Source organism: Pinus tabuliformis, chromosome 1_1 (genome assembly GCF_031772625.1).
Source record: "Pinus tabuliformis cultivar Carrire ecotype Pingquan chromosome 1_1, CPIR1, whole genome shotgun sequence".
Taxonomy (NCBI): domain Eukaryota; kingdom Viridiplantae; phylum Streptophyta; class Pinopsida; order Pinales; family Pinaceae; genus Pinus; species Pinus tabuliformis.
In genome coordinates, this window is record NC_142297.1 from 183,635,422 (window position 1) to 183,707,510 (window position 72,089).

General features: G+C 37.9%; 1 protein-coding gene and 2 pseudogenes across 1 annotated transcript; 2 read left to right on the plus strand and 1 right to left on the minus strand.

The window, feature by feature from the left end:
* Positions 1-11,775: 11,775 nt before the first annotated feature.
* Positions 11,776-12,228, plus strand: LOC149212152 (sucrose synthase pseudogene; annotated as a pseudogene).
* A 5-nt stretch (positions 12,229-12,233) lies between these two features.
* Positions 12,234-24,070, plus strand: LOC149212153 (sucrose synthase 1 pseudogene; annotated as a pseudogene).
* A 364-nt stretch (positions 24,071-24,434) lies between these two features.
* LOC149212154 (uncharacterized) lies at positions 24,435-28,989 on the minus strand. Its single transcript, XM_089388580.1, has 2 exons — positions 28,872-28,989; positions 24,435-24,993 (listed from the first exon to the last, which is right to left on the minus strand). Exons 1-2 carry the CDS (start codon positions 28,987-28,989, stop codon positions 24,518-24,520), a joined length of 594 nt encoding a protein of 197 aa, XP_089244706.1. The 3' UTR covers positions 24,435-24,517.
* Positions 28,990-72,089: the final 43,100 nt, after the last annotated feature.

Genomic DNA, 72,089 nt, shown 5'->3' on the forward strand with positions numbered 1-72,089 from the left:
ATATTTTTTTGTTTAAATATCACATGTAAATGGAACATAGAATGAATTACACATAATGTAATAGCAATAATACTATTTTTTGTCATGTGAAAAAATTACATTTCTTCCTTCTAGTAAAAAGTAAAAAATATTTTTTTACTCATTACATTTCTTCCTCATAATAAAAATTCAATTATTTGTTTTACTTTCAATTACTTTATATTTCTATATAAAGTTATATAAGGTTAAGGTGTAAATTGAAGTATTGTAATTATGGCAGACGCTAATTTCTTTTGTTATTACTATTTTTATTTTGTTAAGATTAAGGTGTAAATTGAAGTATTGTAATTATGGCCGACATTAATTTCTTTTGTTATTACTATTTTTAATTTGTTAATTTAAATTATTATTTTATTATTTTTAAATGTAATGTTACGTGACAACATCTCTCTCCCATGTTGTTTTGTAGAACCACGCAATTAATTTAGATATAATATAACTTTAAACTTCTATTTTTATAAAATTTAATTTATTGCTAAAGTAATGAGATTTTCAAGCAATTTAAATTAATATTTATTGTAACTCTTACTAATGTAAATTAGAAATTTCTCTCTCTAAAGATGAGGATAAAGAAATGTAACATGATAAGATGTATGTGAAGTTACTTGTAGTTGGAGATTTCATCTATTCGAAATTCTCTCTTAAAGATGAAAGTTAACTTTTTCTAGTTATAAAGATATAACAATTTCATGCTATTTTGGTTCTTTTTTTGCTATTGTACTAGTTTAAATTTAACTCCTTTTAAGAATAAATATGAGTTAAATAATACAAAACTCATAATAAATTAGATTTAAACTTTTGACAAATAATATATCTGATTATCTCTTAATGAACAACTCAAAAAATATTATTATTTCCACATACTTTTTTCCTCAAAGAAAAATCATAATTTCCATTAATATGTTGAAAATTGCATATTGTAAATGCTTAAAGAAGCATATGCTGTAAATTGTAGTGGTCGACCTTCAAATGTTCTTGTAAAAAAAACCCCATAGGGTGGTCTAGTGATAATTACATAATTACAAGTCAAAAATAGATATATACATAAAAAATTGTACCGGATGCAAAAGTTTGCCTGTAGCTCAAAAATAACTCATGAAATTAGGGCATGGCAGCCCTCTGTATCCTCTGATCAATTTATGGGCGGTGGTAATACTGATAGTACTCTGGTCCCCTCTGCTCCTGAATCAACCATAGACCCTTAGGCTGGATTGCGACCTCCTTGGGCAACTGGTAGGAAATCTGATTGCGCTCCACATAGATGTGAAGACAACAGATGGACTCAAAGTGTGATTTCAAAATCAATGCATCGTCTAGTATATTCTTGAGTGTGAGCGCATGACAAATAGATGTGTTGTTGAACTAGTTTATAATGATCTTAGAGTCGCCAAATATTTGTATATGCCTACACTTCTTCTTTAATGCAAAATACAAAAAGATGTTTGAGAATGATTAGTGGTGCAAAATTGTTAGTTCCATTTCCCAATCCCATATGAATTTTGAAATAATGGTTATTAGCTAATATTACATAATGTTCATAATGATAAAGACATGTTTACTTTAAATAATTTAGTTATAAATACATAAAAAATAGATATTTATTTCACATAATCTAAATAGGAGACAAAGATGCATCACTAGGTCTATTTGAAAGTCAAACAAATGCCTCTTAATCACCATCACAAATTTGGCACACTTGATATGTTCCTATTTGAGAAGGGTTGTCACCTTGAATCCTTATTATCATAGATATTGTACACAATTGGAAATACTTAGTTTTAAGTACTATAAAAATGTTTTTACTGCAAAAAAACATGTAAAAAGGTTTGTGAATTTTATCAATTATATTATAAAATGTCAACAAGACGAGCAAGAAAATAATCTAATTAGCAAAATAATGACAACAAAGGCATACAACAATAGTACAAATGATGAAATAACAATTACATATCACTCTCCATTTTTATCACCCTGATTATCTTCCTCACTTGGCATGATAACACTGTTGTTCTAAAAAATATGTTTTGATCTAGGGTTGCATCTTAATACAAACCACCAATCCATGTCTAACACATACGGGTAAAAAAACACCTCGTTCAAGTGTTTTGGGAAAACATAAGGCTCCTTAGCTTCATGCCACATCTTTCTAGAGTTTATAGATATCATCCCACAATCACGATCTTCCTTTACATTATCTCGATCAAAGGTGTCCCACCACTTGCACCTAAAAATAACACATTGGAATGAAGAGAAGTCCACTTGAATGATCTCTTGTATCTTTCTAACATAATCTAATGTCTCCCACATTAAGTTTTGATAACGATGGCTAACATGACTTGATTGGTCGAACTTGATGTAGAAATTAATGTGTAGATTCAATATTGCTCATGAAATTTACTAAATCACAAGAGTTGAAGCTACTTTACTGATCCGCGAAAGCGAATTCACAATCTAGAACAAGAATAATAGACTGCAAAAGGAAACATCACACATGCACAAATATTTATCTAGGGAAATCAACTTCTCAAAACCCACTACTATTTATATTTCATTAATCAGGGAATAGAGAATAAATGCAATGCTTGCTCAAGCTTGAGCACACCCTGCAAGTGTACAGTCTATCCCTCTACATGACTGACTAAACCTGACCCAACACTTAGCCACAAAATTCCCATTATGCCTTTTGTTTCTCTATTTAGACTCATTATATTTCCTTTTATAGCAATCTTTAGCATGATGTCCAGGTTTGCCATAATAATAACAATCATCATTTCTTTTATCATGAACTGGAAATTTAGGTTGTGCCATACCTTTTTCCTTTGCTTGAAACTTTCCTCATTTTCTTTTGTCCTGTGGCTTGCCTTTGTATGACTGCTTGCCCTTGGCTACCAATGCCAAATCTGAATTGTTTGAGCCCAAATTGAATTTCTTCATCCTCTCTTCCTCTTGTAGAATACTACATGTGAGTTCATCAAAAGTAGGAGGCTCCTCTCTAGCTCAAAGACTTGAAACAAAAATTTGATAATATTGCACTGAGCCATTTAATGTGATGGTGTGACCAAGTCAGTATTGGACACCTTTTCACCAATGTATCCTAACTTATCACTTAGCTCTTTGACCTAGGAAATGAAATTGCTTATACTTTCATTGGCCTCCATTTTAATTGACAAAATCTTGGTCTTCAAGAACAAAATCCAGTTAGTATTAGATGTTTTATACAAGCTTTTGAGAACATCCCATGTTTCTTTGGATGTTTTACAATCCCTAATATGAGGAATGATTTTGTCCTTAACTGACATTCATAGCAACACCTTTTCTTTTGTTTCCCTTTTTTCCCAATCTAGAATCGTTGCAGCAGCAGTGGGTTTGGGCTCTACCCCACTCACTATGTGCCACAAATTATTTCCCTCAAAAAGTGTTAATACCTTGAATTTCCAATTTACATAATTTCCTCCATCAAGCCTTGTGGACTCATTCAAATAAGTTTCAACCAAAAAAATGAAAATAATGACAAAAATTTTGTCTCCAATAAAAAAAATGCACCCAAATCCACCAGATCTACACCCAAATTCACCAAATCCAAAACCAAATGCACAGGATCTAAAAAAACAAGACTTAATATTGCTTAAAAAAAAACAAAGCCAAAGTTACTTCTTATTTCTCCTATTTTTACCAAACCATGTTTCCAAAACTTTATTTTCCCTTTTTAAATCAAATACACCTTTTTATCAACAAACCCAATTTTTGCTCCAAAAACAAACTTTATATGAATTATTTTCACCCAAATTTATTTATTTTTACCATAAAAAATGTTTTAATCCCTTATGTCTCCATATAAAAATAATCCCTTATGTCTCTAAATAAAAACCTTCACGTTTATGAATAACACTTCCTCATGAAAACTTTATACACAACATGACTTAAAATAAAAATAAAAAAATTAATATCCAAGGCTTAGCGAATATAACTTCAGAGGAGTCAAATATTCAATGACAACAATAACTTACGACATGCTTCACTTTATTATTCCATAGTTTCATTTGAAGCCCAATGTTCAACGCTCAACCCTGGTTCAACGTCTAGAGAGACACATAAGAATATGGGCACACAGAGAGACGCACAAGAAAGAAATCAAATCTCATTGATCAAACTGCTTGGACAACCAGTACATTATATAGGCACACATAGACAGTTTCTAGGACAATCTAGATCCAAATAATTCACATCACCAACTCAAAACACAAACTGCAAAGACACAACTCATGACAAATAGACTCAAACACTAACTACGAGAACACAACTCAACAACTCTATCTGGACATATCATTTTTACATTATTCCAACATGCCCCCTTAATGGAGAAATGGATTTTCAGCAATGCCTAGTTTTTGTCTAGATATTTCAAAGTTCATCTTTACAATAGGCTTGGTAAACATGTCAACTACATTCTCACTTGTATTACAATAGACTAAATGAATCTCATTTGATTGTATCTTTTATCTTACAAAATGATGTTGGAATTCAATATGTTTAGTTCTGGCATGATAAATTGGATTATTTTCCAGCTTCATAGAACTCTGGTTGTCACATTTGATGCTTGTTGTTCCTCTTTGTTTTTCTCCAACATCTCCAAGAATCCTCCTTAACCAAATAGCTTCACAATTTTCATTGGTCAAGGCTTTGTATTCAACTTTTGTGGATGATAAAGAAACAGTTGGTTGTTTCTCGCTGCTCCATGATACGATCCCCGATCCTAAATTGAATTCATATCCAAAGGTTGATCTTCTATCATCATTATTTCTAGCCCAATCTGAATCAGAAAAACCTACCAACTCAACATCATATTCATCAGTATACAAAATACCAAAATAAAGTGTTCCCTTCAGATATCGAAGGACTTTCTTTACTGCTTTCCAATGGATTTCACAAGCCTTATCCATAAAGTGACTAAGGATGCTCACAAAATATGCTATATCTGGCTTGGTAGTGGTGAGGTAGTTCAAACTTCCCACCAATTAACGTTACAAAGTTTCATTCACATATTTAGATCCATCATCACTGTTGATGAGCCCCAAAAATGGATAATTATATGGGCTCATTCAACCTCCTAATTTGAATTAATCCACCATTCTCATTAGTTTATTGCATGTTTTTTATTATATTTATGCTAATAGAGTGAATTGGGTTAGTCATTATGCCAACAAGTCTAATGTGTGCTTTGTGTAGTCTTTTTGGTCAATTTGGAGACAAAATCAAAGGTTTTAATGAGCACTTGGCAGCCAAATTCGTGGGAGAACAAGGGAGAGGATTTGTAGGAAGGTGTCCCCTTCATTTATGGGCCCTTACCTCGAATTCTTCACCATCAGCTCGGAGTTCAAGGGCCACCAAATCAATCATCACAAGGGCAGCCAAGCAAGTGCTAGTAAAAGTGCTGTTAACTACAAGTTTTGGCAGCCGAGTTCCTAAAGTTTAGGAGGACTGTTGGGGTCCTCAATTTGTATAAATAAGAAGGCTTAGGGCCTCATTTTGGTTAGCCAGTAGTTAGTCATTTTGTATTCATTTTGTAGTCATTTTGTAGTTCGATTTTTAGGCAGTAGATTAGCTTTGCTTTCAGCACATTTTCAAGTTCTCCTTGTGGACAGTTTTTGGAATGTAACATTTCTTTTGATCAATAAAGATGAATCCAGCTTTGCACCAGCTCTAAATCTCTCTTAGGAGGCTGTAGCTCTTGGGGTTGGGCCCATCTCAAGCGCCCAGTACCTCCTTTGTTTACTTTCATGTGTCTTTGCTGCATTCTTAGAATAAAATCTGCTATTTAGATTTAAATCTTGTTTTGTTATTTAGGTTGTTTTTGATGAGTAAAATAGCTTTTCATGCTCAGATTTAGTTGATAGGTTGTTAACAGAAAAAGCTTCAAGAAAAGGGCCAACAAACATCTGTGGTTTCACCTCTCCCTCAGTGGGATCAGGAGCTGTGACTAGGATGACTTTGCTGCCCACAAAAACACTGATTTTGCTTTGCCATGCAATCACTAGTGTTTGATCTTCATGTGTAGAAGTTGGTTACAAGTTCAGACTTTTGTTTGCTTAGTTGCATGAGTTAAAATACATGGTTTCATTGCTGGTCACACTTCTGTTCATTCTCCTTACTGACAGCTAGCAAATTAGATCAACGTAACTAGGTCTTTGAATTTACAAGTCTTTGTTGGTTCAGATTGAAAAAACGACTTGCAGAGCACCTGTACCACTCCTTCATCTGCTTATTCTCCATCAGTACCATCCACTCCACCCTCTACTTAGAATCCTTACCTCACGTTTGCCACATTTGCTCACATAACCCTAGTTTTTTTACATAATTGTTTAAGCCTTCTTTGAGCCAACTTAGCTATCTACACCTTCTCACCACTCCATCCACCAGTCCCTGGGCCACTTCAGACCCCTATCCTACCTCCATATCCATTCATACATCTTCCCTCACTCACCCATCCTCCAAAATCCAATTTTAAAACATCATGTAGAAATCTCTGAACATCTTGTAGAAATTCCTGAAACATCCTGTAGAACCCCTGCAGACTTCCTGTAGAAGCTCACGAATGAGGTTTCTTGATAGCCAAACTCCGTGAAACTCTCTGGAATGGTGTTAGGGACCCCTTAGACCCTCTCTGAACCTTCCCGACCTCTTCCAAGCATTTCCTCTCGCCAATCCACCTTTGCACAGTCACAAAGAGTTAAAAGCACATGCATGATAATTCTAATAACTTATTCAAAAATACAAAAAGATGTTTTCTTCAGGTAGAGGTAGTCTAGACACATGTATTTTACCTTCATAGAAGTAATGGCATCTATTTCAGTAGTTTTCATTCTCTCCTTTCCATCAGTAGGACTAGCTGGTAGAATTAGAGTTTGCTAAGGTTTGCGTTTTCCTTCAGTTGTTCAATCTCTTTTCGCAAATAGATTAGCTTCCTTCGAGTTAGCTTTCATCCATCAATTAAAAAGCTTCTTCTAAGAGCTCATAGAAGTTGGCTTAAGCTCCTAGTGGACTTGTGCTAGCTGACCAAGTGACAGCTGCAGCAAGAGCTAGTACTTGTGCATACAGCACCGTCGCTTCCAAGTTTGTTGCGAACTACCGGGTTGATAAAAGTAAAGAAGGGAGTCCCAGGAGTTGCAGCATTATTGCTACAATACTGGAGCCCACCATCTTTTTGGCGCTGTTTCCGGGGAAGCGTTAGAGTATTGGTGATTGCCGCTTTTCTTCTATTTTCCTACTCTCTCCTTCTGCTAAATAGTTTATTTTGTTTCCATTTCTGTAATTTCATTTTTGCAAAAGTAAAGTAGATATTTCCTGCTTTCATAGATTAGCATTTCAATTCCGCAATTTCATTTCTGCAAGCTTAGATTAGCATTTCAATTCCGCAAGTGTAGCCTAGCATTTCATTCCTGCAATTTCATTTGAGCAAAATAGATTAGTCCTTTCCTGGTTTCATTTCAATTCCGCATTTTCATTTTAGTAAGATAGTTAGTTGCAGTTCAATCTATTTCAGTTTTGCAGGTAGAAGTAGAAAAAAGCAAAAATCAACCAAAAAGATTTCATTTCATGCCTTGTAGGAGTAGAGATAAGTTAGAAAAATGATTGCACAACACCCCCACTGCTTCACATAGCCAACATTCTCTCTTCTTCGATGGCTGTGATTAAAGAACCCTTAGGTGGACAACAAGACATATTTGAAGAACCTCAAGGGAAGAAGAAGAAGAAACCATTCCTCTGGAGCAAATGGCTACAAGCAGAAATGTTGGGAGCAGTACCTTGTCCAAAAATGAATTTGAAAATCAGATGGAAGATTTCAAGAGTGATATGAGGCAGTTTCTTGCCATGCAATTGGATACCCTACGGATCCAAAGGAAGCAAGAGGAATCCAAGAGGGCTTTGGCCATCTTTTGTCCTAGGTGCACTAGAAGGCATCCTAGGAACGAATGTCCAATGCACTCCCTAGAAGTGTGTTTCGTTTGTGAAGAATACCATCCTACGAATCAGTGCCCTTCCTTGCCTGGACTTAAAGCTGCATATCAGAGAGCCAAAGGAGCCACTGAACCACTCTATTATATGAACCAAAGGAGGCCACATAGACCTAGATCTTACCAGTCGGAACTGCAAGGGACATCCGATACCTATTATGACCCCTATCAAGCCACTTTCATGCCTTCGTGGGGTCCCCTTGCTCATCCTTCCTGGTCCACACCCCCTCCTTGGTCGGATCCATCTCCATATTATGCCCAACCAGCTACTCATTCATTTCACTCTTATGCTCAGCCACAGCCTCAGTGGAATGCACCTCATCAGGGGTGGAGGCCCCAATACAACACTCCTCCCGCTTCTTTTCCTCCACCACCTGCTCATCCACAACCATTGCCTCTTGCTCCACCAAGGCAACCCCAAATGCCTACCCAACCACAACCCCATCCACATCCATCTCAAATATACACCCCCACTCAACTACCCATACCACCATTTCCAAACCCGCACATTGGAATAGCTCAACCTAATTGCAAAGCTGAGGCACAACATGTCCAAATGACTCCTCTTGAGCTTAATGATCTTCACCATAGCTCAGGAAAAGCATTGAAAAAAAGAGATTATCTTGAAAGCATTGAAGGACCACATCCGGAAAAAGAAGATTCAAAAGAGGAGATCAAAGAACCATGGGCTGCACTTGATGAAGAGAAGAGATCAGAATCAGAGATCGAGAGAGTTCCCTCATGGTTACCATCAAATCCTCCATGTACTCAAGAGAAAGATCAGCAAAAAGAGGAAGATGAGAAGGTCATGATAGAAGGTGACATGAAGAATGATCCAGATCAACAAAAGGACCAAGGATATCAAAGCTATATTGAGACATGGTTCCAGACAGTCACTAAGTTGCAGCAGTACTCTCTTCCTCAGCTATGTTTGATCCCTTCAAAGTCAGATCATTTTGTCTCTGAAATCTGGATAGCTGTCAAAGCATGCATTTCGAGCCTTCACATCATCTTGTCTCTAATCTCGATGTGCACATGGCTCCATTGGAAGTATTCTTATACTTCAAAATGATTTTGTTTTCAAGTAGGGTAGGGTAGAAAAAAGGAAAAAAAAGAAAAAATGAAAATAAGAAGAAAAATAAAAATCTAAGGTGAAAACCTCCTCGGAGGCGCCTTAGATTGGCTCATTGATTGAAAACCTCCATGAGGCGGTCAATGGGTTGGGAAAAAAGAGAAAAGAGAATAAGATCTCTGGGTGAAAACCTCCCTTGGAGGCACCCAGGGCAGGCAATTAGGGTGAAAACCTCTATGAGGCGCCCTAGTTGTTTTAAAAAAAAAAAGGGAGAAAAAGAGAAATAAAAATAAACCTAATTTCCATTGGATAATTGCAGGTTGCAAGAAGGACATTGCAGGTCAGGAGGATCACTCAAAACAAAGACAAAGGAATTTTTGTGCCTTCTACAGGAAAGTTCTGTATTTCTATAGGAAACATCCTGTAGAACCTTCAAGCAAGCCAGATTCGATTTTGGAAGGGAATATAAATCTTTGAATCTATTGGTTATGCCTGCAAGCATCCATTTTTCCATTCCTCACCCTTTTCCATCATTTTTTCCACCTTATTGTGCTTCTTTTATGAAAACTGTGTTTTCTACAGGAAGTTTTGTGTCTTCTACAGGAAGCTTACAAAAAAGCCAAATTGATCTCTGAAGAGGACTCGAAGGTTGGGAATATGTCCATGAGGCCTGCACACATCCATTTTTCCATCCCTCACCCTTTTCCATCATTTTTTCCATGTCATTGTGCTTCTTTCCTCAAAACTATGTTTTCTACAGGAAGTTCCTGTACAAATTACAAGAAGTTAAAAATGGATTGAAAAAAGTAGTTTGGCTAACATGGTAGCTTCCTCAAGGGTTCAGAAATCCTCCTGCAATTTTCAAACTCCTCCTCCATCATCTCCATGCCTGCATCACAGCCCAAGCTCATTCTTTTTCACCATGCAAAAACTTGCAGAATGCTTTGAAGAAAAAATACATAGAACAGAATTTGTTTTTGCCCTAACTTGAAAACCATGCATCCATTTGAAAAACCGTTTTATGGGGAATTGTACAGGGGTGATGGAAACATGCCTGAGAAGTTCCAGCCAATTCCAATGCACGGTTTCCAAGAAATAAGCCTCCATCACCTTCAGCCATTTTTTCTTTTTCTCCATATCCGTGCATCCGTTTCAAAACTTGTTTCATGGGGAGATGCATATGGGTGATAGTAACCTACCCAAGCAGTTTCAGCCAATTCTGATGCATGGTTTCCGAGAAATTGATCTCTGAAATCTTCAGCCATTTTCCATTTTTCTCGAAATCTGTGCATCCATTGATCGCAATTTTGCTATGGGAGGTGCATCATGATGATAGGAACATGCTCAGCAAGTTTCAGATTGATCCGATCTATCGTTCGGGAGCAATGGCGAAAACAAGTTTCGGTCCTGTGAAAATTCAGCAGCAGCAGCTTGAGGGTGCAGATCTGAACGTGGAAACGAACTCCTGCAGCTTAGATCCGGGTAGAGGATACCTGCACAAGCAAAATAACCACACATTAGACAGCAAAGAGCTTATAGCACAAAGGAGCCATCATGCAACCACCGAAACAGATGCATGCAACAGCAAAAAGCACCTCACAACAACCATTTGACTTCAGGTACGTGACTAAAACTCATTCCTCTGATTGCATGAATGTAATTCGGAAATAGCATGAGCAATGAGATGGTTGGGATTAAAAAAATCAGTGGCCAGCTAACTGGCCACCCTCATCTAGTTCAACAGCGCTCGGTGGGTGAGTAAGACATGTGCGCTCAGCCATCTCAGGAGGAAATTGGGAAACAAGTAATGGTGACTGTTTGACCTTCAACGTGATTGATGGAGTGATCACAGGTAGGAAATATGACGATTTGTGGCAGCACTTCCGTCTGCATGGCCAGCACATGTTTTTGCCACCTCACCACAAATCACGCAGCAACTAAAGAAGGCTCGGCTGAAACTCACGAACTGCTGTTCATCTGCACTTTCCACATCCTCAACTGAAGTGTGCACAATCGGTTAACCTATCGTCCTCCACTGAGTTTTTTTTACCTGTCTTTGAGATTCTGCTGCGTATCAGGCTCGCTCAGAGGTGCAGGGGTGCTCTACAGGCGTTTCTACAGGAAGCTGCGCTACAAGAAACCCAGCATACGAAGAAGCTTGGACTGTTCACGTCAAGGGTGGCAATTCTCAGTGAGGTAGGCCTGAACATAACTTTCCCATGCAAATAATTCAAAAGGTGGTGAATTCGACGTGTTGAGGGGGTAGGGAAAATGTGAATGCAAGTCTGTCTATGAATTCAAAAGTCATTTTCTTATTGCTGCCTGGAATTGTCTTCGTGGTCTGCATGCGAGATTTTCTCTAGGGTCTTGAATTAAAATCCCTCCTGTAGAAAAATTGAGACACTGTCAAGGCTCATCGGTGAAAAATTGTGAATTTTATATGACTGTGTGCATAACGGAGACGTAGCTCTGCGCTCTGTGTAGAGAAATCTCGAAGTCCTCCTTCTGTACACGAGCAGGCAAGTTCAGAACAACAAAAACAGAGTTTTTTACCATGCCAGGAGGGTTCATTAGAAAAGAACCTTCAGACTCCAAGAAATTGCGGGAAACCCTGAGGTGGTGGACTTGTTTTCCCATGCATTAGAGAATGAAATGTTGCTGAGAATAAAACATCAAGGATTGGACATCAAACCTGAAATTATTGTGGTGACTCGGTTGATTCCTGAGGCCTATGGTACAACATGCAATCAACAAATTGAAAGAATTGGTGGAACACAACATTCAAGGATCCTCCGGGTACCCTTTAGAACAGAAAAAGGAGTTCTGCAGAAATGGGTTTCTCGATTTGATGTGTGGCCTTACTTGGAAAGATTTTCAGAGGATGTATTAAATGAAGTAACGACAGAGCTAAAAGGTCAACCTGATCTGATCATTGGCAATTACAGTGATGGAAATTTAGTTGCATCTCTGATTTCACATAGACAAGGAATCACTCAGTGCAACATAGCCCATGCTGTGGAGAAGACCAAATACCCAGATTCAGACATATACTGGAAAAAATATGAAGAAAAATACATTTCTCTTGCCAGTTTACTGCAGATCTAATTGCAATGAATCATGCAGATTTTATTATCACTAGCACATATCAAGAGATTGCTGGAAGCAAGGATATTGTTGGACAGTATGAGAGCCACACTGCTTTCACCCTTCCTGGTCTTTATCGTGTGGTTCATGGAATTGATGTTTTTGATCCCAAATTCAACATTGTTTCTCCTGGAGCAGACATGCAGATTTATTTCCCTTATACAGAGGAGCAACATTGTCTTACTGCTTTACATGGTTCAATTGAGGAACTCTTGTTCAATCCTGAACAGACAGTTGAACACATGTGTGTTTTGAATGACCATAAAAAGCCCATTATCTTTTCTATGGCAAGACTCGATAGAGTGAAAAACATGACAGGACTGGTTGAATGGTTTGCAAAGAAAAAAACACTTGAGGGATACTGTCCCCCACGTTCTGGGGAGGAAACCATATACAGAATTCCCATTCTGATCAGTGCACAAGCCAAAACAGAGCGTGAGGAAGCAAGATAGTGAGGCAGAGAAGAAAACTAAGGGTAAGGAAGCTAAGGGAAAGAAAACCTAGGGCAAGCCATCACAGGAAAAGCCACAGGAGAAGCAAGAGGAAAAGCAAGAAAGAAAAGAAGGAAGAAACAGAGAGGGAAAAAACAAGTTTAATCCATGGAAATTGTTGCAGGTTGTAGGAACACAATGCGGAAATGGGGCCTCCCAACACAAGCAAAAGGGTCCCTACCAAGTTCCCAGGCATCCTCACATCCATCCCCTCCATGAACACTCATTTTTTCAGGGTTCGGACACATTCTAGTCATGGTTCAACCTTCTACAGGAAGCTACAGGACTTTCTACAGGAAGTTCTGTATTGCTACCAGAAACATCCTGTAGAGCCTTTGGGCAGGCCAGAATCGATTATGGAGAGGGATTTGAAGCTTGAAGTCTATTGAGGAGGCATGCAACCACTCTTTTCTTCCATCCTCCACTGGTTTCATCTCCTTTCACCACCATTGCCACCATCTGATTGAATATACTTGCACAATCATACCAAAGCTGAAACTTCTCTAGGAAAAGGAGCACAGGCAGTGGGAAGAAGCAAAGAGAAAAGCATGGTTTCATGACTGAGAAGAGGACATCACTTCAGAAGCTTAGCATGATAGGGAGGCCACCAGGGCCATCAAAGATGAGGAGATAGATTGGTTGCTCAGAGGATGAGCAACACTTTCAGTAGGGGGGTGATGATGAGCCCCAAAAATGGATAATTATATGGGCTCATTCAACCTCCTAATTTGACTTAATCCACCATTCTCATTAGTTTATTGCATGTTTTTTATTATATTTATGCTAATAGAGTGAATTGGGTTAGTCATTATGCCAACAAGTCTAATGTGAGCTTTGTGTAGTCTTTTTGGTCAATTTGGAGACAAAATCAAAGGTTTTAATGAGCACTTGGCAACCAAATTCGTGGGAGAACAAGGGAGAGGATTTGTAGGAAGGTGTCCCCTTCATTTATGGGCCCTTACCTCCAATTCTTCACCATCAGCTCGGAGTTCAAGGGCCACCAAATCAATCATCACAAGGGCAGCCGAGCAAGTGCTAGTAAAAGCGCTGTTAACTACAAGTTTTGGCAGCCGAGTTCCTAAAGTTTAGGAGGACTGTTGGGGTCCTCAATTTGTATAAATAAGAAGGCTTAGGGCCTCATTTTGGTTAGCCAATAGTTAGTCATTTTGTATTCATTTTGTAGTCATTTTGTAGTTCGATTTTTAGGCAGTAGATTAGCTTTGCTTTCAGCACATTTTCAAGTTCTCCTTGTGGACAGTTTTTGGAATGTAACATTTCTTTTGATCAACAAAGATGAATCCAGCTTTGCACCAGCTCTAAATCTCTCTTAGGAGGCTGTAGCTCTTGGGGTTGGGCTCATCTCAAGCGCCCAGTACCTCCTTTGTTTACTTTCATGTGTCTTTGCTGCATTCTTAGAATAAAATCTGCTATTTAGATTTAAATCTTGTTTTGTTATTTAGGTTGTTTTTGATGAGTAGAATAGATTTTCATGCTCAGATTTAGTTTATAGGTTGTTAACAGAAAAAGCTTCAAGAAAAGGGCCAACAAACATCTGTGGTTTCACCTCTCCCTCAGTGGGATCAGGAGCTGTGACTAGGATGACTTTGCTGCCCACAAAAACACTGATTTTGCTTTGCCATGCAATCACTAGTGTTTGATCTTCATGTGTAGAAGTTGGTTACAAGTTCAAAATTTTGTTTGCTTATCTGCATGAGTTAAAATACATGGTTTCATTGCTGGTCACACTTCTGTTCATTCTCTTTACTGACAGCTAGCAAATTAGGTCAACGTAACTAGGTCTTTGAATTTACAAGTCTTTGTTGGTTCAGATTGAAAAAACGACTTGCAGAGCACCTGTACCACTCCTTTATCTGCTTATTCTCCATCAGCACCATCCACTCCACCCTCTACTTAGAATCCTTACCTCACGTTTGCCACATTTGCTCACATAACCCTAGTTTTTGTACATCATTGTTTAAGCCTTCTTTGAGCCAACTTAGTTATCTACACCTTCTCACCACTCCATCCACCAGTCCCTGGGCCACTTCAAACCCCTATCCTACCTCCATATCCATTCATGCATCTTCCCTCACTCACCCATCCTCCAAAATCCAATTTTAAAACATCCTGTAGAAATTTCTGAACATCCTGTAGAAATTCCTGAAACATCCTGTAGAACCCCTGCAGACTTCCTGTAGAAGCTCACGAATGAGGTTTCTTGATAGCCAAACTCTGTGAAACTCTCTGGAAGGGTGTTAGGGACCCCTTAGGCCCTCTCTGAACCTTCCCGACCTCTTCCAAGCATTTCCTCTCGCCAATCCACCTCTGCACAGTCACAAACAGTTAAAAGCACATGCATGATAATTCTAATAACTTATTCAAAAATACAAAAAGATGTTTTCTTCAGGTAGAGGTAGTCTAGACACATGTATTTTACCTTCATAGAAGTAATGGCATCTATTTCAGTAGTTTTCATTCTCTCCTTTGCATCAGTAGGACTAGCTGGTAGAATTAGGGTTTGCGTTTTCCTTCAGTTGTTCAATCTCTTTTCGCAAATAGATTAGCTTCCTTCGAGTTAGCTTTCATCCATCAATTAAAAACCTTCTTCTAAGAGCTCATAGAAGGTTGCTTAAGCTCCTAGTGGACTTGTGCTAGCTGACCAAGTGACAGCTGCGGCAAGAGCTAGTACTTGTGCATACAGCACCGTCGCTTCCAAGTTTGTTACGAACTACCGGGTTGATAAAAGTAAAGACGGGAGTCCCAGGAGTTGCAGCATTATTGCTGCAATACTGGAGCCCACCAACTGTACAACTTGGCATTCTGTTACAAAGGAGTAGACACTGGTTTGCATTCAAACATATGAAATCTTTCAAGGATTGTCTTTGCACATTTTCTTTGTGTGATGATTGTCTTACCAGATTCCCTCCAAATTTCAAAACCCAAACAATAATGCAATTCACCAAGATCCTTCATTTCAAATACCCATGACAACTAAATTTTAATTTCTTTAATCAACCTGAGTGCACTGCCTGTTATGGTAAGATCATCAACATACAAAGTTATCAAGGCAATGTTCCCATCTTCATCTTTCTTGATGTACAAGTTAGGATCACTTGCTTCTCACAAAACCTTTTTCATAAAAGAATGAATCAATTTTCACATACCAAGATCTTGGTGCTTGTTTCAAACCATACAAAGCTTTCTTTAACCTGCAAAAAAGATGCTCTTGTCCCTGCTTTACAAATCCTTCAAGCTGAACCAAATAAACTTTTTCTTTTATTTCACCATTCAAGAAAGCAGGTTTGACATCTAACTAATGAATTTTCCAATTTTATTTTGTAACTAGTGGAATCATGATTCTAATTGTATTTAGTTTAGCTACAGATGAAAAAGTATCTTCATAATCAATGCCTTTTTTTGTGAATAGCCTTTTGCAACCAATCTAGCTTTATACTTATCAATACTACCATCAACATTAAACTTTGGTTTGAACAACTATTTGCATCATATGGGAACTTTATCTTTGGGCAATTCTATTAATTCCCATGTGTCATTCTTCATTATGGATCTATATTCTTCATTAATTACATCTCTCCATTCTTTATATTCTTTAGCTTCTTCATAACTTGAAGTTTCTACAACATTCATTACATGAGACATCAATGCATAATCTTTATACCTTATAGGTAGTTGAATTTGACGTGATGACCTCCTTAGAGTTTTATTGCTTTCATCCTTATTTCTGCTTTGTGGAGTCTCTTGTTCTCTTCTTGGAGTGTCATGACTGTTGGATGCTTCCTTCTCTTGAACTTGTACCTGTTTTTGTACCCATTGTTGTACATGTTCCTGTTCAAAACTTGCTTCTATTTTGACATAATCATCAATATAATGCCATACACCTATGTTATTCATTTTATCACCTTAATCTACATTTTCATGAAACACCGCATCCCTACTTGCAAGAAATTTATGTGAATTAGGATCAAACAACTTGTATACCTTTTGATAATCACAATAACCAATGAATGTGCACTTAATTTATTTTGCATCAAGTTTTCTTCTCTCATTTTTTGGAATATGTGCAAATGCCTTGCATCCAAAAAATATTAAATGATTCACTTTTGGTTTATATCCATAAAATGCTTTAAAAGGTGTTTTCAGATTTAAACTTTTTGTTGGACTCCTATTTTTCAAATAAACAGTAGTATTAATGGCTTCAGCCCAATAACCATTAGTGATATTTTTAGCTTGAAGCATCCTCCATGCACATTCCACTAGCGTTCTATTTTTCCTCTCAACAACTCCATTTTGCTGAGGTGTATGAGGCACTATAAATTGTTGTAGAATCCCATGAATTTTGCAATATTCATTAAAACCTCTTGATTTGTATTCTCCCCCTAATCAGATTTGAGAATTTTGATGTATTTCCCAGTTGTTTTCCCACCTATTTTTTAATTCCTTAAAGTATTCAAAAACATCACTTTTCTTTCTTATGAAATAGACCCAAGTGTTTCTAGATCTATCATCAACAAAAATAATAAACTACAATGCTCCTCCGAGAGATCTAGTTTGCATAGGTCCACATACATCAATACGAATTAATTCAAGTATTTCTCTTTGCCTTTTTTCTTCATGTATAGGAAATTCCTCTCTTTGTTTCTTGCCAAGTGCACATGCTTCACATTCAACATGATTGTTCTTTATAACAGGAAGACCTTCAAACATTATTTTTCTTTGAAGTAACATTAAATCACTGTGATTTAAATGCTCATACCTTTGATGCCATAACTTTTTTGTTGTCATTGTTGTAGATGTCAATGCTTGATGCCCTATCCTAGTCACATTTAGGTTATACAAGCCTCCAACTCTGGTACCTGTGGCAATAACCTTGTAGCAATCCTGGATATATTTAACAACATGCTGTGATTTGACAAATTCCACTTTTAGATCTTGATCAACAATAGTAGAAACATAAATTAAATTATTTTTTATACTAGGAACATACATCACATCATGGATCTATTTATGTTTTCCATTAGGCAACATCACACCTATTATTCCATAACCTTGAACTTAAAGGGATTTGTTATCTCCTAGATAAATACATGTTCCATCAATGTTCTCATGATATTAATCAAACCAATTCTTATTACAAGACATATGGAGTGATGCACGAAAATTAATGAACCAAGCATTCACATCATCAGTCTCAGCAGACAATGCAGCATCAGAAACAAACAATTTGAGATTTTTAAATCCATCATTGATTGAGATGTCTTTGTCCACAAAATTCCCATTATGCCTTTTGTTTCTCTGTTTAGACTCATTATATTTCCTTTTATAGCAATCTTTAGCATGATGTCCAGGTTTGCCACAATAATAACAATCATCATTTCTCTTATCATGAACTGGAAATTTAGATTGTGTCATACCTTTCTTCTTTGCTTGAAACTTTCCTCCTTTTCTTTTGTCCCATGGCTTGCCTTTGTATGGCTGCTTACCCTTGGCTACCAATGCCAAATCTGAATTATTTGAGCCCAAATTGAAGTTATCCACCCTCTCTTCCTCGTGTAGAAGAATACATGTCAATTCATCAAAAGTATGAGGCTTCTCTCTAGCTGAAAGACTTCAAACAAAAATTTGATAATCTTGTAATAATCCATTTAATGTGATAGTGACCAAGTCAGTATTGGGAACCTTTTCACTAATGTCTCCTAACTTATCACTTAGATCTTTGACACGGGAAATGAAATTGCTTATACTTTCATTGTCCTCCATTTTAATTGACAAAAGCTTGGTCTTCAAGAAAAAAATCCGGTTGGTATTAGATGTTTCATACAAGCTTTGGAGAACATCCCATGTTTCTTTGGATGTTTTACAATCCCTAATATGAGGAATGATGTTGTCCTTAATTGGCATTCATAGCAACACCTTTGCTTTTGTTTCCCTTATTTCCCAATTTGGAATAGTTGTAACAACTGCGGGTTTGGGCTCTGCCCCCCTCACTACAGGCCACAAATTATTCCCCTCTAAAACTGTTAATACCTCTAATTTCCAATTTGCATAATTTCCTCCATCAAGCCTTGTGGACTCATTCAAATAAGTTTCAACCAAAAAATTTGACAGAATGACAAAAAATTGTCTCCAATCAACAAAATGCACCCAAATCCACTAGATCTACACCCAAATTCACCAGATCTAGATCCAAATTCACCAGATCCAAAACAAAATGCACAGGATATAAAAAAAATAAGACTCAATATTGCTTCAAATGAAAAACAAAGCCAAAATTACTTCTTATTTCTCCTTTGTTTACCAAACCATGTTTCCAAAACTTTATTTTCCCTTTTTTAATCAAATACACCTTTTTATCAACAATTTTTAACTTTCACTAAAAAAAAGATATTTAGCTCCTCATACCACGTAATTTATTTTTCACCATGAAAAATTGAATCCCATACAACTCCTTTAATCTCTCTCACTATACTCTTCATAAAAGAACAAATTCACTTTATGGATTGGAAAATCATTTTGGAAACATAATAATCAAACCAATGACTCACCAATGTGGAGAAAATACGAGTTAAATGAAGGATCCAAATGCTTCTCACACCTTTTGCTACGTATGCAGAGGTTTACAAATAACTTCACAAACTTCACGCCGCCCTTGGTTCAACGGATAGATCAAACTGTCCACAATTTTATGCCCCAAATAACCACCTCTATAACCATAATCTTGATTTTGTAAAATTTCTGCAAATCACTGGTCTGCGGTATTTAATATAACTAGTAGCAATGAACCAATCACTGATCCACGACATTTAATATAACTGGCAGCAACGAACCACGACCCTGTGCGATGAAAGTTTTCACAGTCAAGGCCCTTACAACAGCAATGGACTGCGCCTGTAGGATCTGTATACAATCTCAACCAATGATAATAAAAAATTGGAGAGCAACGACTTAACAATAAGATCTCATTGCCATCAATCTCATAGCCCTCATAGACCTGGGCCCTCTTGCTCTCATATCTGAAGCCTCACTATTTTGGCTCTAATACCATATTAAACACACAAGAATGAAATGAAATCTCATTAATCAAAATGCTTGGACAACCAATACATTATATAGGCACACATAGACAAATTCTAGGACAATCTAAATCCAAATAGTTTGGATCACCAACTCACAGCACAAACTACAAAGAGATAACTCATGACAGATAGACTCAAACACTAACTACGAGAACACAAATCATCAACTATATCTGGAGATATCATTTCTACATTATTCCAACACCCCCCCTTAATGGAGAAATGGATTTTCGACAATGCATAGTTGTTTTCTACACATTTCAAAGTTCATATTTCCAAGAGGCTTGGTAAAGAATGAAATAAAGTCCCATTGATCTCATTGATCAAATTTCTTGGAAAACCAGTACATTATATAGGCACACATAGAATGCTTCTAGGACAATCTAGATCCAAATAATTTGGATCACCAACTCATACCACAAACTACAAAGACACAACTCATGATACCATATTAGAAAATAAGAGAGATGCACAAGAATAAAACCAAATCTCATTGATCAAACTGTTTGGACAACCAATACATTATATAGGCACACATAGACAACTTCTAGGACAATCTAGATCCAAATAATTTGAATCACCAACTCACAACACAAACTACGAAGACACAACTCATGACAGATAAACTCAAACACTAACTACGAGAACACAACTCATCAACTCTATCTGGACATATCATTTCTACATTATTCCAACATCTACGCCCCTTTTCAATGCCAAAACACACTCTTCAACAATTCAACTTTTTAAATTGGTTATTTCAATTTCAATAGTTTTAGCAGTGCCTCCACATAATGAACACATTATTCCAACATCTATGCCCCTTTTCAATGCCAAAACACACTCTTCAACAATTCAACTTTTTAAATTGGTTATTTCGATTTCAATAGTTTTAGCAGTGCATCCACATAATGAAAATGAAAACAGAAATCTTCTCACAAAGCATTAACGATAAAAAAAAATATATAAACTAAATCATAAAAAAAACACTATTCTTTAATAGCTAATAGTTATTAATTAATTAGTTTTCCGTAGTTAATTATGAAGTTATAAATGATAGCAACACAATAGTAATAACAAAATGAATTATAATTACTAATAACTATAGCAATTAAACGACAAAAATAGTTTCTTAAAACTATTAAATTGTTATAATACTATAGCTATTACAAGGAAACCGATTAACCTACAATACTGTAGTGATTAACTATTTTCATTAATAGTTATTAATTAATGAGTTAAACTAACTGCAATAGCTATTATATTTAACTATTATTAACTTGACTTTTAATATACTATTGTGCATTTAATTATTAACTATTATTAACTTGACTTTTAATATACTATTGTGCATTTAATTATAGCCATTAAGTCTCTCGTTACATGGACATCTATTAACTTTTTCTTTATTAAAAGTTAATAATTAATAACTTAAACTCTGCACTGCAAAAATTATTACATTTAACTAATTATTAAATTGACTATTAATAAACTATTGTGTATTTAATTATAGCTATTAATTCTCGGCTTGAGAGACAATTATTAACTTTTTATTATTAATAATTAATAATTAATGAAATAAACTTTGCATTACAATAACTCTTACATTTAACTATTATTAAATTGACTATTAATAGACTAATGTGTATGGCAGATTGTGGGAAAAGATCTATTCAAAATGGTTATCAAGTCCCAAGCTTGCCAGAAAATCGGAGGCAGCACGAACTCTGCTTTTCTTGCCCTCATTCCCAAAGAGAAAGGAGCCAACACTTTCAACAGGTTTCATCCTGTTAAACACACGTGGAAAACATAGAATAGGAAAGATAAATCAGTGAGTACATTTTTTATTAACATCAGATATACATTTATAGTACAATATGTGACTCTTGGGTTTCAGATCCCAAGGTCTCTTGGACTGCTTTTGTCCATTCGACTTCCACACTAACCCAATTAGGATTAGGTGTCCAACATTCCCCCCCCTTAATCCGAAGGGTTATGTATGAGTCCAAGAAAAGAGCTGTAATACAAAATGTGCAAAAAATGCATGGCAGCACTAGGCTGAATGTGCTCTATGAAATGTTGGTATAAAGGGCAGTGGTTTAAGGATGACCACCAACACTGGAACGCTTAGTGCAGTTCCCGGAACTCTTCCAAAACTGGCAAGAAACTGAAGTTTTCTGCTAGAGGAAGTGATCCTATTGTTTTAAAGAGGGAAACCTTCAACCATAAAAGGGAGGTCTCACCCCGCATAAAAGGTAAAACTTCAACCTGAAAAGGGAAGTCTCAGCCTGTGATGGTTTAAGGATAACCAACAACTCTGGAATGCTTAATGCAATTCCTGGAACTCTTCCAAAACTGGCAAGAAGCTGGAGTCTTCTGCTAGAGGAAGTGTTCTTAATCTGTGATGGTTTAAGGATGACCAACAACTCTGTAATTCCTGGAACTCTTCCAAAACTGGCAAGAAGCTGGAGTCTTCTGCTAGAGGAAGTGTCCCAGATTGCCAACTGAAGGCATGTTCAGGCATCTTTGTCTCTGGCTACAACTCTGAAACTGGTGTGGCAGGTTGTGGCTCAGGCTCGCTTGATGTGGCTTTGAAGCTTGTATATGACCATCATTCCCCCCTTGTCAGATATAAGGTGAGAAGATGGAGAAAACTCAACTGCAAGACTGTTCAATACTCTGGAACAAGTTCTAACATGTGTTTGGAATATCTTCTTGGCTGTTGATGCCCATTGCCAAGAAGCGATCCATCCAAGATGAATCTTTGTTCTTGCAGGGCGTTTGTTTTTGAAGCATCTGTGTGAAGAATGGTTGGTTTTATGACAGTGCTTACATGGATGAAGATCAAAACAGTGATCTTTCAGATGGCCAACTCGGTCACAGTGTTGGCATTTCACGATCTGTTGTTGTTGTTGTTGTTGTTGTGGAAGAGGGGCAGAATCTGAAACAGCTGGAGGTGAACTGTCATGAGGAGCAAGTGAACTGTCATGAATGAATCCGGCACTCTGAAATTCAATGGGCTTGGCAAAGTCTGGAATATGAAAGGACAAGTCCTTGTCATATCCAAGACCAGTTTTGTGCTTGTTGTGGACAAGCTGTTCCCAAGGTCTGATGATGGGCTTGGGAAGTGCAGACTGAGTTTCTGCATCTGCATATACAACCGCTGCTTTATTTGAAAGAACTGTACAATTATTAACATGCTGCTGATGGGTGGTTGTCTCAATGTTCTGAACAAAAACAGGTTCAGAATGGTGTCTATTTTGATGTAGCTCTTCTTGCTGTAGCTGTGATTCAAGCTGCAAAAAATCGATCTTTTCCTGTGCATTTTGTAGACGTGTCTGAATTTCTGAGAGAGATCCTTTGCTGATTTGTAATTTGTCATCAACGGTAGATAATATCAGAGTTTTAAGGAACTGTAATACTTCACTGGTTCTGGCCATTTTTCTTCAATGTCTGATTTACACCTTAAAAAACTGATCACAACTACTACTCAATGCAGAAAAGTAATATCTACTCACAGTACACAACAATATCCTTTATAAATGTCAGCAAATGATCAGTGTGCAATATAAAAGATTACAATCAGTTCACCAGAATCTTTATGCAGCAGTGGAATCAAGGAATCAATGCACTATAATGAAATCTAAATACAAAGCCACACTGGGGCAGCAGCAACTGCAAACTTGTTTGGATCCTTCAAGTACTCCTTCACTTTCAAATCAGCGTCAGCAACAAGTTCCCAGAATCCAGGTTCTTTAAAACGGACTAGTAACATGCATCTCAGCTTTTTACCCAAATCAAAAACCTCAATAGCTGGCAATTTCACAACTGTACCATTGCATGCAGAAGCTTATCTTTCATGTGATTCAAAATCATTCACCATTGATTTCATACTTTCATTAAAAGCCATCATATATGGAATTATCTCAATTCCAATATCTACTCATCAACAGGCAAATTCATAACTTCTTAAACCCAATGACTCAAATCATTCAAATGCTCATCAACATCATTCATATATGACCAAAATTCAATGAAACAATGTGCCCATGTTTTAGTATTCAATTTAACATTATTTTAATCAATGAAAGGCCTGGACTTGTCCTTACTCAATGCGCCCTTGAACTTTTAGCAGTGGTACAAATGATCCCCAATGAATCTCAGCCTCCTAAAATGATGAAGAATTCGGTCTTCCAGGCATCCGGAACTCCTACATAATATATGCCCTTGGATTCAAATAAGAAAATGCTTTCGGCCTGCAAGAATGAATGGCTCTTGCCCTATCAAGAATGAATGGTTCTCGGCCTATTGTAAAACGCTACCATAATTATAAACAGAGTCTTCAAAAAATATTTAACACAAAGGCATCACACTGTCAGCAAAAATGTTTAACGCAGAGGCAAGTCGTCTCCAGAGGCAAGTCCTGAGCCAACGGCTTGTTGCAACACTCAACCGTGGTATATTGAAGCCCCCGTCTCGGCTTATATTCTGAAGAATTCTTTATAACCCAGGATTCTGTAATAAGGCTGAACACCCAAATAAAAATATAGCAATACGTACAAAAATAATACCGTATAACAGATGTCTCCAAACAGCGCGCATAATAATTTAAGAGTTTCAGTAGCCACAACTCACTACTTTAATAATAATTATGACAGCCATTGCTCAGAGAAAGAGCGTGGCAAATCCAGAAAGGATAGCCATGAAGATGGCTGCATCTGATGAGACACTGTGAGAAGCACCGGACTTGCTGGGGCTCGTACCTGGGGCACTTACTGAACTGGATGGTGTGGCAGCAGACGTGCTCGATCCAGGAGCCGGAGACGAAGTGGATGTAGCCGGAGAAGACACAGGAGCCGGCGATGGCGAACTGCCGGGAGCAGCTGCAGTGGAGACCTTGATGCTCACCTTCTGGCCGGCGGCACAGTGGCCGGAAACTGCACAGATGTAGTAATGGTGGCCGGTGGTGTTGAGAGTAATGGAGGCCGGGCCTATCTCGCACTTGTCGTAATCCGCCTTGCTCACTCGATAAACATTGTGCACATTTGTAGCGAATTTGAACACGAGAATATCACTAAGATTAAAGGTTGTGGCCTTAACCCAGTCGGTGTACAGAACGACAGAGGCAGAGCAGAACAGTGCTAAAGCATTGGTATTCGATGGGTATGCAAGGCGTTATCACTCAGAGAGTATTAAAGCCGTTAAGGCAGAAGAAATCGGCATGCGCAGGAGCTAATTCAAAAAGTGAATGAATCTCTCACTGTCTCTGTCGATTCTGACAACGGAATCCTTATCATCTTTGGGAAAATGGCGGAAGTAAGAATGAGAACGATAATCTACTAAAACGCCTGGCAGATTTGTTCTATCTCATGCACTCCAAAAATATGCCTCAACTCTGTCCCCTACAGTTCGGAGAGCTGGTAATGAAAGGGAACGAGATATCACCTTAAACACCCGAGCACAAGGATATTTGTAGGAAATTCTCGACTCTAGAATCCGAGTTTTCACGCCAAATCAACTGAAGAATGCAGGTTAATATAATGAAAATGTACCTAGAATCCGAGTTTTCACACAGAAAACACTAAAGAATGCAGGTTTTGCGCAGATATATGCATCAAACCGTGCAATTGCCACTCCACACGTATATCGATACCATTTGATATACATACGCCCAGAAGAATTTCTACACCCAGCCAATTTGCTGCATCTGAACCGGAATCACTAGATCAGTCGGCGCTTGAGCAGTTACAAGTTTTTTTTTTTTCGCAGGCTCTGCAATATCATAGACTTCCTCTACAATTGGCTTTGATTTGACCAAAACTTGAGCAATTGCGAGCTTATTTCTTCTGAGACTCTGCAATGTTATGTACTCCCTCCACCAAACTGACAAAACTGCAAAGCATAGAGATGAGAAATAGTACCGCAATGCTATTCTGACGGCACACAACACCAGTGTCCGCAGCCTAAATAGCGGACGGGCGCACCACACAAGTAATCCAGACAAGACACTGGTAGGGATTATAAAAAATTAACTGTAATAATGTCGAATAGCTTCCCATCGCAATTTTATTCAAGAGAATACTGAGCTTTAAAGGGCATTTAATACAGAGGGCCCCGGGGTAAATTTAATCTTCATAACCAGATGATATCACGTGCAGGAAACGATTCAACGGTAGAATAAAATGCACAGAAAATGATGGCAAAGATGTGCAGATGACTGACCATAGCAGTGAAGACTGTTACCCTAAATTGCAGGTATGATAGAGTTTTTGCATGCAAATTATCTCGTCGGCGGTGAATATCTGAACAATTCAGGCATGGTTGCAGTAACGTAAGATCTCGGAGGTCATGGCAATCAGGAAAATCGTGAAGGTTGATCGAACCGAATCCTCTTCCAGTGAAACGCCTAATCCATTTGCAGCCATAGAATTGGTTTCACCTACTGCTACTCCGCAAGTGGTAGACGGCAGACGGAGAGGGAGGAGAGCGAGAACAGGCCGCAGAACAATCAATGACTCTTAACCGATACGCAGAGACCCAATGACACGCAGGACAGAGGCATTATGGCAAACGTTCAGGCAGAGGCGCCAGTGAAACGTTCAGGCAGAGGTGCCAGGCAAACGTTCAGCATTTACTTAAAAACGCATATGTCAGAGTGCGCAGTCTAGACAAAACGCACAGTCTTGGCAGAAAAATGCATATATGTGCATGAATTTCGATTAGGCACAACAGAGAGATAATCCAAGGAATCGACAGAGTGAAAGCATCAAATTTCTGACTGTCAGTGAATTAATGGAGTGTTATGGACAGTGAACAGAAATGTCATAACTGATATGCACATAGAGGCCACAAAACAAATGGCTCAAATATGAGCAGGGCCAGAATTCGCCCGCTCTGATACCATGTTAAACACACATGGAAAACATAGAATAGGAAAGATAAATCAGTGAGTACATTTTTTATTAACATCAGATATACATTTATAGTACAATATGTGACTCTTGGGTTTCAGATCCGAAGGTCTCTTGGACTGCTTTTGTCCATTCGACTTCCACACTAACCCAATTAGGATTAGGTGTCCAACACATCCGATATCGCTATGTAACATCGGTTATAAACTGATTACTAAAGTTATTGCTAATAGACTTAAGCTCATCCTCCCTAAAGTCATTCCGGAAAGCCAAGGAGGATTCATTCAAGGGAGACAGATAGTGGACAACTACATGCTGGTCCAAGAGGCAATCCACTCAAGTATGAGTCGCAAGGAAAAAGGTATGGTTGTCAAGCTTGATTTAGCAAATGCTTTTGATAGAGTTAAGCACAGTTTTCTGCTGAAAGTCTTACACAAATTTGGTTTTGGGGAGAACTTTATAAATTGGATTCGGGCCTACATTTCGGAGCCTTGGATCACTCCTCTAGTTAACGGCACAGCTACTAACTTTTTCAAAGCCATGAGAGGACTCAGGCAGGGGTGCCCACTCTCACCCCTTCTATTTGTTCTTCAAGCCTCTGTCCTCAGCTTCTATTTAGACAAAAAAATGATGGATCAGGAAATTGTTGGGCTCTGTATAGCAAGAGGTGTTAAAAACATCAACCATGCCCTCTTTGTGGATGACACCTTGTTATTGGGAGCTGCCTCTGTGCTTATAGCCTCCAGATTTAAAGGAGTCTTGGACGAGTTTTGTTTGATTTCGGGAAGCAGTTTAAACAATGGCAAATGCCATATATGTAGAAATTTTGAATAATATGACACACATTCACAGAGATTATCCTGATTATACACTTATAAGTGGAACATGCATAATACATAACCCCCTCTACGTTGATCATCAATTTTGCAGAAACAAAACACAAGCATGCGCACATAGAAGCATCAATCACACATATCAACACAGTATTTTCCCGGGGAAAGCATCTCGCTAAAAACCCCAACTATCTGTATATTATATTGATTGAGAACATGTAACAATACATAGTACAATACTCCTCACAAGTACTCAGTACTATCTCCACCTGTTACACACAAACTAGCTCAGATCTGATGCCTCAAATCTTCTCCACTGTTTGCCTGCCTCCACTGCACAATACCTGCTGAGAATGAATAAAACCAAACTCGTTCCAAGTTCTTGTTTACCTTGGAAAAGTCACTCACACTGGAAATCACGTGAGCATAGGCTATCTACTGGGCAATTCTCATGGGCATACTCAATCTTTTGCAAATCTCATGCACAACTGATAGCTACAACTCACCCTTTCACTTATCTCTACCACCTGTCTTCACTGAACTGTCCATGCACTGAGTTAACTGATGTATTCTTCAGTTGCATTATGAGTTAATAATTTATGAATTAATTAATAACTAATTCACCCAACTCATCACTTAGTCTATTGATCAGTTAGACTAAATACAACTAGTTTAACTAAGTCAAACTGAACACAACTCCATCAACTCCACATCTAACTCCACAGAACTCAATCACTGAAGTTCTAACTGAAGTCCTTCATGCAATAGCTCAGTCATCCCATAGGTTACCACATGATTCCTTCTGGGATCTGCATGTGCCACATCCGTAGCTCATCCTGAAGTGCTCCAAGAGAATAAGATAATGTTTATAGTCTAAATATTATTAAGGGCTAATAATATTTGACTGTTCTATATTTAGACTGAGCAGTCACTCGCTATGGTCTAAAAATAGAAGTCCATCTATTTTTCCCAACTTGACCAATCATCCATAAACAGCATCCTGCAACTCATAGACATTATCCATATGTCTAAAAATAGACTTGCGCCAAAAATAGCCTGCGGGCCCACTTAGTGAAGGCGATTCCTTTCCACTAAGCTCCATCATCTTGTTGCATTCTCAACAAGCATTTCTTGTTGCACACTTTCCAACAATATCTATTGGTGCAACACCACTTCCAGCTTGCTCAATTCTATTTCCAAAACCTTTGGTTTCGCAGCCTCCTCAAACTGGACTTCCTTCAAGTATTTGGGACTTCCTGTTTTTCTTAACAGAACCTTCAGCAGATATTGGCTTCCCCAACTGGATAAATTCAAGAACAAGTTGCTTTCCTGGGGCTTTTCCTAGCTCAACATTGCTGGTAAGTCTGTCCTCATTAAATCTGTGCTTAATCATCTTCCCTTATTTCAGGTTTCTGTTCTTCTTGCTCCCTCTGGGATTCTCAGAAAAATGGAGGAGATCATTCGAAAAAAAAATTGGAAGGGGGGCAATCATAATGAGAAAAAGTTTTCGTTAGTCAGCTGGGATTCCATCTCCAAACCGCTCTTGGAAGGAGGCTTGAATTTCAAAAATCTTGGATATCAAAATATCGCCATGGGAGCTAAGCTCATTTGGAGAATTATTGCTCCTAACCCTGGCTGGGCTCATATAGATCTTTGGAAAAAATATTTTAAGGGTAAGCGTTCCCGCTGTCTAGACCATCCTCTACCGCCCCTAAACTCGCCCTTCCAGAAGCTCTGTTTAAAAGCCTGTCCGCTCATAAATACTCATGCCTTTTGGGTCCTTAGAAATGGAAAAAGGATCAACCTTTGGACAGACAGAATTATGAACAATGAGCCATTGGGAGACTGTCCCTCTCTCCATGCGTTGCGCAGTTGGATGAACGATGCTGGAATGCGTTCCCTATGGGATATCTCAGTCTGGCAGGATTCACGCTGGGTTGGCTGGAAAATTGAAACACCCCAAAATTTGGCTATAGAACGCGAGGAACTGCTCTCCAAGCTTCACGGATTGGCCCCTTTGTGGATGCGAAGCAGGGATTCTAGAGGTTGGGGTGTGCAGGCTGGTGGTTATTTCATTGCCCATGGATATGCCAAGCTGTGCGAGTGCCCCCATGTGCCCACGAATCCAGAGCCTTGGAAAGGGATTTGGTACCACCCCTCTCTGCCAAAAATCGATTTTTTCAATTGGTTGTTATGCCACTCCAAAATCTTGAATGACGACAATCTGCAGAAGCGTGGCTTCCACGACCCTTCAAGATGCAGACTTTGCAAGGTTAGTCAGGAAAGCATTTCTCATTTGATGCTAGAATGTTCCTTCACTTTGCAGATCTGGTCCGCTCTGCTGAATACTTTGAGTCCCAGCTTCGAGTTGCCTTCCTCCACTGCTGATTTTTTTGACAAATGGCTGCAAAGGTACCCTGGTCCTCCTCCAAAAAACAAAATTATTAGAGCTGCTTGGTTTATCCTCCCTAAAATTACCTGCTGGCAGATCTGGCTTGAGCGAAACAAAAGGATTTTCAGAAACTGTGAGCAAGACGTCAAGCTAGTGGCAGTTAAAATTAAATGCCAGTTAAAAGAGTGCCTGAGAGACCACAAAGATGATTTAAATCTCACTCAACAAGATAAAAACTGGGGCTCTTCGCTCGATCTTCAATTCCAAAAATTTGGAAAGAGCATCTCCCTCCCAAAAGCTTGGCAAATAAGGGCTACAATAAACGAGCTCCAGGGATGGATTGCAAACCATCAGAGGCACTCTTTATTTTTTGATGGGGCTGCTAAGGGCAATCCTGGAAGAGTTGGTGCTAGAGGAGTTATATTAAACCCAGCTGGTTCTAGGATTTACAGTTTTGCCTGGGGCTTGGGCATCGCTTCCAGCATCCAAGCAGAGGCTTTGGCCCTTTATCAAGGACTCAAGATGCTGAAAGTGTTGAACATCAGGGAGGTTAATGTTATTGGAGACTCTTAGGTTATTATTAATACTATGGTGTCTAGTTCTAAGCCAAAGGACCTAAGGCTAGCAAGGCTGATTCACAGAATTTCAAACCTTGGTGATTCTTTCCAGAATTTAAAATTCTATCATGTGTTGAGAGCCAATAATAAAGAGGCGGACACTGAAGCTAACAAAGCAGCCCTTCTTACGGCTGGTGCTCTGCTCAGAGGCGGACAGGAAATATGGGAATCAATCCCTTAATCTAGAACACTGTCATGTTTTATTGCCTTCTGTTAAACCAGTTTGTTTGTATCCACAAGCTTGGGAAAATCTCTGAAATTGATCACATAGTTGCAGCTAAGAAAAGATGTGAGCTAATCATAAATGTCACGGTCTTGCAAGTCTGTTCGGCACTTATCGTTTTAGACTCACCCTTTGTAATCCATCCTTTGGCATTAAGGCCAAGCTTCTAATATATCCACTACCTGTTTCTGTAAAAAAAAAAAAAAAATACATAAAACAAAAGAAATTATAATTTAAATAAAATTAAATTAAAAATACAATTTATAATAAGAATAAAAAAACTCATTACAATACTTTGAAAACATAAAAATAACAATGAAATTAATAATATCATAAATTATATTAATAAATATAATAAGATTGTAATATATTAATCATAATTAAAAAACATTTTACCATAAATCATTAGAGGGAGATTTAAAATAAATAATTTATTAGCAATAACATTATATTAGCTATTTTAAATAACATTATATTAACAAAAAAATCTAATATCATAGGCTTAAATAAAACTAAAGCCTAAACAATAGCGAAGTAATATATTAACACCTATAGACACTGAACAAAGAAATTAAATTAAATTAAAATTAAAATAGAAATAGAAATGTAATTTATTAAAAAAATCATTACAATAAGTAAAAACATAAAAATAGTAATAAAATTAATAACATCCTATTAAAATTTATTAACAATAATTAAAATTTCATAAACTATTATTAAACTAAAATTGAATAACATAGAAATGATTAAATAAATAATTTATTAAATAACAAAATAATAATAATGAATCGTAATAAAAAAAAATTGGTTTTCTTTCATTTTGAGTTGGTCTGTTCTCTAATTTGACATCATTCCAAATCATATTTATAGCTCTCGTTTCTCTTCTTTGTAAATCAGTCCTGAGGATGATTCTTGTTCTAGACTCAAACGTAGACAACATGAAAATGAATACTGTGGAATATCTCAATCCAGACTCACACTACGAATCCAAACTCACACTACTATGAAATCAAAAGAAAGAAAACAAAATTGAAACTCTGCACACTGTGCCCCTTTTCAATGCCTATCCACACCCTTTAGCCATTCTACTTTTTGAATTGGTTATTTCGACTTCAACCATTTTAGCAATGCCTCCACACAATGAAAATGAAACGAGGAATCTCCACACAACGCATTCACGATAATAATATAAATGAAACCCTAAAGAAACATTATTCTTTAATAACTAATAACTATTAATTAGTTAGATTTCCAGAGTTAATTATGAAGCTATAAATGATAGCAACAAAATAGTAATAGTAAAATGAACTATAATTATTAATAACTGTAATAATTAAGCAACAATATTTTTATAATACTATAACTATTGCAAGGAAACCTATTAACTTATAATACTATAGTGATTAACTATTTTTATTAAGAGTTAATAATTAATTATTTAAACTCTACACTGCAATAGCCATTTTATTTAACTATTATTAATTTGAATATTAATATACTATTGTGCATTTAATTATAGATATTAATTCTCTCTCATTCATGCTTTCTTTGGATAATTATTTTACATGGACAACTATTATAGTACTATAACTATTAACTTTTTTTTATAAACAAGTTTGACATCCACTTATATTTGGTGTACATCTATTATTAATATTACTAATGTATATTATTACTAGGCATAGTCTAACTTATGGACAAAATGACTTTTTTCACAACGTTAAAATTTTAATCAAAATGTGACACATCTTTTTAAAACTTGAGTTTAAATTGTTTACCATGGGTTTTCCACGGCATTGAATCCATTTAAGTATTAAAAAATGTATTTTGAATTAAAAAAATCTTTGTTGTGGGGAATTTGTTTAATAATTATATTTGTGTTTTCATTGTGCAGAATGTTCAGGGAATTTGTTTAATAATCATATTTGTGTTTTCATTAATAATCATATTTGTGTTTTCATTGTTAAACAAAAATTTCACACTTCCACACAAAGAAAACACAAATATTATTATTAAAAAAAAAATTCACACTTTCACACAATGAAAACACAAATATTATTATTAAACAAAAATGTTCGCACTTGCGCACAACTAAAACATAAATATTATTATTAAACAAAAATGTTCACATTTCCGCACAACTAAAACACAAATATTATTATTAAACAAAAATGTTCACTTTAACAAAACACAAATATTATTGTTAAACAAAAATATTCACACTTGTGTACAATGAAAACACATGTTATTATTAAACAAAAATGTGCACAATGAAAACACAGATATTATTATTAAACAAAAATGTTCATAATTTTTCACAACGAGCACAAATATTATTATTAAACAGAAATGTTCACACCTCTACATAATGAAAATACAAATATTTAAGTTAGAATTCGTCTAGGCAGGCGGAGGAATTGTCCGCACCACCAAAAGTGGGCGGAATCCAAGGAAAAAAAATTCAAAAAATCTTGTAGAGGTAGTGTTTGAATCATGTTTTTGATGGTGGAAATGAATTTAGCACCATAAAAAACGTCTAAGCACCTAAAATTATGAATTTAGACATCTTTTACTTGGATTTACAAAAATCCCTATAGATTTTTTCAAAATATGGCCATAATTTCCATAACTTTCAGGGAAAAAAGTTTAATTATTAGACTACGGCTTTAATCACTTAGATGGCATAATGAAGAATGAAGCAAGCACAAACATAACAAAATAAATCCCGGTGAAATGTGAGTTGCAAAACAAGGTGCAGAGGAACTGTGTGAAGGTGTATGTGCGGAGGAAGCATTGTGGAGATGGTTGTGTGAGAAAACTTGTGTGGAGACAAAAATGCAAGCAGCTAATCAATTAGTTAACGATAACGATAAATACATGAATTACATTGCATTGCAACTATTTTTTTTATCAAGTAAGAGTGTAACCTTCCATTAATCTAGAAAAAATTACATAATGTACACTTCTTTAAAGGAGCCAAGAATGGCAACACCAGCTCTGTGAAAATTCAACAGACAGCTGGGTTGGCAAAACCCTGAACCTAACTCCAACAAGATTACAAAAGAATGGTTGACAAAACATTACGGCCAACATAGAGTGCAGAGTATCCAAAAAAACACCCATGATCTGTCCGCCCTCAAGGTGACACTCTGGATAACCAACGAACTAGAAACCTGCTATCCGAACCTGAAGGAGAAGTTAAAAGATTCTACAGTTCTTAACTCTCGTGCATCAAAAAACCCGTAAGCCCTTGATGACGAGGGCCCACAGATTCGAAGGCCCACAATACTGCAACAAGTGACCCAAGAACCATCCTTAACCTTCGGTTAACTTTTAACCCGCTGACCGTGTGATCCAACCCTTGTTGATCCGACAATCATGAGTTGATTTCAAGTCAACACCTTTCCCACACTTTAACTTTTCTTATGGACCCAAAGAGAAACATAAGCCGCCACTCTATACTTTTTCAGGTATGTTTGAAGAATTAACAATCGTGCAATTTTTCCGCCTGAAATCCATAGGATAAAGGCGTTCCAAATAGATCTCGACAACATGCTCACTTTTTAACTTTTCTTATGAACCCGAAGAGTAAATAAGCCACCGCACTATAGTTTTTTAGGTCCGTTTGAATAATTAACTTTCGTGCAGTTTTCTGCCCGAAATCCATAGGATGACGGAGTTTTAAAGGGATCTCGACAACTTTCCCACTCTTTATCTATTCTTATGGACCCGAAGAGTAAATAGGCCACCTCTCTATATTTTTTCAGGTCCGTTTGAAGAATTAACCTATGTGCATTTTTCCGCCCAAAATCCATAGGATGATGGAGTACAGGGCAATCTTTGGTCAGCTGCCTGCCAGCCTGCCCATTGTTTACCACTTGCTTCTTCCCTGTGATTGGTCCACTTTCTACTGTTTCCATTAGTCTTCTCTCTGCTTATTTCTCATACTTTGAAAGTACTCCCTGTCTTTGGTAGCCTGTCTATGACAGTCCTCGTGCAATTTCCCTGAGGGTGTCGACATCCAGGCATATCTTCTATTGCTTTTTGAATAGAGTACTCCTTCATTCGCCAGATGATCCGCTAACCTGTTAGTTGTTCTGCGCACATGAACAAAGTTGAGGGTTCTCAAGGCTCTCAAGTGGGATTGTATACGTTGATAGACCTAAAATAATCGCCAGTGTTTCGACATTCTTTCTGGTGTTATTCCATTGCATATCTTCTTGACCGAATTAATTATCAATTCAGAGTCAGCTTCAATGATGGCTTTTTGTAAATTTGATTCAATCAAGATTTCTAGGCATTGCTCTAAGGCCATGACTTTCGCCATATTATTAGTGGCCTTCCCCAAATGACTATGAAAGATGACTTTTATGTATCCCTGCTCATCTCTTAAGACTCCGCCTTAACCAGCCATTCCAGGGTTTCCTTTAGAGGCTCCATCTATATTAAATTTCAAAAAACCATGAGGAGGAGGTTGCCAGAAGTCTTTATCCATTGTTGTATGACTTACAATCTTGATTATGCCGTGGGGGAAGTCCATTGGAGACCCAAATGCAATAGTATTTGTGCATCCTGGTCTTGAGATGGGTTCTCAGGGGGTTTCTTTAGAAGGGTGCCCACAGTCTCTTTGAGTTGTCTAATGATCTAAGCTATGATGCTCTGAGATGAGCCAATTCTGTTCTTGAAAATCCTATTGTTGCATTCTTTCTAGACATCCCAGATTAAAATCCTGGAACCAAAGTCCAAGCTTTATTGATTATTTCATTTTCTAAGAAGTTTTTCCTCCAATTCTTCAAAGTGTCAGTGATGCTGAAATTGTCCCTATTCGTTTGTCTAAAGATTGAAGCCACCCAATTCCACAAGGTAGAGGTGAATGGGTAGAGGTTGAGTAGATGTTCCATTATTTCTTCTTGTAATTTACATAACTGGCATCTATATGGACCAGCTATACCTCTTTTCCGAAGGTTTTCCCAAGTCAAAAAAATTTTATGTTGCACCAACCACATGAACAGTTTGATTTTCATCCAGAGCGGGTTCTGCCATAGGTCCTTCCATACCTTATTAGGGTTTGGAAAGTTAAGCCCTAGGGCCATTCTCTTGGCTTCTTTGAGGTTGAATTTGCCTTCGTTGTTCCTTCCCCATCTCAGTTGGTTAGACAATGTTGATGTCAAAATCTTTCTCTGTTCCAAGATCACTGCAAGAGCTTCTGCCTGGGCCTTCAAAGGGGTCTCTTCACTATAAACCAGTTCCTTCCATATTCTCCATTTTCCCTTGTTCCTCGCATGATCCCAGAAGTCACTTACCCTGAGTAAGCCTTTACTGTCAGTGTCATTCTTGAGATTGGCTAGTTATTCTCTTAATAAGTTAGGTTCCTACTGCCAGTTGTCCTCCCAAAACCAAGCTAGGTTTACATTTCTAGTCTCCCAGAAGCTATGCTTCTGAACAATGGCTCTATTCTCCCATGCATTGTTCCAAATGTGGGAGCCCTTGATGAGCCCAGACATTCGAATGTGATCCCTTTCTTGCCAATTATTTGCATACTTCTGTTTCCAGACCTTGGCCCAAGGGGTTACTGATTCCTTTAGCCATCTCCACCATAGTTTTGCCCCCAAAACTTTGCTTAGGGTTTCAGGGTCATGAAGTCCCAAACCTCCATGGGTCTTAGGTTTATAGAGCTTATCCCATGCTACCAAAGCCCATTTCTTTTTCTCTTCCCCTTTGCCCCAAAGAAAGTCTCTTTGGATATTCCTAATGTGTTGCAAAACTCCTTTAGGAGAAGGAAGAGATGAAAACATGAAGATCGGTATAGTTTGTAGGACAGCTTTTGTTAGCACTAGCCGTCCTGCTAAATTCAAAGACCTGCTTGTCTATTTCCTAACTTTGTCTTGGAGTTTATTAGTTACTGGCTTCCAAACTTCCTTGCTCAAAGGTTTGTCCATTAGAGGTATTCCCGATATTTGGAGGGTAGTTGTTCTCTTTGAAATCCGAGAATTCTAGTGAGGTTTCTCTGAATAGCAATGTCAGTATTAAAAAAGAAAATCTTTGATTTGGTAAGGCTTACCTCTATGCCAGCAGCCATAGCATATTCGTTCAAGATTTGTTTGAAAGCTTTAAGTTCCTTGACCGTGGGTGTACCTTGCAGCATAGTGTCATCCACAAATCGTTGATGAGTCAAGGCATCCCCATTCAGGGTGAGTTTGAGACCCTGGATTTTTCCTTCTACATTGGCTAATTTGATCGCATTGCCTAAACCTTCCATCATGAGGATAAAGAGGAAGGGGGAGAGTGGATCTCCTTGTTTGAGGCCTCTCGAAGGCCTAAAGGTTCTGGATGGTGAGCCATTAAGGAGGATTGAAAAACTAGTTGTGGTGACAAGGGCCATTACACATCTTATCTAGTTGTGGTCAAAGCCATACGCTTTTAGTACTTCCCTGATGTACGACCAACTTACCTTATCATAAGCTTTTGCTAGGTCAAGTTGTATGATCATACCTGCTTGCTTATTGCTCTTGAGAGAATGTACCACCTCATGAGCTTGAATGATGTTATTTAGAATTTTCCTTCCTTCCACATATCTATCTTGCTCCTCTCACACAAGAGTTGAAAGAAGGGGCTTGAGTCTGTTTGCAATTACTTTGGAAATAATTTTGTACACCACATTGCATAAAGCTATGGGTCTGAATCTATCTAGTGTCATAGCTTTTTCCTGCTTTGGAATCAAAGTTATAAAAGAGGCGTTAAGCGCCCTCAAAATAGTTTTGGATTTCCTCGAGTCTTCCACCACATCAAGGATGTCTTGTTTGACTATTTCCCAGCATGCTTTGAAGAAGTCTACATTGAACCCATCCTGGCTTGGAGCTTTCCCATTTTGCATCTCTTTAATGACTTCGCTAACCCCCTCTTCAGTCACTGGCATGTTAAGATTGTAATTGTCTTCTCTAGTTACAAGCTTTGGAATGTACTTTGTGAAGTTGTTAATAAATTGTGATCTGTCTATGAGAGGCTCCTCTGCTACAAAGTAGATTCCATTTCTTTGTGGGTAATGAGCTGTTTTCCTTGAGTATCTCTGAGTTGTGAAATCCTGTTATGAGACCTGTACTCCACGGTTGATTTGTGAAAAAAAATTGTGTTTCTTTCCCCTTCTTTAATCCATTGCACTCTTGATTTCTGTCTCCAGAAGATCTCCTCTTTCTGGCATCTTTCTTCCCATTCCTGTTGAAGAGAGTCAGCTTGTATTTTCCTTTCCTCGGTAAAGCCATCTGTGATGAGGATCTAATTAATTCCTTGTAGTTTATGTTCAACTTCTTTTTTGGCTTTGAAAATATTGCCAAACTCATTTTTGTTCCAATCTTTAAGTCTGAGTTTGATGTGTTTCAGTCTCTGATGCAGTGGGAACATATTAGTTCCCTAAATGGGCATATCTTCCGCACACCATTTTCCAATATTGCTAATGAAGTCAGGGTGGGTGAGCCAAACATTTTCAAACCTAAAAGGTATGTTCCTCGGAGTGCCTATAAAAGAAGCTTCAAGTTGGATTGGCCAGTGATCCGAGACTCCAAAAGGGAGGATTAAAGCAGACAAGTCAAGGCCATCGAGAATGAGGTCCTCAGAGATTATAAATCTATCTAGTTTAGAGGCAACTTGAGAAGCCCCCTCCCCCGCTTATTGTTTCAGGTGAAGGTACCATTTTTAGTCTTCGTATCCACTAGCCTCATATCATTTAGGAAGTTCTGGAAGGCAATGGAGTCTCTGCCTAGTGTTCTGATCCCACCTTTTTTTTCTGTAAGAGATTTGATCATATTAAAGTCCCCTCCCAGAATCCAGGGCATAACAGGGTGTCTTTCTCTTAGCTCCTCCAGTGAGATAAGAAGCCTGAGTTTGTCTTCAAGTTTTTGAGGACCATAGACATTTGTGATCAAATAGACTTCCTTATCACCCAAAGGTTGGATCACCATCAAAAGGTAGCTCTTGGATGCTTCAGCATCTAGGATTCCAAATTTCTGGGGGTTCCAAAGTGTGAGAATCCCTCCTGCTATGTTGTTTGCTTTAACTTCTAGATATTCATACTTGATGAGCCATTTGCTATGTATCTCTCTTATTTTATCTATTGAGAATTTTGTTTCCTGGATAAACACTATATCTGGTTTTTCTTCTTTTATTCTATTGCTAAGATTTCTTTGTTTCCTTTTACTTCCTAGACCCCTAATATTCCAAGTTGTGAGCTTCATTAAGAAAGGTTTGTAAATGAGTAACTAGTAAGATCTTTCATCTTACCTGAGTTGATCATGAGTTTCCCACACTCTGTCGGCAGCTCATTTTGTCTTTTTCTTCCTCTTTTCCTTCCTGGGTTCTTGGGAGAGTGTCCCGATGTTACCTCCATCGTTTTTACCCCTCTATTTTCCTAGCTATCGTGGCTTCTTTTGACTCCAGAACCCTTTGCTTGAGATCTCTAAAGGAAGAGTTGTTGCGCTTTGTCAAACTCCTCTTGTGGTAGAGAATCAACCCCTTTGATGGTTCCCTGCTCCAGGAACTTTTTCTAAATCGAGATTCTCCCTTTCAAGAATTTCTTGCAGATCATGGTCCTCCGTTCCAACCTCGCTTGGGGTCATCTCATGGACCCTGTCAAGTTCCATAATGCTTGGCAGATCCTTCTTTAATTTGTTGTTTTCAGGTATATCCTCCATGCTATCATCTTTTTCCTTCTCTGCAGGATTATCCTCCAATACCTGGTTCGTCCCATTATTCCCACCTTCATTTTCTAAAATCTTGAAGCTGTTATGACTTGTTTGCTTATCCTCATTGGTTTTCTTCTGGTTCCTTTTCCCTCCTTTCCCTTTGCCTCCCACCTTGGTAAAGCCTTTGGGATCTTTGCTTGTGTTGGTTTTAATATTGTTCTCCAGTTTGTTTAATGGGCAGTCTCTGAAGAGGTGCCCGTGTTCATGACATTTGCGACATCTGAATGTGACATGTTCATAGTCCACCGCCTGCACCCATTCTTCATCATATACTTCTAGAATGATTTCGTCCAGAAGTGCTCCAGATAGGTCCATTTCTACGCATATTCGGGCAAAGGAGGTATATTTTCCTCGCAGAGTCGCATCTGATATTTTTAAAAAATGACCTAATTTATTGCCTATGGCTTTTAAGGATTCTAGCAACCAATAATCTAAAGGTAGGGAGTAGAGTCTTATCCATACCGGTAATGATGTGAATGTCTCTCGTTCCGAGACAAAATTCATCACTCATGGTTGCATGTAGAGGCCTGCAACAGCATAAAAATATGGTCCTCCTTCGAACACTCTGTCTTTCTCCTTGGACCTAACGTGAAGGTTTATTTCCCCCTTTGGTTTCCAGTGGTTTTTTATCCAAGCATGCAAAACCTTCTCCGTTGGCCATATCCCCATAAATTTGCATATTACCGCATATGTCGAGCTATGTGATCCCTGTGCACTTGTAGCGCTCGATCACTTAATACAACCCGGAGTGTAATGGTTGACCTAGGTTTACAGAGTCCTGTCATATTCTTGTGCTCAGCCATCTGACTGCCTCCTCCTGTTTTCTTCTCTCTTCTAACCTCCTCATGATTCTCTTCATGTTCATGTGATCTGATGTTTGTCGGTTTTCCTATGCTAATACTCACAGTTTCTGCCTCCATTGGTTTCTTGAAGCAGTTCAAACCAACTTCCTTGCTTCTATTCGCAACTGCCTGACTGTAGGAGGGAGTGGAACTCCCCCCTTCTCGCCCCTCCATGGTTACCAACACTGATACCTTGTTGCAAACCCTCGTTCAGCTCGCTCCCCGCGTTTTTTCTCCTCTACTGTGAAGAGTTAATCACATAGAAATAAAATCTTAAATCAAACTAAATCCAGTCTTATTACATTATGTAATTATATAAACTATATTATAAGTGATAATATGAAATATTTCAAGCTTGAGTCATCCTTAATGCACATTATATCATTAATTTTACCTCAAAAAGGAGAGACGGAGATGCAAAAGGAGCAAATAATCGTGTTTGGTAAGGGTTATACACTAAATTTTGACTCTGAATAGCGTAAATAAACCATACAGAAATTGATATAAATAATGTAAAACTCACTAGATATATAACAATTTTTAAATGAATAATGAAAAATCGTTTGAACCTAGGGTTTCTTTTCATCAACTTTCCATCCAAGCCACACCACCAACACACAATTTTCTCACATTAATCTCGACATACATTTCGATGGATGAAGCTGATAGAGCAAAGTCAACAAATTGTTGCCTCGCTCACCTATTGTTTAGGGAGCGAAACACGTAAAATAAAGGATTTATAATCACAACAACCCTCATCAAATGGCAATTTATGCCAACACCAAATTGCAGGAGAAATGGCTACATTATAAATCGCCATATCACTATAGTTAAAGGATTAGTTTTCAATTGCATATTGGACTGTTGTCTTGGCAGGGTCTGTTGCACAAGATCGCAACTTGGATTTTCATCCTGCTAGGATTAGAGTGATAAAGAAATAATGATGCAATTTTACCAGCGTAACATCATTCTTGATCTTGTTATCTTTAAAGAATTGTGAAATTTTCTATCTTTGAGTATATCTGTTATGATGTCGCTTATCTTAGTATCTTTCTATTTTGCAGATCGAAGGAACAACGAAGCCAAAGAGCTGGGCAAGGTTGCAGTTTCAGAATGTGGAAACAGAGATGTAAAGAAATTTGGATTCTATGTGATGAAACAACCTCACAACTAAGAAGAGAAATCACCAAACACCGGAAATCTGATCTTTAAAAAAGGAAAATGAAATAAGTTTATGGATTCTGGAACATGCGTTTTTTGGTAGTAAATCATATTTTCAAGGGGAGATCCAATTTTCTCATGGTCTGTCGAGTATTTTTGGGCAGGGAAAAGTTCTATTAATGTATTAAAAAAAGCCAAGATTGGTTTTGTTAGGGGTTCTCGGTAAAGGATAAGTTGATCGACATACTTTATGCATTCTAATTTCCTTAGTAAATTATGTTTTTCAAAGGAATAAGCACAGGCTCTACTAGCAGTTGGTAGATTAATATTTTTTTATGAAGTAGTGATGTGAATCTGGGAACTGATCTCAAAATATTTGTACAAACATTTTCAAGAAAGTAATAAAATTCATACTCATTTTTATTTATCATTTGTATTTGTAAGCTAGAATGAAATCAAAACTTTGTTTTCAGTCTTTCATTTAATCTTTTATAATTATAGTATTTTTGAAACCTTTTTCTCAAGATTATAGTTACTTATAAATTGATCTATCTAACTATTAATCAATTCAGATTATGTGTAATATAAAAGGCAATTTGTGTATGTCATATTGATATTTGATAATTCACAAAAAGCTAGTATGGTCTTAATATATAATTTGTGTATGTCATATTGATATTTGATAATTCACAAAAAGCTAGTATGGTCTTAATATATAATGTTTTTTATGGTTTGATGATTTTATGTTTAATTGCAAGTATATTCTTAGTTGAAATTTTAATCCATTATGCTCCTGTGGAATAGATTAGATATTGGCATTGGAAATTAGATATGTATTGATTCTTGAGGTGAAATGAGAAAGATAAGTTCAGACCTCTCTACATATATTTAAAAGATAAAGGGAATTGTATGATTATGATTTTTTATCTTTTATAAAATATAGCATCATTAATTGTATTTTAAACTGCAATTGCATTTATAGTTTAGATTAGTTTATAGCATCCAGAATTAATTGCATTTATAATTTAGATTAGTTTAGTGTACATTTGAATTTATATCATTATATTCATTATATGAACATAATATAAAGTATTATTTTACATTAATTCCTAGTTACCCAAGTTTTTAGTTATTTCCTTTTGTATATTTGTAAATTGTATCTTGGATAATTTGTGTATAATATTATTTATTGTACATTAACTCTCTATTGTTGTTTCATATTAGTTAGGTATACTAACCTAAAATATTAACTCTAGGTTCATTAATATATAACTTTAGGATTATCTTAGGATTCCCCCATTCTCTTTCTTTCACAAGTGGAGGAGATTCATAGGGTAATGAATCCTCTAAACTCGTCAGGAGTGGCTCTTTAAACGAATTAGGTTGTGTGAAGAACTTCGATCTAGGCCACATCTCTTTGTTGACATATGGTCCAAAGGCCTCGTCAACACATACGCAGCAATAAAAATTGAAAAAATCAATATGGAAACAGCTGGACTTGAAATATGTTGGTAACTAGTTGCTAATTTTTATAGATTAATTTTAACCCTAAAAGTAGCAAGCAAAAACCCTTCTACCATGAGTGCTTCTCAACTTGGGTAATAACTCATTTGTACACTGCACTTTCATGTTTGTGAATATGGAGGGAAAGTGGCTTGCCTCACAATAATATTCACTAGTGCGAATGCACGACACCTCCCTAATCCTGGATTATGAAGGGAACGAAATGAAAAACATATTTATAACAAAACAGAGAAATATAGTGAAATTTAATTTCTATTAATAAATGGAAGATGGTGAGACTATAAAAATACAGAAAAAAACAAACTAACTCAAATGGTGGTAGCTTATCTTTGAGAAAATATGTGATAGCTATGTACCTTTGCCAAAGTGAGTTACAATGAGGCTGAAAGGCCCTTTTTAATATTAGAAGTAATGAGGAAACCCTAAACATCCAAAAACCTAAACCTAGGAGATGAAACACCAAAAGGCTTGTGGGCCCCACTAGGGTTAGTTGGTACATCAACTTCCCAGGGTCATAACTTTTGCATACAATATTTATTTGGCATGCTCAATAGCCCATTTGAAAGGTTTAATTAAGAATTTCACATTTTATATTGACCAAAGTTATGCCTATATTCGTAGATTTTGTTCCTACCACATTGAAAAAACATCATTTAGGGCCTCAAAACAACCCCAAAAGTTTAGGACTTGAAAAAAATAGTAGAAAAATGACCAACATAAGGAAGTGTGCTTTGAGCCAATGGAGTAGGTGGATGGCCACCAATAACCATTTGGATCACTCCCACTTTTTCTCGACATCATTAAATGTGGAGTTGATGGTCTATTACCTAGTCATTAAGTTATATATTGAGCAATGAAACCTCCCAATTATTCAGCTGAGTGCCATCATAGTTATGAGGTGTGTGGAGTATTAACATAGTATGAGGGGTGTTGTGTCACACCCACCATATTTTTTTCTTGTTTGGGAACTAATCACATGCCCCCCACCCTTCTCATCCCTGCTACCTCATTTGGGGGAGAATAATCTTCTTTTTTGAGGTCCTAGAATTGTTTTTTTGGAGTAGACACGGGAAAAGATTCCCAAGTTGTGATTATTTTATTGAATTAGATTTAACATCCTTAAAAAAATTGCAATTTTGTTTCTCTATGTCCTAATATTCGAGGTTATAATTACAGGATCATGGAACAACAAATTGGCTACTTTTTCTAGACTACTTTCCAATCTCCATCTTTTGGAGACTCTATTAATAAGAGAGTCATGGAGAATTTTGGATGACATATTGGTGATGTTTTGGGAGTCCCCTTCAACTATCAACTTCGAGAAATTTTGAGACTGGGATAGATCTAATCCATGTTTGATATCTGTATATTCAATTTCATTATTACTTGTGAATCCTAAACTTCCATAAAAAAGGAAAGAGTATTTGTCTATAATGATCTCTATAAACACCCCCATAGTTGGCCATGCCCGAGCTTACCTCAAAATCTCCATCAAAATTTAGCTTCATGAAGGAATGCAAGGGAGAGGACCAGTGGGTGTGTATAGATAGGGTTGTATGGATGTTGGGATTTTGATCCAAAGATTTTGAAGTTACTAGCTCCCATGACTTGAGCAGTTCAAGATCAATGTCATGGTCTTGTAAGTCCTGTGCTTCCCATATTTGTGAAACAACTAATTCTCTAAAATTGGATTTTATGATTTTCCATATCTCATTTGGATTTGGAGAGATATTTTGGAAGATCATTTCATTTCATTCTTTCCATAATTTCCATAGTAAGAAACCAAGGATAAGGGTCCATATTTTGTTAAGTATGGGATTGGCAAAGATATGAAGATGCCAATTTTCTATGGTTTAAGGAATGTTATTGTGATTATGGTATGAAAAAAGCATGACTTTATCAAGTTTTTCTGCAAAGGGGCAAGAATTGAAAATATTTTCCATGGTTTTCCCATGAGTTTGGCATAGTTGGAAAATGGAGGTACTTAAGAAGCTTCCTTTGAGCGACTTGTCCCATGTTAAAGTTTTTTCTTGAACTAAGAGCCATAGAAAAATAGAAATTTTGGGCCATAAATTTTTCTTTCAGATTCTTTTCCAAACTAATTCTTTGGGGCACTCTTGTGTATTGGATTCAGTGTGATATTATTCCTTGATAGGGAAGATATTGCTTGGAGTGTGTCTCCATTGCAACTTATCTTGCTCATAAGAAATTTGTATGTAATGATGTTAGAGATCATGCTAAAATGATTTCCATTCCTCTCCCTCATGTTGTGGATGCCAGTGGGTGTAGTTGAGCCACGTCCTTCTATTGGTGTTAAGTGGATATCTTGTCTAACAATTAACTACTTTAGTTATGTTATGGGCTTTCATATTCTCCCTAAGGTTGCAAAGTCCATTTTAATTTGCAAGCTTGGGTAGTTTCTACCACGAGTCTTCCCAAAAATTTGCAGCATTTCCATCTCTAATTTTCTGAAAGCAATGTTGTTGTACAAGATTCATTCCTTTTTTGGCTTGATTTGAGATTGAAAATCCTAGTTGGGTGAAATTGGCATGGATCAAATTATGAGGTGATTCATTGGTTGCATATTTTCAATACCAAATTTGCTTCTATAATGTTGTATTACCATGCACCCATCACCACCATAACTTGGCACCCAGGACTGTATGGAGAGTATTAGGGTCTCAAAGGCATAGTCCTCCACACAAATTGGAAAAGAAGAGTTTATCCCCAAGTGACTAAAGCCCACTTACATTCTTTCTTGGCTCAAACCCAATGAAATTCTCTTTGGTTACATTCAATTTTTTACAAGAGGGATGCTAGGGCCATTAATACTGAGAACTTGTAGAAAGGAAAAGCTTGAATAATTGATTTGAGTAATACTAATTTCCCATCCATATTGATCGATCAAAATGTCCAAAGGGCTAATTTTCCTTCCATTTTGTTGACAATATCCTCCCAAACTTTCAGCTTTAGGGAGTTTTATACTAAAGGTTCTTCCAAATATTTTGAAAGGATTTTGCATCTTTGGTATCCAAGAATTCAAGCAATGTGATTTTGAATAAGAAATGAATTATTAAACAAAAATATGTGATATTTTGCTTTACTTATTTCCATACCTGAGGATGTAGATAAATATTGTATTACTTCACAAACTACTTTTACATACTATGTTGAGGGGGTGCCCATTCCCATAGTATAATCCATGAATTATTAATGTGAGATTGGAAGATCATCATTGAAAAATCTAATGCCCTTTTTTTGCTAGATATTGTTACTTTAATCACTCTTCCAAGTCCTTTTACCGCTAGAATGAAAAGGAAAGGTGGCAGAGGATTTCCTTGACATATTCCACGTTAGGGGGAGAAATTCTATGAAGGAGACCCATTAAGAAAAATGCAGAATAAATAAGAGGATATGATGTTCTTAATCCATAGGATCCAATCATTTGCAAGGCCAAAGGATGAGAGAAGTTGGAAGAGGAAGGACCAGTTGAGTTTGTCAAAGGATTTTGATAAGTCAAGTTTGATTAACATACTTGGTTTTTTTCAAGGCTTGAGTAATGAATCACTTCATTGGCTACAAGGATTCCATCCAACATTTTTGTTCCTTCTACATATCCTAATTTTTCTATTGAGATAATTCTAGGTAGGATTGGTTTCATATGAGTAGAAATTATTTTGGAGTTGAATTTATAGGATACATTGTAGAGAGAGATAGTTCTAAAACTGTTGGGCTCATCAACCTTTTTCTTTCTAGGAATGAGGGTGAGGAGAGTAGCATTTAAAAATGGGACTATAGACATCGATTCTCACATTTTCTCCATTGCTTTCCAAATATCTTCTCCTAGTATTATTGACCAAAAAACTTGGAAGAAGTTTGAAGTGGATCTGTTTGGGCTCGATGCCTTGTTTTTTGGCATTGTTTTTATTGTTTATTGTTGCCTCAAAATCTTCATTGAAATTTTCCTAATGAGAGCCTCATTTTGTTCTTGAGTTACTAACATTAGAATATTTTTAAATATTTTCCATTTTTTTTCCCTTTCTGAGAGGTTGCGTAGAGCGTGGAACTAGTACCTTGATGATCTTTTTAGAGAGACTATTTTGTTGTCGTGTCTTTCTTGCATCATAAATTTATTAAAGAAAGAAATAACTTTTCTCTCATTCCCTTAGCCAGTGTACTTGAGATTTTTGTTTCCATAGGATTTATTCTTGCTTGCTACTATATTCCATCTATGTGAGGAGGTTGGCTTATTCCTCGATGATTTCTTATGTTCTTCCATGTAGGATTTTTTCTTCTTGATTGTTAGCCATTTTTTCTTCAAGATACTTTTTGGCACCTCTCAATTCCATTTCCTTAGCTAATTTTTCACATGTCGTAGTTTTTGTCATAATTGGCACACATAATGATCTCGATTGGATCATTTTATTATTTTTCACCCATCTCGATGCATTTAGAGTGGAAAAAGTGGAGGAATCAGCTCACAGGACCATTTTTACCAATAGGACCCAGTTTGGTAAAATAGGGTCTAAGACCTTCCGAGAGAATTTTGAGGCATTAAACAACATTTTTGTGTTAAAAACATAATTCTTTAACACCACACCTTTTCATGTTATTATACACATAGATATTGTTCCAACGATGCAAGAATCATGTCTATCAGAGTCCATATGCGAAATTTATGCCACTCTAAAGTTGACCTTCCTGTTTTCACCACCATGGTTCGAGAGGATACCTCGTCAGGCCCCATAATTCATGGAAAAGGGGTTACCCATGTGATTGTGATGTAAAATACTGATCCAAATCTTAGGGGCAGGCCCCAAGATCTGAAAAATTGAAATGCCAGAAGAAAAGAGGAGAACACGCAATAACAAAACCACAAAGAAACGTTTTTTATTAAAACATATAAGAACCGTAAAGGCTTCAATTTGGTGGACAAACTGTCCTTTCACAAAATTCGATTTGTTACTTATAGCCTTTTTGGGTCACAATACCACAGGTAAATTCCATGGGTGGGTAAATACCGTGGGTGAATGAATACCATGGGTGGATTTCACTTACAATACCATGGGTAAATTCCATGAGTAGATGAATACCATGGGAGGATGAATAACAAGGGTTGATGCCACTTACAATACTATGGGTGAATGAATACCATGGGTGGATGCCACTTACAATATCATGGGTAAATTCCATGGTTGGATAAATACTATGGGTTGATGCCACTTACAATACCATGGGTAAATGAATACTATGGATGGATGAATACCATGGGTGGATGCCATTTTCCAATTCAGATCATTCCTCCTCCTTAAGAAGCAATGGTCCTCATGAGAAGTCTTTGTTGAATATGAAGAGTGACTGAAGAGAAAGATTTTATGTGGTTAACCCATAACCGTGATGAACGAAGAACCGAGGATAGATACACCCCATAATGCTTGTGACCAATTATGATACTAACAGTGTGCGGCCTAGCAAACAAACTTCGATAAAGTGTCGGTTTGTAGATGACCCATACCCATGACAAATGAAGATCTGATGATAGAGATACCCTGTAATGCTTGTGACCAACTGTGATACGAACAGTGTGCGACATAGCAAATGGACTTCGATGAAGTATGGTTTGTGGATGACCCATAACCATGGAAAACGAAGATCCAAGGATAGAGATACCCTGTAATGCTTGTGACCAACTGTGATACTAACAGTGTGAGACCTAACAAATGGACTTCGATGACAAGGATTTTGTGTGGTTGACCCATAACCATGATGTTGACTATTGATGAAGTATCAGGTGCCTACACAGCCTAGGGTGGGAGGGCATGTCTCCAAATAACCCAAGTCGGGTGATGCTATGCTGAAACTGATGAATGTGAAGCAGGTGCCTACTAAAGCAGGTTGGGAGGGCACATCTCCAAAGGGAACCCGCTCTGAATGTTGCTCTAGATTTAAAATGGGTATAACTCGGTCAATATAACTTGGAATATTTGTTATAACCTATTTTTTGAAATAAAATGACCATTCTGCACCTTCCCATGTGATTGAAATCCCTACCTATCCACTTTAGAAACTCATATTCGCAATGCAATTGTCTCGCCTTCACAAAAGTTTTTGAAAAAATTAGTTGATTTTAAATCGCGATATCTCCCTCAGCCGAACTCTGATTCAACTAATATTTGTTTTGAAATTTGGTGATTTTTCGAGAGGACCTTAGATATATAATATTTTTTCTTAAATTATGCACAAAATCTACAAAAAATGATAGGAGAGGTGCCGTCCACGAATTGTCGTCAGAAAAATTTCTACAACATAGTTGATTTTAAATAAAAAACATCTCTCTCATCCAGACTCTGATTCAACCGGTTTTTTTCTGAATTTGGGTATTTGTTCGCAAGGAATACATATATGTTATTTATTTTTAAAAAAATTGCACCAAAAGTTTCAGATCTGATCTACACACTCACAGCCCAAAAACATTCCTGCAAAAAAAATGAAAAATAAAAATAAAAATTCTTCCCGCTTTTCCCAAGAAAGTGCTATGTGGTAGTCATAGCAAGTCATTGAAGATTGTTGAATATTGCTGCAAAAATTTGAAACTAAAATATGCATCAAACCCTCATTCCCATAGAATCGTAACCTGAATCTGATACAACGAATCTGAATCTTGGGGGGAGACCTCCAAGATCTGAAAAATTGAAATGCCGGAAGAAAAGAGGAGAACACACAATAAAAAAATCACAAAGAAACTTTTTTTATTAAAATAGATAAGAACCATAAAGGCTACATTGTGGTGGACAATTTGTCCTTTTACAAAATGCGACTTGTTACTTATAGCCTTTTTTGGTCACAATACCATAGGTAAATTCCATGGGTGGGTAAATACCATGGGTGAATGAATACCATGGGTGGATGTCACTTACAATACCATGGGTAAATTCCATGAGTGGATAAATACCATGGGAGGATGAATACCAAGGGTTGATGCCACTTATAATACCATGGGAAAATACCATGGGTGAATGAATACCATGGGTGGATGCCACTTACAATATCATGGGTAAATTCCATGGGTGGATAAATACCATGGGTGGATGAATACCATGGGTGGATGCCACTTACAATACCATGGGTGAATGAATACTATGGGTGGATGAATACCATGGGTGGATGCCATTTTCCATTCGGATCAAAGACTCTATAAGAGTCTATATTGTAACTCTGGTTAAGATTTGAGGTAGTAAAACTTAACCACTAGTAGGCTAGCGGGCTCTGTTATAACCGGGCACTAGGAGGGAGAGGCATTCCATTATTTCAAGATCATTTTGTTTCATCTTTGAGCAAAGATAGTGTTATCACCAAAAAAAAAAAAAATAGAAAAGGCTGACAGTTTCAGTGTCAACACTTTTGATTTAATAAGCATGGAAATTATTGATAGCGGGACTATCAGCGTTTTAGTGAAAGTCAAAAAATTGTTGGCTTGCTTACCTATTGTTTAGGGAGCGAAGCACGTAAAATAAAGGATTTCTAATCACAACCACCCTCATCAAATGACAACTCTAAATTGCAGGAGAAATGGCTACATTATAAATTGCCAAGGTCACTGCCATATCACTATAGTTAAAGGATTATTTTTCAATTGCATATTGGATTGTTTTCTTGGCAGGGTCTATTACACAAGATCACAACTTGGATTTTGAGCCTGATAGAGTTAGAGTGATAAAGAACTAATGATGCAATTTTACCAGCATAACATCATTCTTGATCCTGCTATCTTTAAAGAATTGTGAAATTTTCAATCTTTGAGTATGTATGTTGTGATGTCGCTTATCTTAGTATCTTTCTATTTTACATATCGAAGGAATAATGAAGCCAAATAAATGGGCAAGATTGCAGTTTCAGTATGTCGAAACAGAGATGTAAAGAAATTTGGATCCTATGTGATGAAACAACCTCACAACTAAGTCGGAAAACTAAGAAGAAAAATCACCAAACACCAGAAATCTAATCCTTTAAAAATGGAAAATGAAATAAATTTATGGATTCTAGGGCATGCGTTTTTTGGTAATAAATCATATTTTCAAAGGGAGATCTAATTTTCTCAAGATCTGTCTAGTATCTTTGGGTAGGAAAAAGTTTTATTAATGTATTATAAAAAGCCAAGGTTGGTTTTGTTGGGGGGTCTTGGTAAAGGATAAGGTAATAAATATCCTTTCTATATTCTAATTTCCTTGGTAAATTGTGTTTTTCAGAGGAATAAGCTCAAAGGCTCTATTACCAGTTGATAGATTAATATTTTTTATGAAGTAGTGATGTGAATCTCGAGACCGATCTCGAAATATTTGTACAAACATTTTCAACAAAGTAATAAAAGTCATACTCATTTTTATTTATAATTTATTTTAATAAGTTTGAATGAAATATAAACTTTGTTTTTAGGGAAAGTTAACAAATTTTTGGCTCGTTTACTTATAGTTTAGGGAGCGAAACACGTAAATATTCTGTTAACTGTATTAAATCTTAATTAATGTATAATATTATTTATTATACATTAACTCTATCATTGTTTCATATTAGTTAGGTATACTAACATAAAATATTAACTCTAGGCTCATTAATATATAACTTTTAGATTATCTTAGGATTCCCCCATTCTCTTTCCTTCACAAGTGGAGGAAATTCATAGGAAAGCGAAGCCTCTAAACCCGTTAGGAGTGGATCTTTAAATGAATTAGGTTGTGTGAAGAACTTCAGTCTAGGCCACATCTCTTTGTTGACATATGGTCCAAAAGGCCTCGTCAACACGTAAGTAGCAATAAAAAATGAAAAATTCAATATGGAAACAGTTGGACCCAAAAAATACTGGTAACTAGTTGATAATTTTTATATATTAATTTTAAACCTGAAAGTGGCAAGCAAAAACCTTATGCCATGAGTGCTTCCCATCTTGGGTAATAACTCATTTTTACACTACGCTTTCATGCTTGTGAATATGGAGGGAAAATGGCTTGCCTCACAATAATATTTACTAGTGTGAATGCACAACACCTTTGTAAGGGAATGAAATGAAACACATATATAACCAAAACACATAAATATATTAAACTTAAATTATATTAATAAATGGAAGATGATGAAACTATAAAAATACAGAACAAAACAAACTAGCTCAAATGGTGGTAGCTTATCTTTGAGAAGATATGTGATAGTTATGCATCTTTGCCAAAGTGAGTTAAAATGAGGCCGAAAGGGCCTTTTTAATATCAGAATCAATGAAAGGTCGGCAAAGGCGGCTGGTTGGTAAAGTCGGACTTGTAAAAACGATCAGTTCTTGTGCTCAAACCTGAGTGAGGGCGTTCACTAGTCACAGGTGTTACTCGTTTCCTGGGCCAAGCCCGCTCACCTTTCTTCATGAGAGGAACCAGTTAGCGAGAGCCTAGTGCAGCCTCCATCCGACAGGAGGAAACCAAGGGAGCGCGCATAGAGACACAACCAACCTCGAGACTGCAAAAAACTCTAGGCCGCGAAAAGGAAACTCCCTTGCCACTAGAGCTAGTTGCATTCTGGGATCTGGTTGTGGCTTGCAATAAAAGGCCAGCATCCGAAAACCAACAGAAGTTCATGAAAAAAATGGAAACTATCCCCACAGTTGCTCTGCCTACTGAAGTGCCTTGCAAAGCGCCTTTAAACCTAGCAGAAAGAGGACTTATCGGCCAATTCACAGGTTTATGGCCCTCGCCAAAAGCGGTAGAAGCCTAGGTTCAAAGGAACTGGCATTCACTAGTCAAAGAAGGAATAAAAAGCTATTTTATCGGCAAAGGCTTCTTTGTTTTTGTATTCGAAGCAGTAGAAGACATAAACGACCCGTATTTCATGGGGCCCCAAGGACTATATCTGAATCAATGGATGTTAGAAAATTATGTATTACAGAGCAATGGAACAAATAAAATATTGCGGAAATATAAACACAGAAAACAAATAAAACAAGAGAGACACAGATATACGTGGTTCACTCAGTTTGGGCTACATCCACGGAGAAATAGCCAGTCCTTCCTTTTATATTATCTAGCAAAATGAAGAGATACAACCTATAGCCGATCCGGTGTAATTCCCTCTTCGCTCTCAATCTCCTCTCTCTCTTCCTCACTTAGAATACAGATCTACATAGACGCAATACAATTTCCTCATATATAGAGAGGGGTTGCCTTCTAGGGCAAAAAACCCTAAATTAAACATAACTTCTACCGTCAGATCTCCGCCTAATGAACGGCCTAGATTGACTACGAAATTACAACATTTTACAAGGCAATTTTACATCTATTTTTAGCTTCAGGGGAGCTGCCCCCGATTCGCCTACCAGAGGGGGGCTCCTAAAGGTCGCAGCTGCCCCCGTCCGCCCCGGGACCCCCCCTGTAGCGAATATTTTACAGGCGGCCTTGCCGCCCCATTACGAACTGGGGTCCAATGCAGCGATACCTTTGAATACATAACATAATCAGGCTCCACACCCAACAATCTCCCACTTGGAGACTGATTATAGAAACTCAACCGCTGCTTAATTTGTTGGCAAATGACTCCACTTTGGACCTGGTTGCTTCTCATCTTCTTTATCATACTTGAAGACCAATTGAAACTGAGGAGATCCTCAGTTTCTCCCTGGTTACAACTTTTTTTAACATATCTGCAGGATTCTGGCTAGTGTGTATCTTTTCCAACTTCAACTGTCCATCTTCCAATGCTAACCATATGAAATGGAACTTGAGTTGTATATGTTTAGTCTTGGAATGCAATGCAGAGTTCTTTGCAAGATGTATGGCACTATGGCTGTCACTGTATAACCTGCCCAACTCTTGCTTCTTACCCAATTCATCTAGAAACCTTTGTAACCAAATCATTTCTTTACTAGCCTCTGTAGCAGCAACATACTCTGCTTCTGTTGTTGAGAGTGCAACAACACTTTGCAGTTTTGAGACCCAAATGACAATTTTTCCACCTAAGTAAACACATATCGTGTTGTGCTCCTCATGTTATCTCTATCACCCGCCATATTTGCATCAACATATCCCTGTAGAGAAATGTTTGAACCACCAAAGCATAATGCTTGATTTGTCGTACCTCTCAAATACCTGAGAATCCACCTCACCGCCATCTAATGTTCTTTTCCTGGATTGTTCATGTACCTACTTACAACTCCCACTGCATGTGCAATATCAAGCCTTATGCAATGATGCATATGGAACTTTAGACATATGAGCCATTTCTTCCTGAGTCTTGGGACACTTCTCCTTACTTAATTTGAAATGACTAGCCAAAGGTATACTAACTGGTTTTGTATTCTGCATATTAAAACATTTCAACACCTTTTCTATGTACTCACTTTGAGACAATGTTAATTTGTGATTCTTCCTGTCTGTAGGCATTCTCATACCAAGGATTTGTTTTGCAGCACCTAAATCCTTCATTGCAAATAAGTTCGTCAATTTTATTTTGAGCACCTTTACTTCCTGCATGTTAGAACCTACAACAAGCATGTCATCTACATACAATAACAATATAATATATATGTCATCATTTTGCCTTTTGAGATAAACCTAATGATCAGAGTGACATCTAGTATAACCTTGTTCATACATAAACCTGTCAAGTTTTATATACCACTGCCTTGGAGCCTATTTTAAGCCATACAAGCTCTTCTTCAACCTGCACACTAGTTTCTCCTTCCCTTTTACCTCATATCCTTGTGGTTGTTGCATATATATCTCTTCCTCCAAATCCCCATGGAGAAAGGTTTTCTTTACATCTAACTGCTCAAGATGAAAATCTTCAGCTGCTACTAGACTTAAAATAGTTATGATTGAAGTCATTTTAACAACAGGAGAAAATATCTCATCAAAGTCTATACCCTTTTTCTATTCAAACCCTTTCACCACAAGTCTAGATTTATGCCTTTTTCTACCTCCATATTCTTCCTTCAACTTGTAAACCCATTTATTCTACAATGTTGTTTTACCTACAGGCAACCTGACTAAGTCCCAAGTCTGGTTATGTGCTAAGGATTCCATCTCTTCTTTCATGGCTTGCTCCCACTTCTTCCTAGTTTCTACCTATACTGCTTCTTCATAACATTCTAGTTTACCAAAATCAGTTAACAATAAATAATATAATGAAGGAGAGTATTGTTCAGGGGGTCTACTTATCCTGGTAGATCTTCTAACACCACTTTCAAGTATTTTAGGTGCTTGTTGTTGTTGTGGTTGTTGTTCTAGATGTTGATCATTATGATTTTCAGGCACCATCACTTTTTCTGTGATCTCATCAAGCACTGTGTATTCTCTGTTTTCTTTTTCTTGTTTCTTTTCCTGCAGTTGATCTTTATACAAAACCCTTTCATTGAATATGACATCTCTGCTCCTAATGATTTTTTTTTCATAATCATAAAAGCGATAACCAAAATCATTAACACCATATCCAATAAAGGTGCATTTCTTTGATTTTGCCTCAAGCTTTGTTCTATTTTCTTTATTAACGTGGACAAAGCCTTCACAACCAAAAGTATTTAAAAAATAGTAGTTTACCTTTCTACCTATCCATGCCTCCTCTGGAATACCACCATCCAAGGAAATTGAAGGCCCTCTGTTTATTAGATAAACATCAGTATCTACAGCATCTGCCCAAAATTGTAAAGGCAATCCTGCATGCAATCTCATGCACCTTGCACACTCCATGGTTGTCTTGTTCATCCTTTCTGACACACCATTTTCTTGTGGTGTTCCTGGAACTGTCTTCTCTCTGCGAATTCCATTCTCAGAACAGTACCTATCAAACTCTTTGCTGCAATATTTACCTCCATTGTCTGATCTGAGACACTTCAACCTTTTTCCTGTCTCATTTTCAACCAAAGCTTTCCATTTCTTGAAAGTATCAAATATATCAGATTTATTTCGAATACAATAAATCTAGGTTTTTCTAGTTGCATCATCAATAAAAGTAACATAATAACAAGAGCCACCAAGAGATGATACCTGAGCAATTCCCATACATCGGTATGCACAAGCTCTAATTTTTCACTCTTATTTTCTTTCCCAACTCTGAGGAATCTGACTCTCTTCTGTTTTCCATAAACACAATTCTCACAGAATTTTAAATCGACATGCTTCAAACCTAGCAACAAATTTCTTGAGTGAAGAATTTGCATCCCCTTCTCACTCATGTCCCTGAGCCTATGATGCCACAATTTCATATCTTCTCATGTAGAGGTTAAAACATTAACATAATTATAAATACCATTGCATAAATACAATGTACCAACCATTTCTCCTTTTTCTATTACCAAGGATCATTTAGTGACCTTCCAGGTTTTATCTGTAAAAGTAGTCACACAGCCTTCACCTCCCAACTTCCCTGCTAAAGAATATTTTTCTTCAGATCTGGAACATGCCTTACCTCCTCCAATAACCATTGATTTACATTCTGTTGTTTTATGAAAATTGTACCCATTCCAATGATTTTACAGGGTTCATCATCACCCAATTGAACCTGTCCAAAATCTCCTTGAACATAATCATGAAAATGTTTCCTATCAGGTGTGGCATGGAATGATGCCCCTGAATCTACCACCCAAGCATCAATAATATTTTCTAAATAAAGAATCAAAGCATCTTGCAACACATCACCTGTTACATTCACTTCATGATTATTTTCTTATTGTGTGTCTCCTTCTTTTCCCTTCCGAGACTTACAATCTTTCTTCAGGTGTCCTTTCTTCCCACATTTCCAGCACATTATCCCTGATCTGGACTTGGATCTGCCTTTTCTTGACTTACTGTGATATCCAGGGCTTTTTCCTCTTTCCATTTTTCTTCCCCTAGTCTCTGCAGTCAAAGCATTACCTGATGTCTCACCGGAGCTTTTCCGTCACATTTCCTCGCTAAGGATTGCACTGACAACATCATCAAACTTTAAAGTACTAGATCCAAAGACAGAGTTACTAATGTCCATAACTAAACCATTCCAACTTTCTGGCAATGAACACAGAAATAATAGAGCCCTAACTTCATCATCAAAAGTTACCCCTATAGAACTTGACTGACTGGTAACTATATTAAATTCATTTAAGTGATTAGCAACAAATCCACCTTCTGACTTTTTCATATTAAATAAATGCTTCATAAGAAATACCTTATTTGAGGCTGAGGGTTTTTCATATAGTTTGGCCATTGTCGACATTAAACCCTATGTTGTCATTTCCTTTGAAATATTAAACGCTATCGACGCCGCTAGGCATAGCTATATTGTTCCAAGTGTCTTTCTGTCGAGAATATCCCATTATGTGTCTGTCATACTCGTCGGTTGCTTTGCCTTTCCACTCAATGGTTGGTACAGATCTCTATGATATAGATAATCTTCCATCTGCATCTTCCACAACTGGTAGTTTTGGCCATTAAATTTTTCGACCCTAAACCTACCATCTTCCGCCATTTCTCCCACTCGAACCAGGAACCCTTTTCTCCTGCAAGTTTATCAGCCAAATAGACGTTTGACTCTGATACCAGTTGTTAGAAAATTATATATTACAGAGCAATGGAACACATAAAATATTGCAGAAATATAAACACAGAAAACGCATAAAACAAGAGAGACACAGATATACGTGGTTCACCCAGTTTGGGCTACATCCACAGAGAAACAGCCAGTCCTTCCTTTTATATTATCTAGTAAATTGAAGAGATACAACCTATAGTAGATCCACTATAATTCCCTCCTTTCTCTCAATCTCCCGCCCCATTACAAACTGGGGTCCAATGCAGCGATACCTTTAAATACAAAAGATAATCAGGCTCCACACCCAACAATGGACTCCAGACTTCGACCCGACCCTAGATGTGCCTTCAACCATTCTGGTCTGGGTGAGATTGCCCCACCTTCCTCTTCATTGTTGGAACCCTAAATCCTTGGAAACCATAGGCAACAAGGTAGGCAAATACTGTTGGGTTGCGTTATATTGTTTCCATGACTAGCCCACGTAGGTAACCGGGGTGTTAGAGGGGGGGTGAAGCCCCCCCCCCCCTTCGTTGCGCCGATTGCATAGCAAGGGAGGTAACAGGGGGTTTGAGGGGTGCAGGTAACCCCACTCTATGTTTTTGGACCCTATATTAGGTTGGGCAAACCTACCTATGGTTTTGTGCATGTTTTTTCGCTCATGGTTTTGGATGCAATGGTTTTCGGTCCATGGTTTTGGACGCGATGGTTTTCGGTCCATGGTATTGGATGCTTCGGTATGTATAAATATGTATTGTAACATTGAAAGGAACATAATGAAAAAATCAAGCTGGTAGTCCCGATTTTGGGATCCAGGGGAAAACCTCTGTGTATATGTGTTTTATGTTTTATGCTCTTGCATTGTTTATTTTCTGTGTTCTAGAATTTGTATGCAAGTAATTTCTATACGGGGTTAAAACCTACATTTGGTATCAGAGATGTTTTGACTTCAAGGGGATGCCTTTGTTACTGAGGGATTTCACTCGGGCCTGTGGTAGACCCTGTTCAGTGGGAGATCTGTGGGATTGATTCTGGTGGTGAAAGAAGATGGCGAGCAGTGGAAATATAGAGATCGATAAATTTAATGGTCAAAGTTTTGAGTTGTGGAAACTCAAGATGGAGGATCTATTGGTGGACAAAGATCAGTGGATCATGGTAGATCCAAGTACTAAACCAACGGGAGTGTTCGATGAAGAATGGAAGAAGTTGTATGGGAAGGCAAAGAGCACAATATGATTGTGTGTCTCAGATTAAGTATTGTTGAATGTATCAGGGGAAGCTATGGTGAAGGCTTTGTGGGACAAGTTAGGGACTTTGTACCAATCTAACTCTCTGGTGAATAAACTGTTCCTGCGGAAAAAGTTATATAACCTGAGGATGAAAGATGGAGACTCGGTGACAGAGCATCTGAATGCATTTAATACTGTGGGAAGTCAGTTATTGTCTGTTGATATTAAAATTTCAAATGAAGATAAGTGCATCAATTTGTTGTGTTCTCTACTAAATTCGTGGGATAGTCTGGTTATTGCAATAGGAGGCAATGCAACTGCCTTGCAGTTTGATGAAATAGTCTCATCCTTGCTGACGGAGGAGATGAGACGGAAAAATATGGACAGCCAGAATGGTGATGCCTTGTCTGTATGAGGATGGTCCCAGAACAAAAACAATAATAAGTCATCGAGTGGGAGATCTAAATCTCCAGGAAAACCTGTAAAGTTGGTGTGCTATAAATGCGGAAAAGAAGGGCACTACAAAAGGGACTGTAAATATAAAGCTCCTGACAAAGGAAAGGGATCTGATGATAACCCTTCTGCAGAGGCGAAAATCACCTCAAATGAAGGTGGGGATGTGTACTTGGCTTCTTCAAGTACACATGTAGATCATGAGGCATGGTTGATTGACTCAGGTGCATCTTTTCACTTCACTCCCCATAGAGAGTGGTTCTGTGAGTATGAGAAATACGATGGTGGTGATGTCTTCTTAGGGGATGATAGGAAGGCTAGAATCGTTGGTCTCGGAAAAGTAAATTTGAAGTTGAGGGGTGGAAGGGTTAGAACACTTCCGGGTGTTCTGCATATTCCTGCATTAGCCAGAAATCTTATTTTTGTAAGCAAGCTGGATGATGCAGGTGTAAAAACAGTGTTCGAGAAGGATACCTGCAAGATGGTTCAGAGAGCATTGGTATTGATGCGGGGAGTTCGGATTGGAACTCTGTACAAGCTGCAAGGTAGAATTGTTGTTGATGGGTGCAACAGTTTTGTGGTTCCTGAAAGTGGAGCAGAAAATCTAGTGGTCTCTGGAGAGAAGACCAAGTTGTGGCATTAAAGGCTTGGACATATTGGAGAGAAGGGCCTTCGAATACTTCATGGTAAAGGTATGGTAGAAGGTATGAGTAATAGCTCTCTAGATTTTGATTTCTGCGAAAATTGTGTATATGGAAAGTAGAATTGGGTGAGTTTCCCCTCTAGTGGTAAGAGGGTGAAACACATATTAGAGATTGTGCACAGTGATGTGTTTGGACCTGTGAAGGTTCCATCACTGAGTAAGTCTGTGTACTATGTATCATTTATAGATGACTTCTCAAGGAATACATGGATATATTTCCTTAAGAAGAAATCTAAAGTCTTTGACAGGTTTAAAGAATTTAAGGCTCTAGTGGAAAACCAAACAGAGAAGAAGATAAAGGTGTTGAGGACAGATAACGGTGGAGAGTTTTGCAATAAGGAATTTGAAGAATTCTGTAAGAAGTGTGGTATAGCATGGCAGAAGACTACTCCATATACACCTTAGCAAAATGGAGTTGCAGAAAGAATGAACAAGACGTTGATGGAAAGGGCAAGAAGCATGCTCAGTGGTGCTGGGTTAGGACAAGAATTCTGGGCAGAGGCTATGGAGACTGCATGTTACGTGGTCAATAGATCACCTTCGTCAGCATTGGAAGATAAGACTCCATAAGAGGTATGGACTGGTAAGAAACCTTCTCTTTCACATCTAAGGGCATTTGGAAGTGATGCATATGTACATGTTCCAAAGGAGAAAAGAACCAAGTTGGTGGTAAATATGAAAAGTGCATATTTATTGGGTATAAGGATGGTTTAAAGGGTTGTAAGCTTTGGAACCCAGTAACAAGGAAGGTTGTGTACAACCGAGATGTGGTGTTCATAGAGTGAAAGATGTTATTAAACATGAAGTCCAACCAAAGGAACCTAAGAAGATAGAGTTTGAGATAAAGGAGGAAGAATCAGACTCTACAAAAGAGGAGGAATCAGAAGATGAAGAGCCACAAACACTGAGTGTGAGAAGATCAGTTTGAGAATGAAGGCAGCCAGAAAGGTATAGTCCACCTTATTTCTGTTCAAATTTTGCTTTATCTATTACTGATGATGATCCCATAACTATGAAGGAAGCAATAGATTCAGAGGATGGAAAACTCTGGAAAGAGGCCATGGTTGATGAAATGACATCTTTGCACAAAAATGAGGCTTGGGATCTAGTGGAGTTGCTGGCTGGAAGGAAACCCATTGGCAGCAAATGGGTTTTCAAAAAGAAGACAAATGCAGAAGGAAATGTGGAGAAATAAAAAGCTTGGTTGGCAGCAAAAGGTTATTCTCAGGTGTCAGGAATTGATTTTGGTGATATTTTTTCTCCTGTTGCCAAGGTAGCTTCTATTAGATTACTTTTATCTGTTGCTGCTGATTTTGATTTTGAGGTAGAACAGATGGATGTGAAGATAGCATTTCTTCATGGGGATCTGGAAGAGGAGATCTACATGAAGCAACCTGAAGGTTTTGCGGTGAAGGGTAAGAAAGAAATGGTATGCAAGTTAAAGAAGTCTTTGTATGGTTTAAAACAGTCACTAAGGATATGGTATCAGAAATTTGTTACATTTATATGGGGACTTGTCTTCACCAGAAGAAAAGCAGATCACTGTGTGTATTTTAAATTAATTGGTGACCGTGTTATTTATCTGGTCTTGTATGTGGATGATATGTTGCTAGTTGGAAATGACAAAGAAATTATCCTAGATCTGAAGACCCAATTGTCCTCCAAATTCGACATGAAAGATCTTGGTGCTGCAAACTGTATTTTGGGCGTGGAAATTAAAAGATACCAGGCAAAGAGGAAGCTTTGGTTAAACCAGAGGAAGTATGTTGAGACAATACTGCAGAGGTTTAGTATGCAGGATAATAAACCGGTGAAGGTTCCTATTCTTGTAGGTGTGAGGTTATCTGCTGAACAGTGTCCCAAGACACAAGAAGAGGAAGAGGACATGTCCCATGTTCCATATGCAAGTGCAGTCGATAGCCTAATGTATGTAATGGTCTTTACTAGACCAGACATTGCACATGCAGTAGGAGTATTGAGCAGGTTTATGTCAAAACCAGCGAAGGAGCACTGGACAGTAGTGAGGCGGGTTTTTAGATATTTGTGTGTCACTAGTGATTATGGTTTGTGCTACCAAGGAAGACCAAGATTGGACAGAGTGTTGGATACTCATGGCTTTGTTGATGTAGACTAGACTGGAGATCTGGAATAGAGAAGATCTACAAGTGGGTATGTGTTTAACCTATTTGGAGGTGCAGTCAGTTGGATTAGTAAGAAACAATCTGTAGTGGCACTATCAACTACAGAGGCGGAATATATGGCAGCCACTCATGCAAGCAAGGAAGCAGTTTGGTTGCAGAGATTGTGTTCAAGTATTGGGTTAGTACATGGAGCTATAAGGATAGACTGTGACAGCCAAAGTGCAATTTTCTTGGCAAAGAACCCTGCATATCATTCAAAGACAAAGCACATTGATGTTCAATATCACTTTGTGAGGGATATGATAGAAGACAAAAAGGTGTTGTTGGTAAAGGTGGACACTTTCAAGAATACTGCAGATGCATTGACAAAATCTGTGAGCTCTGAGAAGTTCTCTTGGTGTATAGAAACAATGGGCGTTGTAGGGTTGGATAAATAACTAAGCTCTCTTGTGGCCCCCTGTGGAAAGAAAACAACAAATGGGAGAATGTTGGGTTGTGTTATATTCTTTCCATGACTAGATCACGTAGTTAAACGGGGGGGTTAGAGGGGGGGCGAAGCCCCCCCCCCCCCCTTCGTTGCGCTGATTGGGTAGTGGGGGGATCACAGGGGGTTTGAGGGGTGCAGGTAACCCCACTCTATGGGGTCCGAGGCAGCGCCCCGGAAAATTTTGTTTTTGGACCCTATATTAGGTTGGGCGGACCTACCTATGGTTTTGTGCATGATATTTCGCACATGGTTTTGGACGTGATGGTTTTCGATCCATGGTTTTGGACGCGATGGTTTTCGGTCCATGGTATTGGATGCTTCGGCATGTATAAATATGTATTGTAACATTGAAAGGAACATAATGAAAAAATCATGAATTGGACGTGATGTACCTTTCGGCCTGATGTGTGGTAGGATAAAACCGCCCATATCGCGTGCTCTTGTGGAGATAAAGGTCGATCAGCAATTGGACGCGATTAGCATCAAATCTAGGCGGGGGATGATCTGACGGTCATCGCACGCTTTTCATGGCAGGGTCTTATCCTTATCGTGGGGTAGGGTACGGAGATGGTCAGGTTAAAGCTCGATCAGCAAGGGACGTGATAAGCATCAGGTCTAGGTGGGATCGATCTTACGATCATCGCACTTAGAAAAAGGAGGGGAGTTATTTCACTGGGAGTGGTAAGCGGGTTTCATCGCACCGCTCTTGGCTGCTTGGCAGTATTTTATGAAACGGACGCGATGCTACTTAAGGGTCGACGCGTGGCAATACAAAATTGTCCATTTCACACGCTCCTAAGGAGATAAAGTTCAGAAAGAGATGGATGCGATATGCGTTGGATCTAGGTGGGGGAAGATCTGACGGAAATCGTGTGTTGATCACGGCGGCAGTTACTCCCGAAGTGGGGCCGAGTACGGCGAAGAAGACAGGCTTTAAATAAATTCATTTTAATATATGCGAGTTTGTAATTTTGTCATGGAACATAGTTTAAGCGGGTTTTATCTTAATCCAAGAAAGAATCAAAGTATCAAAGAAAAGAGGAAAGAAAGACATGACACTAAGTCAACAACAAAGCAAGGATCACTCAGCCTGCCAAGTACGCCAAATTTAGTAGCTAGTCTCAGATACAAAATCCAGAACAGGATGACTCTATTGAGCCAGAATTCTCGCATTTGTCTGTATTCGAGGTCATTTGGCATGCCCAACCTCTTTTTATAAATAAAACTCAATCGTTTCTATTAAATATATATATATATAAATCAATGAGAAAAACCTAAACATATAAAAACCTAACCTAGGAGATGAAACACCAAAATGCTTGTAGGCACCATTAGGGCTATTTGTTACATCAACTTCCAAGGGTCATAAATTTTGCATACACTGTTTTTTTGGCATGCTCAGTAGCCCATTAGATAGGTCTAACTGAGCATTACACATTTTAGATTGACCAAATCTATTCCTATATTTGTAGCTTGTGTCCCTACCGCATTGAAAAAACATCATTTAGGGCCTAAAAACAACCCCAAAAGCTTAGGACTTGAAAAAACTGTAGAAAATTTGCCAAGATGGGAAAGTGTGTTTTGAGCCAATGGAGTAGGTGGATGACCATCAATATCCATTTGGATCACTCCCACTTTTTCTCAACGTCATTCAGTGTGGAGTTGACGGCTGAATACCTAGTCATTAAGTTCTATTTTGAGTAATGAAAACTCCCAATTATTGAGCCAAGTGCCATCATAACTATGAGGTGAGTGGAGTATTAACAGAATATGAGGGGCATTGCGCCACACCTGCCACATGTTTTTCTTGGTTGGGAACTAGCCAAATGCCCCCAAACCTTCTTGTCCCTGCTACCCCATCTCGGGGAGACTAATTTTCTTTTTGAGGTCCTATAATTCTTGTTTTGGAGTAGACATGGGAAATTCTTCCCAATTTGTGCTTATTTTATTGAATTGGATTTAACATCCTTATTTAGATAACAAGTTTGCAATTTTGATTCCCTATGTCCTAATATTTGAGGTTAGAATTAGAAGACCATGGAACAATAAATTGGCTATTTTTTCTAGACTTCTTTCCAATCTCCAGCTTTTGGAGACTCTATTTACAGGAGAGTTATGGAGAATTTTGGATGACATATTGGTGATGTGTTCTGAGTCCCCTTCAACTATCAACTTTGAGAAATTTTGAGATTGGGATAGATCTAATCCAGGTTTATATCTATATATTCAATTTCATTATTACTTGTGAATCCTAAACTTCCATAAATAAATAAATAAAAAGAGGATTTGTCTAGACTGATCTCTATAAACACCCCCATAGTTGGCCATGCCCAAGCTTACCTCAAAATATCCATTAAAATTTAGCTTCATGAAGGAATGCAAGGGAGGGGACCAGTGGGTGGGTATAGATAGGGTTTTATGGATGTTGGGATTTTGATCCACAGTTTTTGGAGTTACTAGCTCCCATGACTTGAGCAGTTCAGGCTCAATGCCATGGGCTTGTTAGTCTTGCGCTTCCCATATTTGCGAAATGACTAATTCTATGAAATTGGATTTGATCATTTGGATTTGGAGATATATTTGGGAAGATCATTTTATTTCGTTCTTTCCATAATTGCCATAGTAAGAAACCAAGGAGAAGGGTTCATATTTTGTTAAGTATGGGATTAGCAAAGATATGAAGATGCCAATTTTCTATGGTTTAAGGAATGTTAGTGTGATTATGGTTTGAAAAAATCATGATTTTATCAAGGGTTAACCATATGTTTTCCACAAAGGGACAATAATTGAAAATATGTTCCATGTTTTTCTCATGAGTTTGGCATAGTTGGAAAATGGAGGTACTTAAGAGTCGTCTTTTGAGTGGCTTGTCCCATGTTAAATTTTTTCCAAGTTGAACTAAGAGCCATAAAAAAATACAAATTTTTGGCCATAAATTTTTCTTTCAGATTCTTTTCCACACTAATTCTTCGGGGCACCCTTGTGTATTGGCTTCATTATGATATTCTTCCTTGATAGAGAAGATATTTCTTGGAGTATGTCCCCATTGAAGCTTATCCTTCTCATAAGAAATTGGTATGTGATGATGTTGGAGATCATGCCAAAATGATTTCCATTCCTCTCCCTCATGTTGTGGATGTCAGTGGGTGTAGTTGAGTCACGTCCTTCCATTGGTGTTAAGTGGATCTCATGTCTAACAATTAACTACTTTAGTTATGTTACGGGCTTTCATATTCTCCCTAAGGTTGCAAATTCCATTTTAATTCTCAAGCTTGGGTAATTGTTACCATGAGTCTTCCCAAAAATTTGCAGCATTTCCATCTCTAATTTTTCGAAAGAAATGTTTTTGTACAAGATGCATTCCTTTTTGGCTTGATTTGAGATTGACAATCCTAGTAGGTTGAAATATGCATGGATCAAATTATGAGGTGATCCATTGGTTGCATATTTTTAATTCCAAATTTGCTTCTATAATGTTGTATTACCCCACACCCATCACCACCATAACTTGGCACCTAAGATTGTGTGGAGAGTATTGGGATCTCAAAGGTATAGTCCTCCAAAAAAATTGGCAAAGAAGACTTTATCCCCAAGTGACTAAAGACCACTTACATTCTTTCTTGGCTCCACCCCAAAAGAATTATCTTTGACTACATTTGGTTTTTGATAAGGGGGGTGCAAGGGCCATTAATACTCAGAACTTATAGAAAGGAAAAGCTTGAATAACTGATTTGAGTAATACTAATTTCCCATCCATATTAAGCAATCAAAATGTCCAAATTGCTAATTTTTCCTTCCATTTTGTTGATGAGATTCTCCTAGACTTTTAGTTTTAGGTAGTTTTCTACTAAAGGTACTCCTAAATATTTTGAGAGGATTTTTCATCTTTGGTATCCATAATTCTAGCAATGTGAATTTGAATAAGCAAAGGAGTAATAAACAAAAATATTTAATATTTTTCTTTACTTATTTTCATACCTAAGGATGTAGAAAAATATTTTATTACTTCATAGACTTCTTTTACATCCTATGTTGAGGGGGTGCCCATTCCCATAGTGTAATCCATTAATTATTTATGTGAGATGGGAAGATCATCATTGAAAAGTTGTATGCCCTTTTTTTTGCTAGAGATTTCTACTTTAATCACTCTTCCAAGTCCTTTTACTGCTAGAATAAAAAGGAAAGGTGAGAGAGGATTGCCTTGACATATTCCACAAATTTCGTGAAGTAGACCCATTAAGCAAAATGGAGAAGAAATAAGAAGATATGATGTTCTTAATCCATATAATCCAATCATTTGCAAGGCCAAAGGATGAGAGAATTTGGAAGAGGAAGGACCAGTTGAGTTTGTCAAAGGATTTCCATAAGTCAAGTTTGATTAACATACTTGGTTTTTTTAAGGCTTTTGAATAATGAATCGCTTCATGGGCTATGAGGATTCCATCCAAAAATTTTCTTCCTTCTACTTAGCCTAATTGTTTTATTGAGATAATTCTAGGTAGGATTGGTTTCTGACGAGTAGAAATTATTTTGGAGATGAATTTATAGGATACATTGCAAAGAGAGATAGTTCTAAAATTGTTGGGCTCATCAACCTTTTTCGTGCCATTTTATTTCTAGGAATGAGGGTGAGGAAAGTAGCATTTAAATATGGGACTATAGATAGGGATTCTCACGGTTTCTCCACTACTTTCGAAAGATATTCTCCTAGTATTATTGACCAAAAAACTTGAAAGAAGTCTGAAGTGAATCTGTTTGGGCTAGATGCCTTGGATTTTGGCATTTTTTTTATTTTTGCATCAACTTCTTCATACTAATTTTCCTAATGAGAGCCTCATTTTGTTTTTGAGTTACTAACTTTGGAATATTTTGAAATATTTTCCATGATTTTTTTCCTTTTTGAGAGGTTGCATGGAGCATGGAGCTTGTACCTTTATGATATTTTTAGAGAAACTATTTTGTTGTTGTGTCTTCCTTGCATCATAAATTTATAAAAGAAAGAAGATTTTTTCTCTCCTTCCCTTAGTGACTACACTTGATATTTTTGATTCCCTAGGATTTCTTCTTGCTTTCTTCTATCTTCCAGCTATGTGAGGAGGTTGGATTCTTCCTGGATGAGTTCTTATGTTCTTCCACATAGGAGTTTTTCTTCTTGGATGTTAGCCATTTTTTCTTCAAGATTTTTTTTGGCTTAAAATATGTTTGCCAAAAACCTCCCAATTCCATTTCCTTAGCTGATTTTTCACATGTCATAATTTTTTCCATAATTGGCACATGGAATGATCTGGATTGGATCATTATATTGTTTTTCATCCATCTTTATGCATTTAGAGTGGAAAAAGTGGAGGAATCAACTCACAGGACCATTTTACCGGTGGGACTCAATTTGGAAAAATAGGGTCTGGAACTTTTTAGGAGCATTTTGAGACATCAAATGACGTTTTTTGGGATAAAAATTTAACGCTTTAGGAAAAAAAAAAGTCATGTTATTCAACACAAAAACACATTTCTAATAGTGAAAGAATCACGCCAATCAGAGTCCATATGTGAAATTTACGCCACTTTGAAGTTGACCTTCCTGTTTTCAACACCATGGTTCAAGAGGATGTTGTGTTAGCCCCATGTTAGCTTGAGGGGGCCTGAACCAGGTTCAGCTTTAGTTAGCCAAACAAATCCCTACACTACTAGCCCTTTCGACATCAGCCCGCGGAGCATGGACTAAAGTCTCACCTGAAGCAGTATTGGGGGATGTTGGAACCAAGTTTCTGCACCCTTGAGATGGTTGTGATGTCGGTTTATCCTGGCTATACTTGCCTGTGCATAGGTTGCTTAGCCCTTTGTCCCATCCTTTAGTACCTTCGTGAAAGGATACAATCGGATTTCGCGTAGCCCTAACCTGGGGCTGATATACTTTCGCGCTGCCAGGGCATCAAACTGTGATATTTCCCAAACTACGCTAAGTATCTTACTTATCTTATTACATGTCTTAGTTAGCTTCGCATAAACAGATGTTCTTACTTGCGTCCACTTAACCAACGCAATTACATATATCCATGCATCATATAAGAATTATAAGTGAAATTCATACCCAAACATAACTAGATACATAAACCGGAAATAAAGATGCATAAATTGTAGAATACTTCTTTTTATTGATACTTTCAGACAATTACAGACTCGACCCGCCCTACGCACTTAGCTGCAAGGGTGCGCGCACTCAGCTACATACTTCTAGGCCTCTGCGCACTCAGTTGCAGAGCCTATACCTACGCTACGACCCAAAACTTAGACTTCTACTTAGAGCTATCTCTCATACATCATATCTTCATTGATCCATTCCATTGTTCAATCATTTAATGCTCCTAACTACTTAGAGCTTAGCTCTATTTATACAATCCCATGGTTGGCAGACCATGGGTAGATCTTCTACAGCCAACATTACATTTTCAAAATAAGGGCGGATAACCCTACGAATCTTTAACAACTATGCACTCCGCGACCACAAAATGCGGAGTCTTTACATTTGGATTACAAAATTTGAACAAAATATGGGCTTTTAGCCCCAAAACTTCCCTTGGGGGATCCTGCGCCCAACAGGCCTCCAACATAAACATCGTGACTCGCCCTCGAGTCACTCTGCAGGTGTGGAGATCTTAACGCGAAGACCTCCCAGGTATTTTTGGAACACCGCAACGTCGGTAGCACATTGAGCTGCCGCCTGTTGGACTTCTTCCACTCGTTGTTTGGTGACTGCTGCTAAACTGTTTCTCTGAATCTTCTATTGAATTGCCTGCAGTTTTGCGAGCTTTCCTTCAATGGAGGTTGTGATCACGTAAGCCTCGTCTATCCATGGTTGTAGGCACACTTTTAAGACTACTTCTTTATGCCAAGTGGCATCCACCTGTTCCTTGAGCGCCTTTGCCTCTTGCATCTGTGCAAGCCTCTACATAAGGGAAACTGTTTGCGCGGTCCCTTTTACCTCATAATACCTCTATTGTAGCTCATGCGGCTCTGTCTCCAGGCGCTCTACATTCGAGTCCTCCTGCAGGATGGTTACGACCTCGAATGACTATTCAAATAGCTGCATGCAGTCTGCCACTACACTGTCAACCACAAATATTGTTTTTGTAAAAGCGGTGGTACGTTGTTCCCTGACTTCCAGCGGAGTTGAAGGCTGGGCCTTCAACTGTAGCTCTGGGATCTGCAGGTTCAACTCCAGTTGAACCCTGGCCATTTCTGCTCGAGCGTCACGCACCCCCGTGGCTAACTTGTGGACACGCGCCTCCACCAGTTCTTCTCCCTGAATGTCCAACTCGTGACCATCCGGTAGGCTTCCTCCACTATCTACATTATTTTCTTGTTCTGCTCCATTGCCTCATTACTCTGCAGGCCTGACTACTCAATGTTGATGCGCTACTCTCTCATCACCTGTAGAGCACGACTCTCCCGGGCCCTAAGTTCCGTAGTGACTCCATCCTGTAAGGGGTAGAGCATCTCCCGAGGGAGCATAGCCATGTTCAATCCTAACCCTTTCAAACTTCTAACCATGGGCCTGTCGGCCTCCTTATCTGTAGTAAGTGCCCCATCTAGTAGCACTATCGTGTTGGTCACCCTTGTGCACAACATCTCCTCAGCAGCTAAAGTATCGATCGCGAGGCTGATGGACACTGTGCCAACCTATGGAGTGCAAACCTGCAACTCTGTTCGAAGAGCCCCCAATACCAACTGCTACTGCTCTTCGAACTGTTGGAGGGCCTCTGCGGTGACATCCCTCGCCGTTTCTCCAATATCATGTAAATCCCCCTCAGTGAGGGTGATTGGGTCGAAAGATGTCTTCGATGCCTTTATTTTCTTTTGTGGAACTGTCTGCTCTCATGGTCACGAATGCTTCTGCAAGTGCTGACATAGAGCCATTCCACAATTCTTGCAATGTCTCTGGTAGTTGCTTAAACAATGAATTTGCTTTCAGAGTCTCAAATAGGTCTTGGTTCATGTATACTTGGGCGCGTAGCAACTCAGTGCTCAAAATGCCAAGTGTTTTTCACTAGACAGCCACTTGTAATTTATAGGGCCTTTTGAATTCATATTCGACCATTCCCCCCACATTCGGTCCATTAATACTAGATTGGCGACAGATTTCCAAGAATCTAGTCCATAAATTTTGCCTTAAATGTCTGCCGCCCACTCCATTTGGCCTCAAAATGACCATCAAATCATGAATAGTGACTTTAACGGTCACTTTCCAATGGTCCTACACGTTAGCGCGGTTGTCTTCGCGCTATCGTGGACCTTGTGACACTTCGTTGCATCGCGTAGTCCTGAAATCATGCAGCTCCCGGGAAGTGTAGTTTATAGTCCTGCGCCTCCTTTCAGCTGTCTAGAGTGCTAAGACTATGCTTTTGTTGGCCAGTCAACTGGTAGGGCCACCTCTGTATGGATTCAAACGACTGCCATTCACCTTTCCTGGGAAGGGATCTCCATTCAACTTAACCAACTGGACCGCACCACCGTCGGTAATCTCCTTAATAACATACGGCCCTAACCAGTGCATCATAAATTTTCCAGGGAACTTATCAAACTTATTGTCATACAACAGCACCAAGTCATTCACCCTAATGGTCTGCAGCTTAATATGTCGGTCGTGCCATGCCTTTTCATGCTGCTTTTGGACCTGCTAGTGAAATCCAGCCAAAAATATCTCTTCTTCAACCTCATCCAACTATGCAATCCCCTCTTCCATGGCTCTGCAATCTGTCATACCTATGAGTGTTGTTATGCGCAGACTAGGCACGATTTATTCCATAGGAATTACGGCTTCAACCCCGTATACTAGCCTAAAGGGTATCCTTCCTATTAACTCCTTAAACATCGTCCGATAAGCCCATAATACTGTAGGTATGCATAGGTCCCAATCACTTCGTTGAGTATTGAATACCTTGGTTAGCGCGGTCTCTATTACTTTGTTGAAAGCCTCCACTATCCCGTTAGCCTGTGGGTGATAAGGTGTGCTCTTTTGGTGATACACCTGAAATTCCTCAGTTAGTGCGCTGATCATCTCATTCAAGAAGTGTGTACCTCGATCACTCATCAAGATCTTTGGGCATCCAAATCGCATCAGTACATGTTCAAATAGAAACTTCACGGCAGTCATGCCTGTCCAATCCTTTACCACCTACGCTTTTCCCAACGAGTCAAATACTCTGTCGCAGTGATAATGTATCTCGCGCCTGTCTTCACTTAAGGCTGAATAAGTCCTACAAAATCTATTGCCCACTTTTCGAAAGGCTGCAACGTCATTTTTGGATTCAACGGCATTTCATCCCTGAGCGATGGCCTACCTGTTCTTTGACATACATCACATGCCTTGCAATATACTTTTGAATCCTGATGAAGGGTTGGCCACCACAACCCACACATAGAATCTTCTGCATGGTTTCTCTCCCTGCGTAATGTC

What these genes read in the sequence shown, in the direction of transcription:
- LOC149212154 (XM_089388580.1), bottom strand. Translation starts at nt 28,989, where the DNA reads ATGATTAAGCACAGATTTAATGAGGACAGACTTACCAGCAATGTTGAG. An exon ending in GAAGCCAATATCTGCTGAAG is followed by an intron (nt 24,994 to 28,871) that starts GTTCTGTTAAGA and finishes CCAATGCTTTAG; the next exon opens with CACTGTTCTGCTCTGCCTCT.